This window comes from Rattus norvegicus, chromosome 8 (genome assembly GCF_036323735.1).
Source record: "Rattus norvegicus strain BN/NHsdMcwi chromosome 8, GRCr8, whole genome shotgun sequence".
Taxonomy (NCBI): Eukaryota; Metazoa; Chordata; class Mammalia; order Rodentia; family Muridae; genus Rattus; species Rattus norvegicus.
In genome coordinates, this window is record NC_086026.1 from 106,530,081 (window position 1) to 106,602,169 (window position 72,089).

Here is a 72,089-nt window from a genome sequence, read left to right on the forward strand (position 1 = left end):
GAGAGCAATCTCAAAGAAGGGTAAAAAGATGTGACAGCCACATGGGATTGTGAGCCGGTCCCTTTCACAAGCGGCACGACTGAGGGTGTGTTGAGCATGGTAGCTGGCTTTTCTGAACTTGACCATTATTACATCGTGGTTATATGAAAATATGTGCTTGCTCATCTTTATTAAATGCTCACAACCAGAACACACCAAAGTGTGTGTGTGTGTGTGTGTGTGTGTGTGTGTGTGTGTGTGTGAGGCTTAGAAGGGAAATTCTGAGTAAAAATACATAAAGGACCTGCACAGTTGAACCAACTTAAGCTTCCGTCCAGTTTACAAATGAAGAAGACTCACACTATGGTTATTCAATTTGGCTCTGACAATTACTGGGGGGATCATCCCTAATCTACTTTTCTTACTGATGGCCTGGCTATGTCCCCAGCGGTTGCTTGGCTACATCCCCAGCGGTATTCAAAAACTAAATGGTACACCCCAGATAACTGCTATTTCCCCGCACACTCATGGTCCATCTTCTCTCATGGCTGCTACCTCCTCTCTCCAAGTCCTTTCTTTTCTCTCCCGTCTCTGCAACTCCAACCAAGTAACTCCAAACCCACCTACCTCTAATTCCCCACCCCCAGAAATTGGTTTTCGGCATTTTTATTTGACCAATGGTTGTAAATTAAGGAACAAGGTCTGCACGACGAAAGCTGGTAACTGTGAGAATTCACTCCTAGGCAACCAGACCTTCTGGTGAGAGGCCAAATCTTTTAAATTCAGACTCCAGTTTAGAGAACCTGACCTAAGTTTGAACTCAGGTAAACTAACAGGCCAGTGCCTATCATTAGTTTCCAAGTCACTCCCCAACAAAATCCAAACCTAGTTCCAGTCTCTAGGCTAATCCCCAAGAAGACCTGTGTGTCCAGGTTACACCCCACAACAAGACCAGCATCTCCAGGCCATTTCATAACAAATCTGCACCCCACAGATTATAAGCCCAACCCCTGCCTAACAACACCAATGCACGGAAATAGAAATTGTTTATGCTATGACTCCCAGCACCAGCCAATTATGTTAAATACCACAGTAACTTCCCAATTAGATGCTTGCACACTCACTCTTCCCCCTGCCCAACCTCCACTTGCTGCTTACTATAAAGTCTTGCCTCAATAGACATTTGGGGCTCCTCATCGCCAAAACCATCCTGTCAGACGGCAGTGCACTGAGGGACCCAAGTTAGCTTGGAAAAGAAAGGTCCTACTGTGACTGCGTTGGATCAGCTCCTGTCTGTTTTGGGGGGAGGATCGCTGACATTTCCCTGGCACTACGCGGGCACAGAATTCAGCGTTACAGTGCACAGTAACAGATCAAACCGCAACAGCACACTGTGCCGTTACTTTGACACACGCTGTCGTTTGGCTCTTGAGCGAGCCCTTGGGTTAAGGGTTTTCTTTCCCAGGGTTAGTGCTATTGAAAGGTGTTGGAACCTTTAAAAGATGAGCCCTCGGGTTTGGGGATTTAGCTCAGTGGTAGAGTGCTTGCCTAGGAAGCGCAAGGCCCTGGGTTGGGTCCCCAGCTCCGGGGGGGGGGGGGGGGGGGGAGAGAAAAAAGATGAGCCCTCTGGGAAGTAAGGTCATTGGATGTGTCCTTTTTTGTTTTCTGTCACTGTGATAGGTCACTCTGACCCGGGGCGACTTGAAGCAGAAAGGGCTTGTTTAGTCTACAGCATGTGGTCCACTGTGGAGGGAAGTCAGAGCGGGCACTGAAGCAGAGAGCAGGGAGGGACACTGTTTACCGGCTCACGGCTCACTCCCACTGGCTTGTTACTCTGACTCGCTTACCTAATTCAGGACTACCCGCTCAGGGGCGAATCTGCCCACCAAGGCCTGAGACACCTCCCTCTCCCATCTCCATCAGTTAGCAATCAGGAAAATGCCCCACAAGACATACCCACAGGTTAATCTGATGGAAACAGTTCCTCCACAGAGATTTCCTTTTCCCAGGTATGTGACATTGGCAACCAGGATTAGCTGTCCTAGGTGTGTCCTTGTAGGGGGGATGCTGGGATCCTGCCCCATCTCTCCCACCCCCACTCATGATTCCAGCCGCTATGAAGTTAGTGGCTTTCTTTCTTACCCACGTACTCTTGCCCACACGGCCCAAAAGCCATGGGACAAATCGACGGCTCACCGAAGCCTCCAAAATCATGAGCCAAAAATGTACCTTGCTTGATATAAAGTGATTTTTCTCAGGTCACTGCAATAGAAATCTGAGTGGCCCAACAAACTGCCACCAACTTAGTGGCTTTAAGGAACCCAGACTTACTGTCTTGTCATGAATGCGAGGGGGTCTGAGACGGCCCCACTAGGCAGCATTCCTTTCTGGAAACTCCAGACTTTTTTTTTTTTTTTTTTTTTTTTGGCCTTTTTCAGCTCCCAAAATCTGCCTGAATTCTTTGGCTCCCAGCCTCCACCATCAAAAAAAAAAAAAAAAAAAAAAAACAAAAACAAAAAACAAAAAACAAAAAAACAACAACAAAAAAAAAAAAACCCGGTTAGAACTGGCTGAATCCTTTTCACAGTATCTCTCTGGTTCTGATTCTTTTCTCTTTCTTCCCAATTACAAAGACACTTGTGATTGAATTGGGCTTGAATAGCCCAAGATAACCTCTTAGCTTAAGGCCTTAATCCCTCCTTGCCACATACACATATCCTGACGTTAGGATGTGGACGTCTTCAAGGACTCTCAACCTAACACACAAGCATGTGCTGCGTGCGGGCACACACACAGAGGAAATGTATCAAGATGTTGACAAATGAGTTAATAAATGAAGGACACAGATTAAGAACTTGATTTTTTTTTCCCCCTCGAGATGAAAAGTCTCATTTGGAAAAAGGAAACGTCTCCCAATGATGGATGTTTCAAGCAAGCACAAATATACACTCCATTATCCGAAATTCAGAAGCTCTTAAATGGAACTTTTTAATGTGACAGGCTAACCTTTTCCAACTGTAAGACATCATAGAAGGTCCCCGTAAAGAAGTGCCCTTCCCCCATTCTTTATAACCCCACACCACTGGGAACTTTACTTCGTCATGGAGACGACACACTTCACTGCAGGATTGCCCCCAGCCTTTCACTTGGTCCACACTGCTTCCCCTGCTCATGTTCTGGGAGGGTCCTCGGTCAGGCACCCACCAGGAGATCGTTTAGTCAACCTGCTCAGGAGACAGGTAGGGTGCGGTCAGGTCAGCGGATGGGGAAGGGTGAGGAGCTGGAGAGAATGACTCCCCTCAAAGTGCTACACACCAGGCTGTTTCGACGGGCTCCGTAGTAAAGCGTTTAGGGGTTTAGAGCGTCCCCAAGCTAAAACAAAACAAAACAAAACAAAACAAAACAAAACAAAATCATGGACAAACTACTAGGGATCCAGAACCTTCGGCCCAGCAATAGCGGGATGAGAAAGTGTATTAGCAGGACCTTCGATTGTCTCCACCGCCTTCCCGCAGATACTGCGGAGAGTCCTGGAGATGGAGGACCCAGGCTTCTGGTCCCTAGAAACTAAATGGTGAGTGAATATTCTATTGTTTAATATCTGAGTGAAGTCTGGGAGTCATTTGTTATATGGTGACAGAATAGAAAAATATTTTCTCCTGTCCTAGATGACTATGGTCAGGAATTTGTTTACCATTCCCTTGGCTTTCATTTATCACATTGACCGGCACTTGCTTGCCTAAATACTTGGTTACATTCTTCGGTTTGATCCTTCAGCCCTGGCTTACTTCTCTGTTTACCATTCTCATTTACTTTTCTTATTCAAAATTGGGTTCCTGGACCAAGTCAGGCTGCTCTTGGAGTTCATTCATTTTCCCTCATGTGAATTTCTCCATTCTCCTGTTCTTGGACAGAGAGAGTGTTTTCAGCGTTTTGCTATGGCAACCAGGCTGCTATGAACATTCTTGTGTGACTCCTGGAACATCTGAGCTATGTTTTCTCTAGGGTCTGTGTCTAGGAGCAAACCGGCCAGCTTATATGTTATTAGCATTAACTGTAGAACGCATATTTTTTCCAGTGTTGATACAGTCTCACTTTAGGCAACTCTAGCACCTAAGAATTTCCTTGTCCCTCATCCATTTGATATCGTCTGATTTATTACTTTTTGTGTTTTTGAAAGATTTAACAATTCATTGCAGTTTAACTTGCTGTTTCCTAATAGCTAAGATGAACCCCTCCAATGCACACATTTATTGTGGTATATTAGGTTTTATTCTCCTGTAAAATGCCCACTTAACGACCTTTGTCCAGATTTTTATTGGAGTGCCTTTAAGGGACTGACTCATAGAAGTTTTTATGTATTCCTATTCTATCCCTTGACAGTTGTATACATGGCAAATATTTCCAGGCTTTGGATTAGATTTTCCTTTTTGTGAAGTATTTTGAGGAAAAGACGTTCTAAAATTTAATGTAAACTAATTTACCAGTCATTTCCTGTCTGGCATACACTTTAATATTGAGCACAGAGAAACCTTTTCCTCCACTAGTTTACAGGCACTTTTCTCCTATGGTTTCTTACAGTTGTAAAAGGTTAGCCTGTCTCATTTAAGTCTAACCCACCTGAAAGGGACTCTCGGGCATGAGGCGTGCACCAATTGGAGATGAATATCCTATCTTTCCATGTGGATAACCACAGAGCCGGTACCACTTTGTTGGATGGTCCATCCAATTTTATGCTATTTCTGACCCCATGAAACTTATTTTGTTTTCTTCTCCTTTTCTCTGTCAAGTGTTTTGTTATGTAGTCCAGGTTGGCTTCGTTCTCTGAATCTGCTGCCCAGGCCTTCCAAGCTGTGCAACTGCAGGCGTTCACCACCACACCCATCTTCCAGTCAAGATTCTGCTTTAAGCAAGTGAGTCTGCTCTTGGCTCTGTTTTCAACTCCATTGTTTTCCCTATGTCCCTGTATCCAAGCCATACGGTCTTTAATTATCCCAAACTTTGCAACTACAATGTCACCCTCTCCTCACCTCTGGACAAACATCCAAGCTGTTTAGGCCTTTTGTTCTATTTTGGATCTTGGGTTTTTATGCCTGCACAATCGTATGCGTACTTTTATGCCTGAAGGCATGTGCAGGTCAGAGGTCAACCTCAGGAGTTCTTCCTCAAGAGACCTACACCCTTTTGAGACAGGGTCTCTCACCAAGACCCAGGGCTTGGTGACTAGGCTAGGCTAGCTAGCCAGTGAAGCTCAGGGATCCATCTCCCTAGTGCTGGACAAATATTTTAAAACCAAGGAAAATTTCCCCTTTCTGTCTCTAATTTGCTAAGTAATGGTGAACAAACACCAGGTAAACTTCTGGTGTGGTAAATTTACACTAATATTTATTTAACAATAAATGAACCTGGGATTCTTGGGATTAATCCAATTTTGTCATGACTTACTATCTTTTTTACAAAACACCATGAATAGAGCTGGTGAGATGGCTTAGTGCTTAAGTGTGCCTCCGCTGTCACAGAGGTCCAAATTTTGGTTCCCAGCAACCATGTCAAACAGTACACAACCACCTCTAACTCCAGGTCCAGGAGGTCCGACTCTCTCCTCTGACTTCTGCAAGGTGCTGCATACATGGACACACATGAGTAACAAATACTTTTTTTTTTATGTCATGAGTTTGAGGCATGGCAGATCAGATTTGTAGTCCTAGCATTCAGGAGACAGAAGCAGATGGCTCTAAGTTTAAGGCCAGCCTGGTTTACATAAATAGTTCCAGGCCAGACTGAGTTCTAGAGATCCTGCCTCAAAAGAAACCAAAAGAGACCTTTCAAGAGCCAGGAGTAACTTCAGTTGCTACAAGTCCGTGAGACCGGTTGTGTAGCTTTTCTGACCACTGTCATCGTAAGGAAGAACCGATCAGAAAGAAGAGTATGCAGAGCATGGTCTGTTTGCTCCCCTCTGGGGAAATGTGTACGTCTGCAGTGATCTGGTCCTTTGTGGCTCTTGAACAGATGGCTGATACTCGTACATGCAGGCAGGAATTGATAGTTTTGGCGATCCTTATAATTTGCAATCTTATTAACATTTCCATGAATTAAGATGAGTTGCATTTTGTTCAACTTTTTCCTTTTGTTACAGAAATCCAAAATCTGGTGATCGAAGCAGGTTTTACTTTTCTTGTACATCAGAGGTGGGTTGTCTGGAGGGATGTGGTGGCTCCACTCTGCTCCTGGCACCCAGATTCCCTTCTTTCCATTCTGTCCCATAGCATATGCTTCTGACTGCTTTGTCACTGACTGGTTGGCTTCAAGCACAATGGTCACACTCTAGGCAAGATGAAATAAAGGGTACAAGATGTGGGCAGAGTTGAGACAGGCACGCTGGTCGAAAGTGTACAGAGACCAGCACACCGAGTCTATACCATGCATTTGAAAAGTGCAAATGCATGGCTTTAGCTCCTACCAAGCTCTCAACTGCTCTAGCCAAGGCTTCAGTGATTAGTGGCTGAAAAGCAAAAATGAAAACCAGAGAGATGAGAAAGAGCATGATAAAACTCGGCTTCTAATACTAAACACCTAACCAAGATGTCTGGTATGTCCAGGCCAGAGGTGTGACTGAGAAGGAACAGGGCTCTAGATAGGGTCATCTAGGTACGATGCCTCTGGAAAACTTAAATTCCTACCCTAGTGCTCAAAATAGGTATAGAAGCAAAGTAATCTACTTCACAGAGATGGAGGCATCCATCCCTGGGTCAACAGTATGGCTCTGTTAGGCTGTCATGTCAGGTCTGAGCTAGCTACTGCTGCCACCTAGTGGCTGTCTTCCTTTAATGGAGGCTGAAATATAAGTGCTAAGCATTGGGACCATTCTTTGAAGCCAGGAAACCATTGAGAAGCTGGCTGGCTGTATGTATGCATGCATGCACGCACGCACACATTATACATACATATATACACACATGTACATATACACATACATACATATGTATATATACATATCCACATACACACATGAACTAGATTTGAACTTCATGTGTTTCAGTCTTTATGTCTGCCTCACGAGCACCATTTGTCAACTAAGAATGTGGTCAAACTGGGGTCACTTCAAAGGGGAAACAAAAATGTGAGAATTGGACCTATGACCACAGGCCTCTTGTATCATGCAATGTACCACACCCTAGGGACTTTGCAATGTTCTGATGGCGGTCCATCTGAGGCACACAAGTAACACTCAAAAGTAGCATATACACACTAAAGATGAAAGATGTGTCTGTCTGGTGACACAAGGCCTAAGGGGTTGAGTCACTCGGGGACTTGAAACTTTTTGGGCTCTGCAAATTTAGAGGCCCAGGTCTCCAAAGACAGAAACATTTCTTCAAACCGAAGTGCCTATTTAAATTATTGTAAGATGTATTTGCCACAATGGTTCTTTACGTCTAGAAGCAAGAAGAGCCACCTGTTTAGCCGATGGAATTGACTGTCATCTTTCAGTGAAAAGTTGGAACTTGGTTCCTAAGAACAGGATGGGATATGATGGTATCTCAAAGATCCACTTGTGGTTCTAGGCCACTTCCAGTGGTAACTGGACAGGTACAAGAGACCCATGTCCTAAAAATGATATAGTAACCAGATACCTGTCCTTTCAAAGATGGAGGTTTGGGTTTCACTAAGTGTAGCCACTGAAAGCTATATTAAGAACTAAGGGGAATCTAGAATGTGGCCGAGGTCACCCGCAGTGTTTGGGGCTGGGACTCATTCCAGCAGCTGTCCTGATTCTTCTGAGGAAGAGCCACACACTGGAGCCCGGAGCTGCTTCTGAAATGAAGGAAGCGGTAGCTGTTGAGCAGTCTGTGATGAGCAGAGATGCACAGTGCTGACTCATTTCAGACTTTCAAATTTTCTCTGAGCAGTTCGAGCTCTTGCTTGCTGCCCTTCAGGCATTTGCCCTTACCGGATGCCCATCTGCTTCTGGTCACGGTGGAGTCTCTTTTTACATTTCATCTGTTTAAAAGATGTAGCTGTTGATGATACAGATGTTTCTAGTTTTCTACTCAATTGACAGCTTTATCACTTTATTTCCTTTCTTCTATTTAGGGATTAATTTGATCTTTTCCTAGTTTCAGGTAGAAGCTTAAGCATTGATTTCGTGTTCCCCCCTTAGTGTAATGGTTCGAGTTGTTCTCTATGGGCATATTCTTTTCTTTGAAACATTTTACATTACTTCAAAATTGTTTGACACATCTCATTATTTACTCTTTGATACATGTGTTAGTTAGAAGTATGCTGTTTCAGTGTACTGGTGAGGCTATTCCAGGTATCTTCCCATACTCCTTTCTAAAGTTTGGTTTTTTTTTTTTTTTTTTTTTTTGGACCGAATCCAGGGCCTTGCGCTTCCTAGGTAAGCGCTCTACCACTGAGCTAAATCCCCAGCCCTCTTTCTAAAGTTTTTAAAACGTTTATTCTAACTTCCTGTCACCCAACACATGGTGTACCTTGAATATACCATATTCACTGTCCAGAGTGTTCTATAAATGCCAACTAGATCAAGTCAGCTTGTGTCAAGATGGTGTTGATGTATTCAACCTTTAGATTTCATGTAGATGTTTTTATTCTTTTTTTTTTTTTTTCCGGAGCTGGGGACCGAACCCAGGGTCTTGCGCTTGCTAGGCAAGCGCTCTACCACTGAGCTAAATCCCCAACCCCCCTGTTTTTATTCTTTTTAGGTAAGTTTTTATGTGTATGTATGTTTCCTTATATGTATGTGTGTACAAATCCCACTCAGGTGGTCAGACTTGGCAGCAAGCTCCTCCACCCGCTTAGCCATCTTGCCTGCCTACCAGCATTTTTATCTACATCCCCTACTATGAATGGACTCACCTGGTTATCCTATAAGTCCTTTGGTTTAAAAAACATTAACTTTCTTAAAATCTATTATTAGAACAGAAAGTTAATGTAAAATGTTACTACCTAGACAGAGTACGTCAATTTAATAATCTAACCAGACTCATATTATTCAATGTTGTATGGATTAGATTTGATAGATGAAAAGCCCTGGACCCAAACATCAATAGATTTGTAAGACCGCACAATAGATGCAAGTTATGATGGAGTTACATATCTGACCTTCTCATACCCACAGATATTATCAGGTTTAACAGGCCCAAAGTTTTCTGTATGAATAAATGAGCAAGTGTGTAAGTCAGAAAGCGATGCAGTCTGTTCTGCACACAGCATGCCAGGGCAATGATTCTATCTCCACCATTACCAATATTAAGATACATATTTAAAAAAACACACATTTTCAAAAGCATATTTTAATTTTTTAAAATTTTAATTCAAGTACAAGTCAGCTAGTTAACATAAACAGAACATAAATGCACATAATTTGCAGCCATGTACAAAAGTGCAACAAGAGCAACACTCGCATGGCCCGGCAAAGCTCGTTAGCTCTCAGGCTGCCTAGACTGACTCATTGGTGTAATGTACTTCACATCCACTGGGGTACATTCAGAAAGCTTTGCATGACTCATCACAACTAGTCCTTTAGTTTCTAAACAGATAGCATAAGAATCCAGGTATAATTATGGAGAAACAAGGTTATAGGGGAGAAGATATGTGAGGGGCAGAAAGCACTCTTTATTTCATATGGTAAGATTCTGTCCTATTTACGCGGACGTATGGATCTTAGGAATGTTGAAAGTCATGGTAAAGGAGGATCACGGGCTGTGTATCAGCCCTCAGGAGTCCCTACTGTAAGGGCAGTTTGGACAGGAGAGCCTGTGAACTGCGAAGTAGGAAGAAAGTCCTCAGAGATAGGGGGAGACCAATTTCTACCACTTACATTCTTCAAATGAAATCATTATTTCACGGTGATTTTTAAAAGCCAAAAATTTTTAGACTTTAGTAAATGAACAGTTATTCTTCTGAACACCACAGATGTGCTTATCCTAACAAGGCTACTGCAAGGAGACATCCAGGTTTATGTGACAAAAAGGTCAGGCTGTGTTGTGTGACCTAACAGTGCTGTCATGGTATCAGAATTACAAGCCTGCTTGAACCGCTTTAATCAATCAAGTTGGTTCTACATAGTTGTACAGTGAGAACCGGAACAGAGTTTGTGAGCATGGAGAGGCAGGCCTGTAACACCAGCACTTAGGAGGCAAAGGCAGAGAACCAGGAGACAAGGTCTTCTTAGGTAACAAGAGCCCCTATCACCACAAAAACAAAACAAAATTTGAAGAAAAAGGCAAACCAATGCCAGGACAGAGGTCTCGGGGAGGCCGCTCCCTGGTAACTTAAAAGCACTGTATGGTACCTACTAAAGCTTGCGATTGATTCCCCAGCTGGAGTGGTGTCCGAGTTCAAGCACTTGAGCACAGCAGTCTGCTGCTGTGAGGGCTGCTTCTAGAAGCTACTACTCCAGCCCGGCTGAGGAAGTTCAATTTTCTGAGAAGAAAGACTGCAACAAAAGTATACAGCAAGGTCCACCCGAGCTCTTTACATTTAAAAAAAGATTATATGATTAAAACAAGTTTTTTTTAAAAAAAACAATGCTCTGAGTATGTATTTTTTTAAAAAAAATTACAATTAAAATCTTCAAAGAAATACTTCATAGACAAATTGTGTGACACATAAATGACTTTCTGTTCTGGATTGTCTGTCATACAGTAAGCCATGGTAGACCAATGCTCAGGGAAAACACAAGGCCGGCCTCACTGCTCCCTGCCAGCGGTTGCTTTTCAAGTAAACACTTGAGCCTCTAAAACCCCCTTCCTGCAGGTCACAGGCTAACTGCAAAAGCTGAGTGCAATGCACTAGACATTAATGTAGGTTTTACTTGCCAAAACCAGCCTAAGACATGCTCATCCCTGAAGGACACTTATCATGGATTTACTGTGACGACGACATAAGCTGTCCCTTGGCTGCTGGTTTTCACTTCACTCTTCATCATCTGAGATCTGTGTGACCCAGAGAACATGTCCTACATTCAACACAATAGAGTGTTATGGATCTTCACAGAGCAAATGGCGCTGCATTAGGCAGTATCAATGGCACCTGAAGAGGAAACACTATAGCCTGAGACCTTCTCTACAGATTTAAGCTAAACCCCCAGGTAGGGATTAATCTTTTGGTATGTTCCATGTAACAGATGTCAAAGCTGCAATAATTCCAAAGGTAACGATCCATACCTGCCTTTGGTCTCCAAATAGATTGGAATATTCTTAATTCCAATTGAGCACCTCAAAAACATCCAGTTACTGATTACAAGGAAGTCAAGGTGAGACATTTAAGAGGGAATTAAACTTCATTGGTGACAGCAGAGAAAGCGCTCAGTGGCATGCGGCTTTTCCATAATACTGTGGTGTCACACAGCACATGTACAATACTGTAAGATCTCCAAAACATACCTAAAGTCCAGAAAAATATGAACACTTCTTCTGCCTAATACATAGCAATGTTAAAGTAATATGAATTCTATTCTTACCCTTTCAAAAGGCCACAAAGTGCATTTCCAAAGTCATTCTGAAGAGAAAGCCATTGCACAAAATGTAAAGTTAAGTAAGGTACACTGATGAGTACCACAGTAGAGTTTAATTGTAGAAGTTCTATATACCAGTATAGCAACATCCATAGGAAAATCTACAGTATTGCAGCAAACACCTTTATAATGGCCACATGTATATTAAAGTATTCAAAGATGGTGCTGACTCAATAGTAACATTTAAAAACTATCTTGTTTACAAGGAACTAAAACTAACCTGGCTCTGAGAGAGCAGTTAGGGAGCTCGGGCAGAGCGCTTGCCCAGTGCAGCACACTCACCTATAGGCTCTCTGCCAACTAAGATTTGTTGTATCTGATGGCTGAGGGTGTCTTTTTGTAAGATTTATATGTTCCTAAATATTAGTATCACTTCAAGGAGCCTGTAAAGGGCAAAATTGAAAATTACCATTTCCTCTACCAACCAAGAATAACCTATACAGATGTGGAAACAATTCAAAGGACGAAATTCTTAATGTGAAAGTAAGCAGAAAAAATTCAAGTCATTAGTTTTCTATATTTAGAGTAAATAGTATGTAGGTATGAGACTGTGATAATCACATTATGAATCAAAATTGCACCCATTCCTGCATCACATAATTGGAGAAGGTATGAGGATGTGCTCTACGTCACTGAGTCAGTCAGTATCCAATAGCTTATTTTATAGTCCAAAACCATTAACTCCGTGCATCTGATGTGTTAAAGTCCACATTATGATGAATACCTTTTAGCTGTGACCAAAACATTTTAATGTTGAAAATGTGAAGTATTTAGACACTATTTCACTGGTTGTCAAAACACAGTGATTACTGGTGTCAAATAACTTAAAACACTGTAACAGGCAGGCCCTTCTAGGGAACTGGGATATCGAGATCTACTTGTTCTTTTACAGTACTGCAGGAGAAGTCCGGTTAGTCATCTGTAATTGTCACTGTCATTTTTGGAAAATTACAGTACAGTATATACTGAGGAATGATTTTGTCTAAACAACCAAAAATGCTCATGGAATTAACACTATATTCTGACTGTCATAAACCAGTAAAACAAATCTGGAGCTGGTGAATAGTAGAGAAAATGGCAATTTTGAGATAGGAATGCTTTTCAAAGCATTCTCTAAGAGGCAGCCCAGGGTGTCCTCACTGAAAGATCAATGTGGTGTGGTAGTACCTTACTTCCTAAAACCAAACTTCCACTCAGCCACAGTAGTTACATGTTTCCCCACTACTGTCTTCTGACCACCATGCTGGCTTCAATATTCCATGGTCCACTGTGATCGTTTGGTCTTCCTGCTCTGCAGCACGGCAGCCCCTGCTGCTATCCGTTGAGTAGGTAGACCACCAGTTCGTAGGTGGCCATCATAATGGCTGTGTTTGGAATCTGTCTCACCAGATGAGTTGTTAGGCCACGGTAAAGAGACCCATAGCCTTCTTCTTGAACAATCAAAGACAGTGTCTGAAAAAAAGATCTGTATTTTGTCCCTTCTTCACGTAGTCTTGTTCTTACAACTTCTGTTTAGGAAAAAAGGAAAATCATTACTGCAACATTACTGCTACCTTTTACCCTCCTCATACCGAGCTCATAGCTGATCTGTCACTATAAACTCATGACAGTGATTCAATGTATAGCTTATTGAAACCAGTCAAACTGTCAACACCAAACTAGTACAATCCAAGTCATATACACTAAGTAAGATAAAAGGGTGTAAAATAAATAAGGCCTAATGAACAAAAAATATTCATAAATATAGTAAAGATGAATACAGAATATAGTAGAAGCAAATTTTTGGTGGGCAGTTTAATGTGCCAATATAAAAAATAGAAAATTGCTTGGGTCCTTGTAATTTAAAGGCTTTAAATCAGGGGTCCATTTCTGACATGTCCCTGGGCAAATTAACAATTTAACATTTCTTCTTGTTTTCCATTAAAAAAACTATGGCATAACTAGACTTAAACTATTAAGAACAGCGTCTAATTATATGGCAATTGAGTCTCGTGTGGCCCAGTCGCCCTCTCACCGTGTGGATATGCGACGGTTGTGGCACAGGTTTTTGATGTGGCAGCAGCTAGCATCATTCTCACAAAATCCGATGCTTCCTTCACAGACTCCTCGTCAGTCTCCATCATAGAAGCAGTCTTACACTCCAGTAGCTTTTGCTTTATACTTTCATAAATAACAAAATGGATAACTGTCTCTGATATGCCAGCATATGAGGCAGACATGCCCCTATAAAATCCTCTCAGTCCGTCTGTCTGATATACTTTACGAACACATTCAAAAGCACCCATTCGTTTCTCCCCACGATTCCTGAAAGAAAAAAAGACAAAAGTATTACTGACATTAAGTACTTAAGTACTGAAATATTTTTGTCGAAGTTAACAAGATATGTATTTTTTAAAATATGGCACTCTACTAAACAATGGTCTTTTGTATACTCATTAAAAAACTCAAAGTATACATTTAATAGATTTTTTTTAATCTTCTCTTAAATATCTTATTAGGTGTATTACAAGTCACACACACACACACACACACACACACACACACACACACAGAGTAGATGCTCTACCTTTAAGAATACCTACAGTGTCCCTAAGCGGCATTGAGAGACTGTCTTTGGGAAGATACTGAGTTGTCAGTGTAAGGATTGAGTCCTTATTTTCCAGGCTGCTCCACGGGAGTCTGACTTACCTTTATCTGGTAACAAATATCATGTCATTGCTTTACTGAAAAAACACAACATACTACACTGATTCTTCAGCTTCCTGTACTCCTCAAAGGGATTCAGGTGGGAGGAAATAAATTCTCAGTGAATTCTCCTAGGAAACTCCTGGCCATGCTCAAGTGTTGACCCAAGGAAGACTTCATAAAGTATCAACACCCCAAGCTCTTGACACCGTGGTCGTTCCGGTTCTAATGAGGCTAAATCTCCTTTGCATTGAGTGACCTGAACAATGAGGGCCAGCATTCTGCTGCGTATCATAATCTCAGCACTTTGGGAAGTAGAGGCCAGTGGATCTGTGTGAGTTTGAGGCCAGCCCAGTCCACACAACGAGTTCCAGGACAGCCAGAGCTATATAATCATGACTCTGTCTCAAAAAACCAAACTAGCCTTGCCCCCAAAAGCCAAGGGAGGTGTTAAAATTATGACACTGCACTTTAAAGTAAGAATTATAACTGGGTTTCTTTCAATTTCACAAAGGTTCACCTGAAGAGTTACCAGATAAATCTAAGTCAGAATCCCATGGAGCAGCCTGGAAAATAATGACTCAATCCTTACACTGACAACTTCCCAAATATCTTCTTAAATACAGTCTCTTAGTGCCGCTTAGAGACACTGTAGGTATTCTTAAAGGTAGAGAATCTACTGTGTGTGTGTGTGTGTGTGTGTGTGTGTGTGTGTGTGTAACTTGTAAAAATACTCACTGTAATGATAACTGTGATATTTTACAATAATATAATGTCATACTTTTAAAACCATTGGCTATTTATTTTATCTGAATTACTTTCAGATTTTTGGCTCACAACCATCTGTAATGAGATCTGATGCCCTCTTCTGGTGTGTCTTAAAGACAGCTACAGTGTACTTATATATAATAAATAAATAAATCTTCAAAAAAAAATCCAGCTTATAATAAAGATAAAGAAGTTTAAGGAAAGGCCTGATTCAAAGAGGAATAAAGGGAGTGGTACCTTCAGGGCATGACACCACGTAGCTGATGCAGGAGTCTGTGAAACGAACAAATGAGGATTTCCTAGACCTAGAAACTATCAACAAGTCTTTTACCTGTGCCCTTCAACTCCATTAACAATGTATATAACCATTCATTCATTAACTCATTCATTCATTCAATCAGTTCTGCCCTTCTAGAGAATCCTAATACAAACAGATAGGATTGACTATTTAAGTAGTATAATCTCCATTTTCTACGCTGAGGCCAACGGTAAGAGCTCAGCCACACTGTTTCCGGTAGTCTGCTCTCAGTTGCCAAAAGTCTTATACTTTAGATTCCCTGAGATTTATTCTTATTGGTTCCTGATTAAAACAGGTTCCTTTTAAAAAGAGCTATTCATTGATCTATCTGTTTAAAATAAACCTCCTTGACTCCTGGTGAATCTTCTAACATGAAGTGGTATTTGCTCAACATAGCTTTGATGAATGACTCGATCTTTCTTTGGTAAGACATACATGCTGTGTTATTAGACTGTCTCATTATCAACTATTATATAGCTGTTGCTTCTGGTGGGAGATCCACATTTCAAAGGAAGCAGAAGCACCAACAACTACTCAATAGAAAGTGCTATGCAGAATGCTGGGGAAGACGTTTCAACCACAAGTGTCCTCTCAGTGGACTTGGTATGCAACAGTACTGACTGGCTAAGAAGGCAGTATTACTGGAGTAGTACTGGCAGGTCTACTTCAGGGCTTCCCATCTGCTTTCTGAATGGATCAGACAGTGAGTGTCTCACTCCATAGGAAAGGTTTCCCATTTGATTCTGAAAACTGGTCAAAGCCCCATGACTAAGTGGGGAAGTGACTGCTAAATGGACATGACAGGCCTGTCAGACTGTCTTCTAAGTAACAGTGCTCATGCCCACAGAAGGATGCTGCTGCCAGCTTCTTTTTGCAAAGGTGAGCTATCGTCAGAGGACAAAGAACTAACAACTGTTGAATGTTCAGTTATAACGGAATAGCTGACCTTCAGAAACTCAGCACACACTGTTGGAAGAAGGGGTGGGAAGAATGTAAGAGATAGAAGAAAGACATTGAGGACACAGCAGCCATGATGACCTGCGCAGAATCTCCACAAGACTGGCCAGTCAACACTATTGAGGGAGGGGAAGGGGTTCCTAGAATGCCATTTTCTCCTGAAGATTTAGGTGCAGTTAAAGGTTGATGGGGAATAGAATTTCTTCAGTGGCATAGCTATTTTAAGGGGCCCACCCTCTTGTAAACAAACTCTTACCCATGGCTCCTAGAAATAACCCTAAAGAACTGCACAGTAGCACACACACAAAAGACAAAAGGAAAAATGGAGTTAACACTCAGAATGAAAACATAAGAGAGAATGTGCGTGCATGTATGCGTGCATGTGTGTGTGTGTGTGTGTGTGTGTGTGTGTGTGTGTATGTGTGTGAAATGCATCCCATCCATGTGTGGAAATGTAATGCCATCTCATTTTTATATAAAATCAGCAGCCAAGAAAGGATAAATGAGACAAGACACCCTGGCCCTGAGGAATTACAAATACAAATTTATATATAAAAAATTAGCTAAATCCATGTTAGCTTAATTTTTTAAAAAGATTTATTTATTTATTATATATAAGTACACTGTAGCTGTCTTCAGACACACCAGAAGAGGGCCTCAGATCCAATTAAAGATGGTTGTGAGCCACCATGTGGTTGCTGGGAATTGAACTTGGGACCTCTGGAGAAGCAGTCACTGCTCTTAACCACTGAGCCATCTCTCCAGCCCTGCTTAATTTTTAAGAATAAAACCTCTTCATTTTTTTTTTTTTTTTAAATTTAATGCTGGTGAGATGACTCAGTAGTCAGGAGCACAAGCTACTCTTCCAGAGGTCCCAAGTTCAATTCCCAACAACCACATGATGGCTCACGACTATGTATAAAGGGATAGGAGTCCCTCTCCTGGCATGCAGATATACCTGCAGACAGAGTACACACACATTTACAAAAAAAGAAAAAGGAATCAATATACCTTAAGGTAGGTGTGGTAACTCACCAATAAGTACAACACTTGAAAGACTGAGGCTATAAGATATCAGATCAATAAGATCACCATGCATTAGAAGGCAACCCGTGCTCCTCCTGGGCTACAGCAAGACCACATAAAAACATACCTTGCATCAAGCTGCAGCCGAGTCTTTATAAGCCAAATGGGGTTTGTTGCAGTGATCGCAGTAAAACCTAAACAAATACATTTAAAATGACGTCAGCAGATAAGAACCACATTATTCACATTAAGGATCTTTACATTATATGAATCTATCGTAAAGAAAATGTCTACAAATGTTGAAAGTATTAACTCATGTCCAGGTGACCATCAACACTGTTCACAATTCTGGCCTTCCTAGATGATTCTTTCAGGAGCAGACTCTGACCTCACCTACAGCGTTCTAACCTACATGACAACAGGGTGCTCGCTACTCTATAATTTGTTCACAAACAAATCTTGTGTAATCAAGAGCTGAAAAGCATGCACTATGAATAGCTGCCCGGGGTGAATCCTATCACCCGGTACACTACATACTAATATTTAGGTCTGTGGGTCAGAAGTCAGGCTCAGAATCTGTTTTCAATAGATAATAGATAAGTATTAGCACAGAGGTGAGGTTTGTGCTAGGGTTAATAGCTGGAGCTACTTATAACTCACTACCCAATTAAACAAATAAAAACTCTTTACAAAAGTTACAACCTGAACTTTCCTTTTCACTTCTACAGAGAGTGAAGATCAGTAGGGTGGAAAGCAGCTCTCTGTCGCTAACATTCACCTAGGACAGGGTGGCTCAGTTTTAGTATAAATTAGGATCTCTGGAGCAGTGTGCTTCTGGGACCATTCATTATCTTTTATTTTTAGGAAAGCAAAATAGGAAATGCTATCTTAATGACAAGAATTTATAAAGATGTTTCATCTATGAGTGTTTATTTTGTTTTTCCATATAAGATCAGTAACACAAACTTCACAGAATTACATTTATTCAACTGGCCTTTAAATTCACTGAAAACTCACATAGAGAAATAAGGAACCAGTTATTTTAATACCTTCTATTAAATACTATCAGGTCAAGCCGGTTGCTTTTAGAAAGACATACTATACTCAGCGCATTTACTATGAGAAAATGCTGTGATGTATTTAATCCTCGGGTTCTAAAGCCGCTACATTAAGAGATGCCTTTACCAGGCTGTGTACAGGCTGACTGCTCTCTCGTTCCCCTTCTGCAGTGTCAGACAGTCAACTTCCTCAAACCTTACTTCTTTTTATGCCCTGCTTTACCACTGCAGAAATAGCCACATCTCACATGAAGGGGTGCTCTCAATTAAGCCTGTTTAGGAAGATAAAGTTTGGCTTACTAACTGTTTAATAATATTTTGACTAGTATATAATTTCTGCCTTTAAGTGCCTTTAATACTACATAAAGAGGAATGAGACCAATAACTTTGGCATTAGCAGGTAATAACATAATCAATTTAAAATATGGAACAGATTGCCAAAGAATATTCTTTTTTTAAAAAAGATACTCTTCTCATAGATTTATTCTTGGTAAAAGAAACAAAACCATGACTATCAGACTAGTTTGAATATTTGTCTTACATACTTAGTCTGAGAATACACACTTTTTTTTTCTTTTGAATCTCACTTTTCTAAATGAGAAAGTTAAACTCAACAAATTAAAATTATACATTTTCAGACATCAATACAGGCCAAAACACCAACTAAATGATTCTTTGTTGTTGGGGACTGAAACAAGGGTTTCACAGCTGCTACACCAGTGGTCTAATTACAAAGCCACACCCCTAGCCCAAATTCTTACTTACTAAACAAGAATTGTATCACCGAAATATTTATATTAGCTAGGTGCCTACACAGTAATATTAAGAGTTTCTAATTGAAAAGGAGCAGGATAAAACCACACTATTCATTATTTACAATGATTTTAATAAGAACCTGCCTTCTTATAAAACTTAATTTAAAAGGCATATAGTAGAATTCCTTCTCGAGCTAAAAATAAAGCTATTCAATTAAAAACTTTCATTTAGCTTACTTTTTTGAAAAGATTACCACCAATTTTAAATTTAAAATAAAACACTTAGTTTAAGTTTGTGCCCTTAATTGTCTTCTAAGTCACAAAATCCCTCACTTTAAGATAGGAGCACCGCATTAAAAAAATATTTTAAATTATTACTAGGTGTACTAAATTTTTAATACTCAAATGGAAACTTTAATATTTCTCTGTAAATAAACAATGTCAGAAACCAAACAACAGGTATTTCTCACTTAACTAAAATTCATTTCCAGATACAATATGTAATAGGCCAACATTAAAACAGGTGAGTGAGAGAGTGTTATCTGTAATTGGCTTTCCTGTGAGCTCTGCTTACTGTGATCGTTCTGGCACCACCTAAGCACAGACAAACTAGCTGATCAGCAAATCATCTCCTGACTCCGATAAGGAATCTAGGCATTAGCTATAGGTTTTTAGCTGTTGGTCCTTTAAAAAAAGCTAACTGGTTCTTAAGCTTTACAGTATTACTTTCTCTTAACAACAACAACAACAACAACAACAACAACAACAACAACAACAACAAATAAATAAATAGCAAGACAGACATTATTAGGCTAATTAAGTCTGGAAAAATATAACCTATTAACCCAAGAAATAAAGCAAGGAAAATAACAAAATTTTACTATTAACAAAATTATATGGTAAGGAAGTTTGTGGTTAGCCACAACTACACATTTTCTTGCTACATTTACAACAAATGCACACAGATGTTGGGCATGATGATCTTGAAGTTTAGAAATTGTCTATCAGTTTTTATTCTGCATTTTAGCTTTGTTACATTTTTAATAAGAGACTAATATATTCAGAACACCCAATAAATCATTAAAAACAAACTGGGAAGTACAATGTGGAATCCACTTGTAGATTAAAACTGTATATTGTTCCAGAATCAGTTAAGCAAAGTGCCAATAGCGGCCTTTAGTTAGTAGTGTCAGTTTTTACTGAGAAACTTTAGAAAACTTTAAATGTAAATTTAAGTTGTGCATAAAATCAAACTCTACTTAATAATATAAGTCAATTAAAAAATAAGGAAACCCCACCTATAGAAACTCCCTGAGAATATTTAAATGAGTGATACCTGCAGTATTGCGTTTCAGCTCTGAAAGTACAAAGCATACACAACCTCCTAAGACTAAAGTATTCAAACTATTTTAAAAATTAAAACTACCCTAAACCAGCTAAGACCTTATTCACTATAGCCTGCATTTCTTAGAAGACAAACTAGTCTTTTAAAAAAGAGCAGTAACTAAGTATCAATAGTTCAGAGTGGAAAGCACTGTATTAGACTTCTAAATGTTAGCTAAGCAAAGACAAAAGACAACTGCTATTATTAACAGCTGTAGGACAGCATATTAAAACTACAAACTCTCTACATATTCATATATACTTCTGTCAGTCTGTGAAGGTCCAGGCAGTAATGGCCAAGCTGAAGACCCCAGGTTTACAATGTTAACTGAAGAGTAGACCATTTTCCTTCTAGAAGGCTTACAAAGGGAGAATTAAATCTTTATGAAATACTCGACAATGCACACAATCCATGTCCCGCCTTTACTCATCTACAGCTACCAGAAAATCCCAGGGTGTGTTTCTTATACTAGAGGCTGCAAGAGATGCTCAGTTCAGTACTCACGAGGTTTAAGTTAGTCCATATTTCTACAGGAAGTGACCTGCGGATGGGGAGCATGAGATGACACGATCTCACTCTTTTCTCGGGAGAAATGTACAGTAAATGCCTAAAATAGACACAGGCTTTTCTGTATCATAACAACAAGCAGCGACCTCATCAGACACATGTGTACAAACTGAATCTCACTGAAGGATTTAAGAAATATTTACTGTGAGATTTTTAAGTTAAGAGAATATCAGAATGTGCCTTGTGTTTAAAATAAAAGTGCACAGAGTACTGACAATCCCGCCATCTTCAGCAGATTCAGAGTCCAAATACTTACCTAAAAGATGATCAATTTTGTCTTAAAGAAAAAATGCTAACCTTGTCAAGGGAGAATCTAAAAAAAAAAAAAAAAACAACAACAAAAAACCGAGAAGGGATTCTGTGTCCCATTTCCTCCTATCACTATTACCTACCATGAAAAGAGTTGTAAATTCTTCTGTTCTCTAATACTCAGATTATCTAGTGATTAAAATAAACAGACAAACAGAAACACACAGAGCCCCAACAGAGTATTACAGTCTGGAACTTTGCGTAACTAATAAAGTACACATTGCTAACAGTGGTACCTGTCACCTGGGACTCTAGCAGTAATACTGCACATCCATACTTATGGAATATTTTGGGTTATTGTATTAATTCTTGTTTCTACAAAACAGAAAACAGGGAAAATGTTCACAAGTAAGCATACAAAGCAGCTGCCCAACCATGCATTGGCTGAATTCTGTAAGGTAAGCTTTACATTTAAGGGCAAACACCTAACCTTGCATTCAAATAATGAAGTTAAAATTCACAGGAAAAAATACCTTGAAATATAAATAGATAATATATTCTGTAAGCAAATACTACTCAGTAGGTATACTGACAATATTGAATGATTATGAATGATATTTTTGATATACTAGAAACTTCACACTGTATGGATAAACAATAATAAAAGTAGAAACTAATTTCCTTTATATTTATGTTACATATAAAAAGAATGTGTTTGTCAGGCAAACTTTTAAAAATTGGGAATTACTATAAAGAAAGAAGAAATTTCATATAACTTTTTGGCATACCAATAGGTGTCATGGTACACTCAGAAGGTTACTCAAGATTATTTCACAAGACACAAAACAGATACCCTCAATAGCTATAGTAAGCCGTGTCAACAGCTGTACGTAAGGGGGAAAGGTGGGTTAAAACACAGAAGCAATCAGCCTTGCTTGGATGAAATATCTTTGTAATTGGAAAACGTTTCAGTAAACAAAATCATATAGTCCATTTTAGGTGTGGCCATTTATAAAATGCAAAAAAAAAAACCCTCTTTAACAGCACTTTAACTAAATTTTAATGTTTAAATTACATGTTTTAGTTGATTTGGAAAATATGTAAAATGAAACTGAAGAGAGGCTGAGTGTGCTGACTGGTATGGCACAACTGCTAAGGCCGTATGGCTGAGTACTTTAATGTATTTTTGCTACTAAGGTGACAAGGTTAGCATTTTTTAGCAGCCGGTTAAGAACTTTTCCACACATGACTTATCTTTAAGTACTTTGTACCTCTAAACCATCCTTCAATGTCCAAAAACACGATCCCGAAGACAACCAGAACAATCTGGTGCAGATTATTTTAAGAATAAATGGGGCAAAAACTACCTTAGTCAATCTGTACGGGACCACTCTGTTTCACCAGCCTTGTAGAGACTCAAAAACTGCAAAGCTAAACGTTAATACTAATGAACAGTGCAAAGAAATGTAGAAGGCATAATTTTCAGGACAATGTAACTGTAAACAAATGAAAAAATACTTTCAAATTACACAGTAAGTACACAGTGTTATAATGTCTGTATATGCATGCTTATCAATTTATAAAATTCAACTTGGAAAACAGTATTAATGAAGCTGTTAGACATTTGAGGAAAGAATTGAAAAGTTTTACTTAATTACTTTGCAATAAAAGACCAGTAATAAATTTTAATATATCCTAATAAAATAAGATTCTGGTAAGAATGTAGATACTTTGACCCTCTAACTTTGCAATATTAAATCTATAATAAACACTGTCAACTAAATGACTGTTTTAACTAGTTTCTTGACTTTTGATTTTTTATAGTAACAACATTTCTTTTTAATTTTCTGGAGTTAGATATAAATAACCCTACTGCCCCCAAACCACAAATGCTGAAATCTAGAAATATATTATTGATCTAATGTAATGGTTACTGGATTTATAACTAAGTGGCCCAACTTTCACCAATATCCAGTCAAATACGTAAGAGGAAAACATTCATAATCTATACATATTGTAAGTAAAAAAATTCTAGTTTGTAACTAGGTGAATATTATTACACTAAGAACTAATTCTTAAAACCCAATCTATCCAGATTAATCCAGTTATTCCATGGATAAGGTCATAAAAACTCCCAGGAATTACCTAACTTACTTAAGCTTATCTCGAAGCTGGCAAATCAGAGGATATAGTATCTTGATTTTAAACACTGTCCCTTCCAGCTTCAAAATGTCAATCAGCCAACCATTGTAAAATGTAAAGTCTTGAAAACAATTTGTAAAGTATATACTAGATTTATTAATATGGCAAACGTTATCGATATTTCACAAATCAGTATTTCAAGCATACATTTGGTTAAATATGTGGTTCAAAATTAAACTATTCTAAATAGAAAATGATTAGCAGTTTACGGCATTCCTTAAGAACACAATGGGAAGTCAATTTATTGATCAACAGCTGATAAAAGCAGCTATAGTTTTATGAAATTACAGGACAATTTGGAAATATGAGGTAGATACATTAATAATTTTCAGAAAACTGGGAGACATTTCTACTAAGAACTAAAATTCAAGGCTTTGTCTAACATGCATGGCAGCAAATGACTCCAGAATCAGAAGAGCAAACCAATCTTTACTACTCATCTTTAGAAGGTAGGCAGAGACCAGTGAGGGCTGTTTTGATTCAGAATCATGTCATCATGACATTAAGTTCCTGGAAACATTTCTACACAAGCATGTACACATAAGCCAGTGTCTAAAGTTCAGGTCCAATATGCAGTCCAGATTGTGAGGAATGATAAATATATTCCTAGTGGTACACCCGCTATAATAACTGGGTCATAAGAAGCCTCACAAAACTGTAGCACCTGAACACAGGACACAATGAATATGGCGGGCACCAAGTATTGGCGGCATGTTCCAGACAGGAGCAAAAAGTCACTAACAGAAACTGAGGAGAGCAAGTGGCAGCTCTAACTCCAGTGGAAGAACAGCTGGACTCTTAAAGCATGAATGCATCAAATATTAACCCATACACAGCAAAATAAACGTACTGTCTGCAGTCACTTAACCCTTAAATACAAAGATTTAACCGATAGCAGACTTTATGTGTAGCAAATGTTTTATTCAAATGAACAAAAACCACTGTGCACACTTTAATTATTAAAAAGCACATCAACCATCTTAATTTGATATGAAGTAATCATTAACATTTCCAGATTGAGAGGAGTTTTACTATTGAATATTCGTACCTGCCATTGCAGCTGAAATCATGTGTACTTGGGTAGAGTCAGGATCAAAAACACCGTTCAACTTTTCCTTGCAGTTTGAATAGGCAGCAAAGTATATTGCTCTAAAAATTAAAGAAAAAAGTTTATTAGTAAGATATAAATCTTCATAATTTTAGAATAGACAAGTAAAAGAGAATAAAGTCTTAGTCCTATTCAACATATCATCAGGTTTACCCATTTTTTCCACAAGGCACATTTAGTACTTTAAAAACAAAAAGCAGCCAAACTCAAAGGCATAGAGAGCTCCTAGAAACCTTCTCAGATCACCTAAGCCGTGTTCAATATCGATAACCACTTAGCAACTACAAGAGGCAAAGAGAATTTGTCTGACTGACAACTGGAGACTCTATGCTGTGGACCAGGGCTGGCTGTACTTCTGAGTGAGAACTCAGAAGCCAGCGTACTTAACCCAAGTTAGGTGAAGATAATTTTAGAGGTAGAGCTGATCTAGTCAGTCTACTCTGGCAAGTTTTGAGATTGTATATATTCTATACTATATATTCTATACTATAAGCATACACAGACCAGATTCCTAGAGTCTACTTCTACTTTTCTTGTACTGGAGATCCCACCAATGCCTCTGTCCCCTTTATACCGCTGCCCACAATACTCTTAAGACAAAATGATGTTGACAAACATGATCAGGCCCATCAGGGCATGTTATGCTTTGCAATGCCTGTAAATACTCCATTAAATTTAGAGTTCTTTTAGCCTTTGAAGTACTGGATCATTATTGGCTGAATCAAATATTACACTATCTCTCAACGATTCTGATTTATAAATCAGTAACGAAGTAGACCAATAGCTGAGAGTGAAGAGCTTCGTTACTGCACCCTTTCCCGGTGTGTTGAGTACTCTGCCTTTATGTAAGTAAGTGCATCAGTCATGGACACCAGAAGATAGTATTAGATGCTCTGCACTGGAGTTACAGATGGTGATGAAACTCCATGGGGGTACTAAAACTGAACTCAAGTCCTCTCCAAGAGCACCAAATGCTCTTAACCGTTAAATGGCCATCTCTCTTGCTTCCATTATTATAGTTTTTAAAAACGTGTTTAAGAAAAAGGGGCCAGTTTGCTTGTATCTATAATCCTAGAAATCAATAGGTGTGGTGGTCTGAATAGGTTTGGCCCACAGGGAGTGACACTATTAGGTCTGTCCTTGTTGGGATTGAAATGGCCTTGTTGGAGGAAGTGTGTCACTGTGGAGGTGGGCTTTGAGGTTTGATGCTCAGGCTCTGCCCAATACAGAGAGCTTCTTTCTGGCTGCCTTTGGCTCAAGATGAAAATTCTTCAGTAAAATTCTTCAGTTCCTTCTCCAGTATTGTGCCAGAATGCTGCCATGCTCCTGCCTTGATGATAACGGACTGAACCTCTGAAGCTGTAAACCAGCCCCAGTTAAATGTTGTCCTTGGAAGAGTTGCCTTGGTCATGGTGTCTATTCACAGCAATGGAAACCCTAACTAAGACAGCAGGCTAAGGCATGAGGATCATGAGTTCAAGGGCAGCCTGATCTACTGAAAGCCTGATTTTTAAAAAAGCAGGGAATTATTTAACAATTTATAACAAAACCATTCAATTTATAAAGAAAATAATAATAAAAAGCTTAGGACATACAATTCTAAAACATGATGGGGAATAAATTCATTCCCAAGAAGAAATTACAAAAGATGTCTTAAAGAGAAATAGGTATGGAATATACATATAGGAAATATAAATATGAAAAGTAAAACATCAACTTCTAGTAAAGAGGGTATAATTACACAAAAATTAAATACATGGCAAAATACCAAAAGAAAAATTTTAGTTCATTTTTTTTGTTTTTTTTTTTTAAATATTTTATTTATTTATTATATATTATGATTACACTGTCGCTATCTTCAGACACACCAGAAGAGGGCATCAGACTCATTTCAGATGGTTGTGAGCCATCATGTGGTTGCTGGGATTTGAACTCAGGACCTTGGGAAGAGCAGTCGGTGCTCTTAACCACTGAGCCATCTCTCCAGCCCAGTTCATTTAGTTAGTATATTTAAGATGGATAGTAGGGGCTAGAGAGACAGCTTAGCAGTTAAGAGCACTGGCTGCTCTTCCAGAGATCCTGAAGTCAATTCCCAGCACCAACATGGTGGCTGATAACCATCTGTAATGGGATCTCATGCCCTCTTCTGGTGTGTCTGAAGACAGCTACAGTGCACTCACATACATAAAATAAATAAATCTTAAAAAGGAAAAAAGTGAACAGTAGCCATCATTCATTATCACGTGGCATAAGAGCAATGAGCTCACTATATGAAAACAAAAACCTGGTGTGTCTTCAGAGGACAAATTAGCAATCTCTAGTTTTCAATGTGTTTTGTTACCTTTATCCAGAAACCCTACTTAGGTATTCATTCTAAAATATGTAACTTTGTGGCACCATGGTGTATGACTATAACCCCAGCATCCCAAAGGCAGAAGCAGAATTTTGAATTGAGGTCAGCCTGGCTATATAGTACTACCCTGTTTCAAAGAAACAAAAACAAATAAAACTAATAAACTTCTTTAACTACATAAGGTGAAAGTTTGGGAATATTCACAAAACCACCATTACAGTAGCAGCTGGAGAGATGGCTCAGAGGTTAAGAGCTCTGGTTTCCCAGAGGCCCTGCATTTGGTCCTTAGCACCCACATCAGGAAGAGTGCAACTCCAGCTCCAGGGAATCTTAATACCTCTTCTGGACTCCTAAGAGTCTGCATGCATGTACACATACCAATTTGGGAGTGTGCGTATGCACATGCACACGTATGTAAGTACACACACACACACACACACACACACACACACACACACACACACACACGATTTTCCAAAACAAATCTTTAAATTTTATTTTATTATCACTACGTCTGTGTGCAGAGATCAGAGATTAACTTTAGGAGTCCATTCTTTACTGTTGGTTCTGAGTGCTGAACTCAAGTCATCAGGCTTGCAGGCAAGCTCCTTCCATTACAGAGCCCCTCACTCCCACCGACCACTCACCCAGCTTCCTAAGCCCTAGCTTTGAATCCAAGACGATGGTGCTCAGCACCTGGCTTACAGGTGTAAGCAACCGAGCTCGACTCTCACTACCTCCTTAAAATGAAAGGGAAATACAGTAAGTAATGGGATGTGGATGAGGTATGTAGTCTGAAGTAAGGTGATGAACTGGGTGTCCATGTTCATCCTGAATATGAACTTTTTAAAACAACATGGAAGAATCCAGTTGCGGGGGATCTGATTTCCCCTTCTGGCCAGGCACACATGGTGTAGATACATTTGTGCAGGAAGAACGCTCACATGTAATTTTTTTTTTAAATGCTTATTTATAGTCAGGTAAACCTCTGGAATTCTAGTATTCATGTATATTTGAGGTTAGCAGGGCTACCCAGTAAGACTGTCTCAAAACAAAAACAAAGATATCCCTGCACACACATACAACAAACCCTTATTTTCTTTATAGACATTTTTTGTTTTGTTTTTTGAAATTTAAGTTACCAGTTAGAACTATTTTATTCACACTTCATTTTCTACGTATGAGCATCCACAGTTTAAAGCGAACACTGCACTGCCTCCTTACAACACGAAACATTTCCTGTGTTCACAGTACAATGAACTTCTGTTAGCCCCAGAACCTAGGTTTTCTTGTAGATTCTTCCTGATTAGCAACAAAAACTCAACTACCTAATTTCCCACAAACACTGAAACATATGTGTCTCTGCAAATTATATCCAGATACCATGAAATAAAGACAGCCAGAATCTTACTTAGCTTTTTTTACCTGGAGGGAGCCACTCCCACCAAATTGGGGCCTAATCCTCTAAATAATGAGCGAGGGCCCTCTTTTTCCAGGATAACCCTGAAAAGATAAAAAGCAAATTATTAAAAAGAGTTCTCCTATTGCCCTTTACCAATAACCCCGAACACAGCCAGTGTCCCACTTATAATGTATCTTTCAGGTCCACTGTGTTACTTATAAAGACATCTCTCATGGGAGCTGGGCACAGGAAGAAGTACTGAAGAACCAGGTGCTGTGTTAATGACAAAACGCCATATGTATTCTCTTCTAAAATGGCTGGCAAGATGGCTCAGTGGCAAGTTTACCCCAAGAAAACTAAACAGCATTGGGTTTTTCGGTGATTAATTTATAAAGAGATTAAAGAAAAGAATGAAAACCTTAAGAAAGTAGTGGTGGTGGTGCATGCCTTTAATCCCATTACTGAGTAGGCAAAAACAGGTAAATCTTTTGTAAGTTTGATGTGAGCCTGGTCTGCATGGAGTAGTACCAGGTCAGCCGGTGTTACATAATGAAGCCTTGTCTCAAGACAACAAGAAACCCCAGGAGTCTATATTTAAAAACAAACACACACACACACACACACACACACATCTAGAGAGATACTGAAAGCTCTTATAGTGAAGTAAAAGCAATATTACTGAAAATCAGAACAAAATAAATCCCAGGGGTCTAAGGGAGAATTTTAAGAAGACCTAATCAATGGTAATATCAGAATTGTGATGCTAAGATGTATTTCCTGGGACTGGAAGATGGTTTAGTGGTTAAGAGCCACTGGCTGCTCTGCCCGAGTTCAATTCCCAGCACCCACACAGTGGTTCACAATCATTTGTAACCATAGTTCCCGTGGAATCTGATGTCCTCTTCTGGTGCACACATTATGTAGACAAAACACCCATATACATGAAATACATGAATAAGTAAGTAAAAGGAACACATCTCCCGCATCTATCAACACTTTTCCGTAATTGTGACATTTTAAATTTAATTCAAAATTGCTGAGTTTTATTCTACCTTCTGTGTACCTGGGTAACCGAGTTAACAAGTGTGATGCAATTTAGCAGCAAATGTACACACCCTGGATGAGCTCATCTCTCCCACAAAACAAACACTACTGAGCTCAACTCAAACAGATCTGAGTCTGTGAGCTGATAAGGCAGACGCACAGGCACTGAGTTCTAATATAAACCTACAGACACAGAAACTGTTCTCAGTAAGTTTTTTATTGTTTTGTTTTTTGAGATAGGGTTTCTCTGTATAATCCTGGCTGTCCTGGAACTTGCTCTGTAGACCAGGCTAGTCTCACACTCAAGATTTACCCACCTCCATTTTCCAAGTGCTGGGATTAAAGGTATATGTCACCACAGCCAGTCTTGAAAGCTAATTAATTAAGTCTAGTAATATAAACATGCTAATTTTTTCAAATCATCAGAAAATGACAACACAGATATTTAAAAACTGGGATAGCTGTTTCAAGCTGCATCTGCTTAGGTTGGATGTTCTGTATGTTGTAAACAGATTGCCAGCAATTAAATGGAGGTACTTGTACACATGTGAACGTTAAACACACAATAGTTAGTTAGTACAACACTACCTTTATTTCAAAAGTAAATAGAACAGCCGACTGGGCATGGTGGCACAGAGGCAGGCCTGTTCTAGATACTGAATTCTAGACCAGTGAGGACTACATAGTGAGACCTTGCCTGAAAACAAATCCAACAAAAAAAAAATTAATCAATTCAAAACAAAATACCTGCAATACTTTTAGAAAAGAAATCTACTGGATAATGTAAAAAAAATATTCTAAATATATACAATTTGGAAATACTCCATTTCACAGTCTTTATGATTGTTCTACTCTTTATGGTCTATTACTACTGATTCATACTAACTTCTGATTTTTCAGTTTTCTAAAGAATCTTTTAAAATATGGAAAATGAAAACTAAGCATGTAGGAGTCATTTAAGATCTCAGCATCAACAAAATCCATGAATTTTTGCTCTTACTTTAGACAATGAAGAGGTCCAGGGGACACTACTCGGTTGACACTGGCTCCAGCCATGGTGTTCAGCTGAACTTCAGAAATATATAGTGTCACAGAAGATGACTGCAGTCGTGTTTTGACAACTTCCAGTGGACATGTCAGAATAGCTCCCACTGTACCACCACATCTACAAAAAACAAAACAACCCAGTAAGGGAAGAATGCAAGGACCCAACCAGCCAATGAGAAGACACACTCCTACCTAGTGCTCTACAACCTTACTAAGGTTAACATTCTGAAGACTAATTTCTTGGAAAGTTTCACTTACTTGACTGCAAATTAACATTTAGTTCCCCCAAAAAGAACTAAGGGAATTAGAGAAATACTCTGTCATGCTGTAATTGGTGGCCATAGTACCCACATATCAGAATCAAATATGGAAAAAAATGAGCTTAGTAATTTACACAGAAGCATAACTAGGTAATGGAAGATTTCCAATGATGGCTTTTAGTAAGAATGACTGACAAACTGAATTAAGGCATAAGAAGTGATTAGTGCTCTTTGCCTATGGGCTGTTCTGTTAGACTCTACAGTGTGAATTATATCCCATCTTTCAAATTTCTAATCCTTTAAAAATCCCAGAACTAATTCTAAGCAATAGAACAGAGATAAATTACTTATGAATAACGGTACGTATTTCTAATTTTAAGCACTCCAATACTCAGGACTGTACTTACAAAACATAGTTTTAGGGGTTGGGGATTTAGCTCAGAGGTAGAGTGCTTGCCTAGCAAGCGCAAGGCTATGGGTTCGGTCCCCAGCTCCGAAAAAAAAGAAACCCATAGTTTTACAGTCATCTGTTATGTTCAAATGTGTACAGAACAGGCAGAACTAGTGAAAAAATAAACAAAATTTATTTTATATAAAGGCTGATCATCAGAATAACAAAACTATCAGCAAAATGTATTACTTAAGCCAGTTAAGGAAAAAAAAAGAATTTAAGTGATAACTTAAGCAATTATTCTCTAAGTACAAGTGTAGAATATTCACATATGTAATCTCAGCTCTCAAGAGGCTAAGGGAAAGCTGGGGAGAAAACTTAGTGGGTAAAAGCACTTGGAGTAGGGGTTGGGGATTTAGCTCAGTGGTAGAGTACTTGCCTAGCAAGCGCAAGGCCCTGGGTTCGGTCCCCAGCTCCGAAAAAAAGAAAAAAAGAAAAGAAAAGAAAAAAAAAAAAAGCACTTGGAGTACAGGGACAAGGACCTCAATTGGAATCCCCAGCACCCATGTAAAGCTAGACCATATAGGCCATATAGTGCATGCTTATAACCCTAGAACTGACCTGCCTGGAAACAGAATAAGACACTGTCAAAAACATAACAAACTGAAAATTCCAGTAACAGAAAAATGGAAACAATTTCCATTTACAGCACTAAAAGCTACCCAGTGAGGTCCTGAGAATAACAACTTAGAGATTTTACTTATTGCAGTGAGGCAAGAGCTAGTGGAATCCAAAGTTAATATAGAAAAAGGGCATTAGAAAAAGGAGGAAAAGCAGCCCAGCACAAGAATATATTCAGTATCACTCAAATAAAACTTCAAATAACAAGTCAATAAAAAGAAATTACTTCAGGACCCAGAATGTGACCCACATGGAGTAGATCTGGGTTTGAGGCCTAGCACCCAAATATGAAACAAAGAATACTTTATATTGATATAGTAGCTATGTGCCACTAAGAAAATTAAAACTGAAAAGCTATACCACACACAAATTTAAAACCTGCACTTTTTGAAAGACTGTTAAGAGAATGGAAAGACAGCCAAGGCTAATTGCAAATCGGATGCCGACAAAGTCAGTGCTGCTACCCAGGAACTCGGACAACCCTTTAACAAGATATCTAGTAGAGTTTACACGTGATAGGTGTATTTGAACAAGCACACAAGTCTTCAGTCATCTGCCACCCGGAATGTAATAGGATACACAGCAACTTATGGCTAAAACTAAAAAGACTGACACTTGGAACAACCATATCAGAAAACAGAATGACACTTTCCACAGGTAAAGATCTATGTGAAGTAAACAGACAAGACATGATGAAATGTCTGCTAGTTTATAGCAGCTTAACATGTAGTGCCTAAAAACTGAATGTCTCAGTCAGGGTTCCTATTCCTGAACAAATATCATGACCAAGAAGCAAGTTGGGGAGGAAAGGGTTTATTCGGCTTACACTTCCACATTGCTGTTCATCACCAAAGGAAGTCAGGACTGGAACTCAAGCAGGTCAGGAAGCAGGAGCTGATGCAGAGGCCATGGAGGGATGCTGCTTAATGACTTGCTTCCCATGGCTTGCTCAGCTTGCTCTTTTATAGAACCTAAGACCACCAGCCCAGGGATGGCACCACCCACAATGGGCTGAGCCCTCCCCCTTTGATCACTAGTTGAGAAAATGCCTTACAGCTGGGTCTCATTTCCACAACTGAGGCTCCTTTCTCTGTAATAATTCCAGCTTGTGTCAAGCTGACATACAAAACCAGCCAGTTCACACTGAAAAACCACACAATTGTCTGAATTAATCAAGAACTGATGAACTGTAGTACATCTATGTATGACCGAATACTATTCTGCAATAAAAAACAACCTAGGATGAACCTCAAATATTATGCTTCTTGAAAATACCTGTCACACATGGCTGTAATTATATGAGTTTTCACTTTTATGACATTGAAGAGGCAAAACTAAAGGGGCAGAAATGAGATTTGTGGTCACCAAGGGAAAGTAATTTGGAAAGACTAACTACAAGAAGTCTGAGAGAATTCTTGAGATAAAACTTTTTCTTTCTTTCTTTTTTCTTTTCTTTTTTTTTTTTCTGGAGCTGAGGACCGAACCCAGGGCCTTGAGCTTGCTAGGCAAGTACTCTACCACTGAGCTAAATCCCCAACCCAAGATAAAACTTAATCAATGATGAACTTAAGTGAAAAGTGACACACATGTCTGACAAGACAACTGAAAACAGAATAGAGCAAAGGAACTAAAGAAAGCACAGAAGTTTAAGCTTGGGTTAGCTACGAAAGATCAAACCACCAAAACCTGAAATAAATGGGGTAGATGATCTCCAGACCCCATTTTTACTGAAGAGCCATTGGTAGTTGACAACTGCTAGAGTAAGTAGAATTACTTTTTCAAATATGAGTCATGTGGCTACTGGTACAATTTCCACATTCCAGAGGATGGCCCAACACCCATGCACACAAAGGCAGCCCTAACTAGTAGGTGTATGTACGTAGGTATACATGTACGTATTTGCATGCATGTGTGTGTATGCATGAAATTGGGGGGCTGTATTAAGAGGAATATGGAGGTGTTGGAGGGAGGTTTATAGAAGTAGATATATTTCACTGCACATGTATGAAACTCTCAAGAATATAATTCTTTAAAAAGCTGTGCTGGTTAGTTTTTTGTCAATTTGATAAAAACTAGAGTTATGTAGGAAGCCGGAACCTTTATGGGAAAATACCTTCAACAGCTTGTCCTCTGGGCATGTCTGTAGAGGCATTTTCTTGATAATGATTGATGTGGGAGGGTCTAGCCCACTGTGGGCAGTGCCACCCCTGAGCAGGTGGTCTTGTGTTGTTTAAGAAAGCAAAATCAGCAGCCTCTGGGGAGCAAGCCAGTTAACAGTGTTCCATGGCTTCTGCTTGAGTTCAGGTCTGCTTCCTTCAGATTCTTGTGCTACCTGAGCTTTTTCCTTGGCTTCCCTCAGTGATCTACTGTAATTAAGACATATTATGCCAAACAAACCCTTTCCTTTCCAAGTTGCTTTTGGTCATGTATTTATCATACAAAAGAAAACAAACTAGGACCAAAGCCAAATGTGAAAATTAGTAATATATGAAGTATTTGGAGTTGAATGCAATTTCCATTACGCAAAAACATTTAATATGTTTATGTCCACAAGTAAAATACCCAACAAGAATCTTCCCAGAATACTGTAGGGTGTTATACAGAGGAGGCAAGTACAGGATAGAACGAGGCCTGTCACTGAATGAGAAAAGGATGGGCGAGAGAAAAGTTTGAGAGAAGTGGAGCCTGGAACGGAGAGACTGGAAGATGCTGCTGCTGAGAGAACATGAAGGTGGATGTTAAGACTCCACGCTGCACCTTTACAGGTTGTTATGAATGTTCTTAAGGGATGGATGTGTACAGGGCTTTGTATGTCTAGGTGGGCAATTACATCTTGTCAATTGGATCAGAGGTTATTGTGTTGTGTGTTCTTTCTTGTAAGTTTAAGAGTGTGGCATCTGGAGACACAAGCAGCCACAGAATTGAGATGTATATTTCTGGCATGGTGATAGCCTACCTTGGGAACTAGATGGGTAGAGAGACAGGCTCAGAGAGAAGCTATCAGCAGTGTGATATGGGATGGAGCAGAGCGGGTGAGAGGCTTTGCTGACTGAGATGAAGCTATCTACTAGATAATTAGAATACAGCAGTGCCGGACCTAATGGGGGAAAAGACAGCATTTATTTTATATAATTTTACAACACAATACCGCTGGGATATGGCTTCGGACTAAGTGTTTGTCTAGCATGAATTGAGTCCTATTTTCCCAGCACCCATGCATGGCACGCACACACACACTTATAGTTCTAGCTCTTGGGAGGCAGAAACAGAATCATAAGTTCAAGGTGATCTTCAGCTATACAGTGAGTTCAAACAAGTCTAGGCTAGCCCTATCTCAAAACAAAAGCAAAACCCAAATACTATGTAATATTATTTTAGCCTTATTCCATTTCTTCAGTTTCATACCAATAAATAAATTTTTTTTTCTTTTTCTTTTTTTCGGAGCTGGGGACCGAACCCAGGGCCTTGCGCTTGCTAGGCAAGTGCTCTACCGCTGAGCTAAATCCCCAACCCCAATAAATAAATTTTTATAAGACAATATTTTGGGCTGGAGAGATGGCTCAGTGGTTAAGAGCACTGGCTGCTCTTCCAGAGGTCGAGTTCAATTCCCAGCACCCACATGGTGGCTCACAACCATCTATAAGGATGTCTTCTTCTGGTGTGCCTGAAGTCAGCTATAGAGTACTTACATATAATAAATAAATCTTTTTTTTTAAAGGACATTTTAAACTTTTTAGAAATACTAATTTGCAAAAAATACTGATTTGCATAACCAACATAATCATGGTTTTAAAAACTACTGAGAAGCAGCGGGACCACAGCTCAAGCCTGCCTAGGCTAGGGAGTTCCAAGACAAGCCAACTTAGTGAGGATCCTGTCTCAAGAGGAGCAAGTTTCTGAAATCAAAACTAGCTGAAAAGCCTCTAATTACCCATGCAGAAGTTCCAGAACTTCTCAGTTTCCCGTCTGACCTAGTGGGTAGCCCTGAGTCAGAGTGACTGTAGTGTGGCAGCCAATTAATCTGCTAATGTGAATATTTTAGTATTCACATTACATAAATATAAAATAATATAATATAAATATAAATTATATCTATAATATATAAATATTTTAAAGTCACAATTCAAAGTTATTTCTATAAATCACTCATTTGTTCCTGTTTTCTTCACGGGAAATTCCATGGAGAAAACAACAGACAAGACTGAGACCAAAGAACATTAAACATTCATTACAGCATCAAAATCTCTGATAAATCAAAGTAACCTCAATTATTTCTTCTGAGTCAGACTATCTGGATCAATGTGCATTTTAAGTTCACAGGCAGCAGGCAGGGGCTGGAGCAATGGCTTCATGGTTATGAGCATGGGTTGCTCTTCCAGACAATAGAGGTCTAATTCTCAGTGTCACATGGAGCTTCACAATAGTCTGTAACAGCAGCTCCAGAGGAGTGAATGCTCTCCAACGGTACCCAAAATACATACAGAACACAGATGTACGGGCAGGGAAAACATCACACACACACACACACACACACACACTTATAGGCAGTTGTTGGGTAGAGTGTTACATACCTCTAAGTCAACACTCTTGAAGCTAAGGCAGGGGGACCAAGAGCTGCAGTCCTGCATACTGAAACACTGCCACCCAGAAAGAAAAGGAACCAAGAGAGAGAAGGGAAGAAAGGGAGAGGAAAAGGAAGGAAGGACCAGGGAGGAAAATGAACCAGAAGAGTGAAACAGCCAAGATCACTTAGAGAAATAAGGCAATCATATATTCTATGCATCAATCATAGACCATTTAGACCTTGCTTAAATCCACAACTTTATGTAAGACAGTTCAAACTCCTCTACTTTTATGATTGCCTGGTAAATCCACCCACTTCTGAGAAGTTTTCTATTTGCTTATGTACATAAGAGAAAATTTCTGGCATGCCAGTGGTCAGCTGCTTTAGTGCTTTTTACCAACCTCTTGAGTAAGAGGAGCAGTTGAATAAGCCAAGTGCGGTGTAACCATGACACTGTTTAAAAGCACAGAATATAAAACTCTGCAAACAGACCTTATAAGAAAGCAGTGTGCCCACTGACGGCTTCAAAGTGCTTTCCCACACAGCTTACCATGGTGCATAAGGACTAAGTGGAGAGTGAGGGATGGGAAGGCAAAGGAGAACTGAATAGCAGAATCAAGCAGAGTAATCTCAACCATCCTGCTAAGAACCATGAACCTGCCAGGTGCAGACACACACAGCCCTCATAGTCTCAAACTGCTGAACCCTAGAACCATTTCCCCTGTCTATAAAAAACTTTTACTAAACAAATTGGGGTGGGGGCACAGGAACCTAAGAATATTCAAGACTCTGTTGACGGAAAAGGATGAACATGTAAGAACTGACTCCAAGACTGACTGTCAGACACAGGCTGCCTTCCTTCTGAGGCTGAGTGTGCCTGGGCCAGGACACTTCTTAGACAGGCAAAGAAACTCGTGTGGAAAGAAAGCATTTCCTGAGCACACCTACAATATGGAGGCGTGTACACATCTTTAAAGGTGCTTGGGAATCCATCTTTCTTATCTTTACACAAACCTATTTCCTCAAACAAACACAGTTTACATTGTAAAAGCAGACTGAACAGGCTGACCTATTTTTCTGCCTCTGAGTAATACACCATCTCATAAGAAATAATACTAAAAACCAGTTCACAAAAGGTTAACCAATCTTGGGGGTGGGGGGTGTTGTATATTAAAGCATATAGTCCTTGTCTCAAAATCCTGTAAACCTCATCAAGGAACTCTCACCCCCAACTTCTTCTTCTGTAGCTTATTGGTTAACCAATATTACAGATTGCGCCTTATCTCCAAGACTTTAGCATTTAAGTCAAGAAAAAAAAATTTTTTTTCGAAAGGGATAGGAACATTTCCTATACAGTGAAAGATTACCATGAAAAAACTAGATTTTAAAAAAGGAGGACACTTAAGGTATGTGTAGCATTTCTGGCATAGTAACAATTAATTCTTACTTTGAATGCTAGAGCAAAATAAAGACCAATAACAATACCCAAATCAGAAAAATGCTGGTCAATTGATTAGATAAACCTGTGGAAGGAAACTACACCATGTATCAAGATAGTTTGAGAGTATCAGACTAAGGACTAAAATCTATTATGGAAACAAAAGATGCAGAAGGAACATGATACATTTTGAAAAAGTAAATTTCCCCATAAAGTGTAACTTAATCTATTTGCATCCCTTTTCATCAAATCTGAAAGTTGTCCATTAGTTTTCTATCTCTTTCCTGTTCCAATCACATTTCTAACCCCTTACCCTGTAAACACCCAGTCAAAATCACTAAATCAGATCAGGCCAAAGGGCTAAGGTCTCTAAACATAATTTATATGACAGTAGCACTAGAAAGCTCAGCATTTCTTCCTTACTACGGTATACTTGCCTCATCGGATTCCAGAACACAATTTCCGATTCTTCTACTCCTTTTTTCCCTTCTATTGTTTGAGAGAGGGTCTCATTATGTAGACCAGGCTGACCCGAAATGTGCCTACCCCTGCCTCCTACCTGAGTGCTAGGATCAAAGGAAGGCACTACCTTGCCCAGCAGGCTCTTCTGCTCTGATTTTTCCTGTTCTTAGCTTTTTAACTTAATTCTATTTTTTACTTATCCACTTTAAATCCCACTCACTGCCCTCCTCCTGGTCACCTACAATCCTTACCCCATGCCCCCCCAGGGGGTGTGGCCCCTTGGGTTACCCTCCCTTCCTCTCCCGCTAAGGCCTCACAAGGCAGCCCAGCTAGAAGAACATATCCCACATACAGGCAACAGCTTTTGGGATAGCTCCCATTCTCTGTTGTAAACTTTAACTGGAGATTTGAACTTACAAGTCTTCATGCGTAGACAGCAGCACTTCCCTGAATGAACCACCTACCAGACCCTTTCACGAATATTTTTAAGTGAAACTTGACAGAAACTCAAAAAACTGCGTCTAGAGATGAATAATGAGACTACCATCAGCTGCCTTTTCACAGCTTTGCCTTTGACTACCAGTACAAATGTCAACAGATTTGTGAAAGGCAAACAATGTCATACTACTTTCATAAACATGGTCTTAGAATTAAAAACTACCCCAAGGGTTCTTGGGAATTCTACAGAGACCTAGCACCACCCTACCCCCCTACACTAATCCACTACAGGGAAATAACTTAATACTGTCTTAATAGTTTAAGAATTCTCTTGGTTTTCCAATCCATTAGAAGGAATTCTCTCAGGGGGTATGTCTCAATGTTTAAGATCTCTCCCCTGCCATTTACAGGTTCAAATCCTACCACATAAGGTAACAGCAGCTGGGCTTTGGGGAAGTAAGCAGACATTGAGGACAGAGCCTTATGTTTGGGTTAGTGTCATAAAAGAGTGCTGCCAGCTAGCCCTTCCTCTGAGGACAGAGTGGGGATGTAGTCTGAGAAAGGAGACCCTCACCAGGCAGGCATGAACTTGCCATCGCCACCACCTGGACTCTAGAACTGGAATAAATAAATGTTAGATGCCACTTGATTTTTTTGCTCTAGCAGCCCAAAAGGTCTAAGTAAGATGCAGGATAGAACAGGAGCCAATGCCTTTAACCCCAGTACTCAGGGGTCAGAGGCAGGCGGAACTCTTGAGTTCTAGCCTAGCATGGTCTACATATTGAGTTCCAGGACAGCCAGAGCTCTAAAACCACAGCTTTCCCAGTAAAGTCAGAAAACCAATTAATTGCAAGTTTCTATCATAATCAGAAAGTCTACTAAAAGCAGAATACTACATATCTTCTCATTCTGGAATAGAAAGAGGTACATTGCAGCTTTCAAAAGCATTATGTTCACATGGTTTTATACATTCTGACACTTGATATACCCTTTAAAAAAGAAATGAAAGGTTTCCACATTGCATTCACACCATTTGATGTTTTGTCCCTCTAGGCATGTGGTATACTGATTAAGGATTCTCCACAAGGACAATCTTGACTCTCATAAGCTGACCTCTCAATAAACTTAGCAACGTTGGAGTTGGGGATTTAGCTCAGCGGTAGAGCGCTTGTCTAGCGAGCGCAAGGCCCTGGGTTCGGTCCCCAGCTCCGAAAAAAAAAAAAAAAAAAAAAAACAAAAAAACAAAAAAACAAAAAACTTAGCAACGTTCCTGCAAGAATATGAGTATCTCCAAATTTACCATGGACTGTCTGACTGTCTTGAAGAAAAGAAGAGAGGAAGGAAGGGAGGAAGGGACGGCGGGAGAAGACAAAGGAGAGGAGGAAGAAGAGAAGGAGGAGGCGGAGAAAAAGAAAAAGAAGAAAGCAGCACTTATTGGTCTTGCAGAGAACCAGGGACCACTTCCGGGAATGACCTACTTGGGGTTCTTGCAAACATGTGGTACACACATATGCATAGCCAGCTACACACATGCATGCATACACATATACAAATATATATTTTTTTAATTTTAAGGTTTATTTTTCTTAATGTATACAATTGTCTTGTTCCATGTGTGGCTGCTGGATCTGGACAGCTGTGACCATGACATCTGAAGTGCAGTGAAAACTAAACCTTATTTACAGCCTTTTTTTTTTTTTTGCAGGCTACTATGATTTGTCTGTGACCTAATTAACCCAACCAATGACCTTACAAATTCTGAATATTAACTCTGGCAAAAGCATAATGAGATCAAAGGGCACCTTAAAAGGAAGCACGAGTTCAGCACATGGATATGTCACTTAGACCCAAGGTCTGGTGCTTGTCTATTTCAAAGATTCCTATTACAGCCCCAAGTAACAATCTTTCTGGGATCCCAATGAGCCCACTTGAGTGTACAGCATTTTAGTCATCAGGGAAGGAACTCAAAGGCTCCTGTGTTAAGAAAACCTTTGCCTAAGAATAATGAAAGGCTACTCTTGGTTCTTTTAAGGCATATTGAGCATAACCCAGAGAATACCTACCTGTATGTGAGGAAGCCCAGGCATAGAGCCCACAAAGACGCGCCTCTCCTGCGTAGTAAAGTGAATTTTACAACTCCTAGTATATATAATGCTATCACGATAAACAAACTGAACGATTATGAAGAAAGAACACACTGAATTATTGCCAAAACAAGCAATTTTGATATATAACTTAGACATGTTCAATTAAGAACACTTCCAACGTCATCTGCCTCACACCTCTCTATGTTCAGTATATACAACACTGCCAGAGTAGTATACAGAACAGAACTTAAGTACTGTCAGACTGTCAAGACTTCTACAATTACTTATTCCTCATTTTACATGAATGAAAATGTTTGACCTTAGGGAATTTGTTTTGGTATTTGTTTTTCTTTTATTTTGATTAAAATGACCGTTGCTATCACGAACCACTCTTTTCTATAAAGAGTGAATGTATACATGCTACAATTATATGAATATGCAATTAGGATGAGATGGAAAAGAGGGGAATTTACAAAACACGTATTGTGCACCATTTAACATCCCACTACTGTGCACATACTAGACTTCTTGGGAAATAGAAGAAATGAACTGATATTTTTGGATCCCATAAAAATCCTCCATTCCAGCCCCCAACAGAAACAAAAAGCCTATATAAAATGGCCTAAATTAACAAGCATTTACAAACACAATATGATGATCCTATCACAACTGGAAAATTGACATTCAAACTAACATTTATATCATACACAAGCATGTGCTTTAACAAAACCTGCTTATATATGAAGCCTGAAAAAAAAAAAAAAAAAAAAACAAAGGCGCCACGGAAGGGCTCTAGAAGAGACCATGTCAACTTTGCTTTACAAGTGACGTGATTAAGGAGCTTTGTCTATTTCTTAAGTCAAAATAAATAATTACCAACCTAGATACATCTATGGTGTTCTAACTTTCAAGTGTTTCCAGATCTAATTACAAGTAGAAATTCAACCACTACAAGACAATACATTTTTACCTTCTCCTACCGGCCTCACACACCCACACCCACGGGGGTGGGGGTGGGATGGGGTGGGGTGGGTTGGAGAGGGGAGAGATAGAGTAATAAAATGTTCTAAGGGCCTGAGGATGGAGCCCTTTGTTGAACTTGCCTAGCATGTGCAGGTACAAGCAAGAATTAAATTAGCCCTTTACTAGCAGTAAACATTTCAGAAACACAAAAAGCAAACTGGTTCTCATAAAATTAGTAGTTGTTTTAATGCCAGAATAGGGGTCGGTTCAAAATCGGTCAATCATAAAAGTGGAATGAAATGTGCGCCAACTATGCATTGTTATTATTAGCAATAGAATCCGCCACACATTAACTCAAAGCAAAAACCATGCAGAGAATTCGTAAGTATGTATTCCTTTGATATTCTTAAAGTGGTTGATCTTAAAGTCAAACCGTGGGACTTGAAAATACTACTTTATTCTGTTATATAGGTTAAAAAGTTAATTCACCATAGCTATTTTTTATGACAACTTTATAGTCTTGCAGGTAAAAGCCTTAACGTTCGATTTCTCTTAACTAATTGGGAAGGAACATGTCGAATGGAGGAACAAACTTGGTTCAGCAAAATGGCTGTAGCATTCATGCTGGGGGAAATCAGCAAATCAGACTTCAGGCTCCATACTAATCCTGTACACATATAAAGTTAAATATTCATTTAATACATGACTTCTCTCAACCCACCCCTCTACCCCTTCTCCAAAGCAAGGAGTGCTCGGAGGGTTGACGAGAGAGAGAGAGAGAGAGAGAGAGAGAGAGAGAGAGAGAGAGAGAGAGAGATTGACTGCCGCTTTTGCACTATCTCCGGCAAACCGGGGGCAGGGAAGAGAAAGAAAATTTTCCAAAGCTGGAAATATCCTCCGGGCACCGCGGGCAAGAGCACTGCAATACCTTCCCCGCCGGCTACGACGCCCGCCAGCAGCAAAGGCGCAGCGGCGGCCGGAAACCAGGTCGTCCCCGAACGTGGGCAACGTGAGGCCCGGTCGTGCTGGGCGGGGAGACCGAACCTGCTCCCATTTTGTCACCAGGCCGAGCTTCCTCCGCGAGGCCGGGGTCCGTGTGCCTCCGCTGTCGCGCAGTACAGACAGGCTAGGCCGCGACTCACGCCCAGGCCCGGCGTGGCCTTCGTAGGCCCGCAGCCTCCACCCCGCGCGCCCCGCGGACCTACCCCCCGGCAAACAGATGCACCAGCGTGTCCCTCTGGCTCATTCTCTCTTCTGCATGTCCTCAGGGAGCAGAGGCGGGACGCGGACCCAGCAGGCCGCCACGGCCAGCGGCGAGGGCCAAGAAGAGGGACGTCGGGGAGTGAGCGGAGCCGCCGCGGCGGATGGCCACCCGCAAACCCACCCCGCTGGGTTCCTGCTCCAGCGAGCTCCGCCGGACTGCGCAGCGCGAGTCGTGAGGAGTCGGAGGTCCCTACATAAACAGAAGCTCCTATTGGGTTAGGCTACGTGACGTCACGAGATTCGCACGCCCCTTTCACGTGATCACCGAGGGGGCTCCTCAATGAAGGGCCGCGGGGCAGGATGGGAGTGCTTGCCCGGAGTAGTGGCTCGTCTTGCCCTCGCACCTGATCCGCTAATCAGGAAGGCTACCCGGCCCTTGCCACTTACCTCCGCTGGCCCCCTGGGACAGTCTAGGATAAAACTCCAGCGGCTCAGAGCCCCAGTAAAAATGTGGGTTTAGAACTGAGTCTTTCTGCTTCCCCGTGTTTGCCTTGGAAATCACTGAAATGCTTGGAAAAAAATCTTGTGTGAAGATACTAGCATGCACTCTCACAAACAGCACAGCATTAAACATGATCATGAAACACCAGTGTTAAATTGGGATCTGCAGGGGAGTAGTGAGATAAGTCGTTAATTTATTTATTTATTTTGTTTTTGGCCAGGAATGAGACTTTTCTCACTGTGAGACTAACCCTGGTTGGTCTGGGGCTTGCTCTCCAACTCAGACCTGCATGCTTTAGACTCCCCGAGTGATGGAATGAAAGGTGGACCATGCTCTGTAGAACATTTCTGAAATGGAATGCAGACAGAGAATTCCTGACAGGAATAAGGTAGAGTCACATGAGGGAAAAGTGTTTAGTAAAGGGCAAGTAGATTAAAACGTGAAGGTTTACTACAGGAATAAAACTAGCTTTATTTTACTGATCAACGCGTTTCTTATATGTATATGTAGGACTAGGAAAAGTGTTTTCTTTCTCTAGAAAAATGGCAGTTACTTCAAACTTTTGTTATCTGGTTATTATTTGCAAGGTACAAATGAACCGTCAAAATACTATAATAGATACCGATATGCCAATCACACAGAAGGGACATTTCATTTTTTTCTCTCTCCCCCTCCCATACAATTGCCTTTCCAGCCCACATTAAATTTTCCAGAGCCACTTTCTTATGGGCACCACCTGACAAAGTCTAACTGCCTTAGCTCTCTCCGAGTTTGACCGTGCCATCTAAATTCCTACAAAACATACAGACTGTAAATGTTCCTGCAGCAGGAGAGGACCGACCGAGTGTGTAAACCATTTATAGCATTTCAGTACCACCGAGTAAGTGTTCGTGATATTGTATTTCTTATTTGATTATTATTGTTGGGGAGGGGCACGCGCAGTCAAAGTACTTTGCCCAGGGGTTATCCAATTCATCCTAGAAGAGCTGGGATTTGAATCCAGTAGAATCTGACTTCAGAGCTTTAATTGTTGAAATAAGAACGTCTATTAGGGCGGAAAGGGATAAAAGGGGGCAAAACTAGAAGAGCAGACCCAAAGAGTGATGACAACCCTCTAGCCAAATGACATAGATTCCCACAGGACATTCAACAAGTGACTCTTTTTATGGCACAAGTATTTCTCTTCTTTTGTTGAGACACAATTCCCATGACATATGGTTCTTTAAAGTGTGTGGTTTGGTGGGTTTTAGTTTATTTCCCTGGTTGTGCAACCCTCATCTACCTATTCCCTGAGGGGTTCCTCGCCCTCAAAACAGCCACATATTTGTTAGGGGTCACTCCTTTTCGCCCCTCCTCCTACTCTCTACAAAGCACTGACCTGTTTTCTATCCCTCTGGTTTTGCCTATGCTGCACATTACTTATGAACAAATACGTATGTTTTAAACTTACGTGTGTGGCCTTTGGTGTGAGGAATTTTTCCACTAAGAGTGTCTTCAAAATTCACCTTTCATGGGCGATACTCCTTGCTTGACTGATGATGGTCCGTATTGAGAGAAGGACCACTCGGTCCCACTCTGAGACTGTCTCCAATGCTTCTGCTGTGAACAAGTTCTATGGGCATGCTTTTGCACAGTAACAGTTATTCCTGGATCGGTGACAAGTCGGCGTTGCTGGTTCCTTTTCTGCCTCTCTTGGAGTTCACTGTGGATGCAAACCCAGCACATTTTGCTCAATCGGGCACCGCCCACTGGGGCGCGGTTGCTGAAGTCCATAAGGACTCCCGGCTTGAGCAAACCGCCAAAGCGGCTGGATCCACACAGCACAGTGGTAAACCTTCCTTATCTCTCTGGATAGGGCACCGTTTCAACGAATCCTTTCCACAGGCCCCTTTGCCCTTTCTACAAGCTTTTGCGAGCTTTCCTGAAGGCTGGTATCAGGGCCAGGTGAATGGGAACAAAGGAAGCTTCCCACCAAACAGTTTATCCATCACCCCCTCCCAATTTCTACCTAGAGGGCTTCTGGGAGATACAATCTCTTAGTGACTAAGGGACCAAAGTTATCTTCCTGTCTGGGTGTTTGGTCACAATCAGATGAGTACCTCAAAAACAAACAGAGGCCTCAACTTCCTGACTAACTTTGGTTTCTAATTACAATTGCTAAAGAGTTGGAAGTTCTTAGTCGGTAGGTATGGGGGTAGGGAGCAGAAGAGCACAGCTAGACTGAGGTCACGGTGTTTTGGCCTCTGTTCATCCCTTATTTTTCTTCTCTGTTTTTCTGTTATTTTTAGTTCTTGTAGGTTTAGAAATTCTTAAAAGCTTCAGCCCTTGGGTTGGCAACGATGGGTTTAAATGTTTGGTGGGGTTTTGTCGTATAGGGTAGGTTGTATTGTGGTAAGGGTTCCGGAAGAATGAGTGCACCAGGGTAGAGAGGCCTTCCTGTTGGCATGGTGCCTGAGCAGGAAGCTGGGGACTCACATTCTCAGTGGCAGCCTTGGAAGCAGGCAGCCAACTGGAACTGGCCCAGGTCTTCTTATGTGGAAGCCCTGCTCCCAGTGATGCACTTTCTCCAGCGCAGCTCTCCAAACAGTACCACCAACTGAGGATCAAAGTATCAAAATGCCTGAACATTTGTCATTCACACCACCGCAAAGGTTAAGCAGGTGGTCTCATGTCCCTTTGCTTTTCTGTTCTCTTCCTCCTTCTTCCCCCTCTTCTTCCTCCTCTTCCTCCTTCTCTTCCTCCTCTTTGTCTTCTCTCCCTTCCCAACCTGGAGTCTCATATATCCTGGCTGGTCTTCAACTTCCTACCTATCTGAAGGTGACCTTGACCGTTTGATCCTCCTGGTTCCACCTCCCAAGTGCTTGGATCATAGATGTATGCCTCCATGCCTACTTTTTATGTAGTCCTATGGATTGAAGTATGGTTACCGATGGACCCCAGGACTTCATGAATGCTAGACAAGCACTCGCACAGTTCCATTCATGCTAGGCAAGCACTCTACCAATGGAGCCGCATCCCAGGACCTCCTTTTACTTTTAGCATAAGTTTGGTGATTTGTATGTCTCTACCAGAAGGACCACTCTAATAAAGATAACTGGTAAATCCACCCACCTCATCCACCCCATCCCCAATCTCCTGCCCATTATAGTTTTTCCACTTTCATTTAGCCCTTTTAGGCAACCACTACAGATTCCCTTACGTTTATCTAGAATTTGATCTAGATAAAACCACAAAGTGCATTCCTAAATACATACCTAGCACATGGGCATATGTGTGTTGTCTTTTTTTGATGAGCATAATTACTAATTCAGAGAGTAGCAAGAGTCAATAGCTCATTTCTTGTCTTGCGGCAGCCATTGAAATTGCATGCAGTTTTAAGCTATTACAGATAAAGTCATTATGAACATTCATGTGCGTGCACGTGTATAGACATAAGCCTCTGTTCCTCTTATGCGCCAGGCAGTGTGGCAAATACTTAGGAAATATTTAAATCAGTCCTCTTTACAAGCATGGTAGGGAAGTCCCATTTCACAGACAGGAAGTGGAGATAGAAAGAGTTTATAGGACTTACCGAGCTGACCCAACTTGGAAATGATGAGCCAGCCAGGCTGGAAATGGACGAACTCTGGTTCCAAAGTCTGTTCTCTTATCCTCTCATCAACACTGATGGCTCACTAGCGCTGCCCTCCCCCCCAAGCACACTGAGAATGTAGGCTGGAGGGCCCCGCCCCCATGGAGAATATAAGCCCAAGATCCTACAAAAACTTGAACAATTTTGGAAAGAGTCACCAGAAGATAAGGTTCTAGAGAAGACAAAGTATGCACTTATAGCTGAGCCTCAGACGGAAAATCCCAGGCCAGTAACTTCCTCCTTGTGCAGTTTAATCTCCCCTTCAGTGCCTTCCCATCATCCACTCTGTGACACTTAAACTCAGTGATGTTTACTGACCTAGCTCCGTATACTGGTGGTGAGCCTTCAGAGGGAGTACCGGAGGTAGATAAGATACTTGTTGCAAAGATGGATTTTTTTCCCCTATGGTGAAACAACTGTTTCCTCAAGGGAAACACTGTGTCTCAGAGCCCACAGCAGGTCCAAGATCCCCTGAAAAAACCTCAACTTTTTTTTTAAATTTTAAACATATTTTTGATACGATCTATTTTGATGATATTCTTTTCTTTCCATCAACTCCTCCCAAATTCTTTCTACCTCCTTATCTACCCAACTTCATTTTCTCCCTCCCCAAAACAAAACAAAAGGACAATCAAAACAAACAAAATGTCAATAAGACAAAATATATGAAAACATGTAACAAAAAAAGCTCAGGAAGAAAAAAACCTGAAAACTGAACAAAGAAACAAACAAAAAAATCATGGCAAAACAAACAAAAAATCAGTCTCTTTAGTGCTGGGTAACTACTCCTGGGTGTGGAGCCCACCCTGAAGGGTGGATGTATATCCAGTGACATGTCCTTGGAAAAAAGCAATTTTCTCTTTTCCAGCAGGCATCATTTGCAAGCAGCTTCTTGGTTAGGAAGGTAAACATCTACCTTCCCTTCTCAGTGCCGGGTCAACTGCAAATGCATTATACATTTTAAAAGAGGCAGCAATGTCCAATTTGAGGAATGCTTAGTGTTTGAGTGTCCCATAACTTAAACGTGATAATAATTACTGATATCTCAATAGGGATTGCAAGATGAAGAAAGAAAACAAAGGATCACTTAATGTACGTACACATACATATGCAGAAACATGTTCTTAATAAAACAGAACAGAAACACGTCAACTACAATCCACATTGCAACTAGTCACATGGCCTTAGCTGGTATTTATAACTACCTTCTTCCACTACCCGTTCTGTATTGCCCTCACCCTTAGCAAGCACTTCGGCAGGCCTTGCTTCTTCTCCAGAAGGGGTGATCCACATGTTCATTCCTGAAGGGTCTTTGTGCTATCCCGTTTGTATTGGTAGTTTCCTATTGAGTTTGATCATAGCTCACAGCAATACCAAGAGATGCCCTAAAGCAGTGGTTCTCAACCTGCTGGTCGAGACCCCCTCTGGCATAAAATGATCCTTTCACAGGAGTCCCCTAAGACCACTGGAAAATACAGATATTTATGTTACAAATCATAATAATAGCAAAACTACAGTTATACAGTAGCAATGAAGACAATTTTATGGTTGCGGGCTCACCACAGCATGAGGAACTGTATTAAAGGGTCACAGCATTAGGAAGGTTGAGAACCACTTTAGGTCCTCTGCCCTCCAGACAGAATCTTCCTTATCTCCATTATGGAGAAACGACCCTGTTTCCCCTTGTAGTCTGGTTCAATCACCCTCCTAACACTGCTATTCTTTTCTTAGCCAACAGGACAAACCAGAAGCCCTAAGTAGCCAGAGGGAGGTCGTCTGAACTTCCAGTTCAGTGGAATATTTGTTGTGTCTCCAGGCAAAATTGCTCCACTGCCTGGAACCAAATCTTTTAGGCCAATAGAATTTAAGGTCATGGGAACAGGAAGGAAAATTGTTCCTAATGGGTGATTAGGGGTAATGATAAGGGAAACCATTCCCATTTCCAGCCCTTGACTCCTGGATCCCTGAATCCTGGGAGAAACTATACCTAATGGATGCCAATTCAAAGTATATACTGCCTTCTTTTGAGAACCCTGACTCAGCCCTCCATGCTACTGACAACTAATTGGCCCTGTAAACCGTGTCTTCCAAAGGCCATTCCAGGGGCTATAGAGATGGCCAGTGGTTAAGAGAACTGCCACTCTTTTGGAGGATCTGGGTTCAATTCTCAGCATCCACATGTTGTTTCCCTGTGACTCCAGATGCAGACGATCTTACACCCTTGACTCACACATGTGACATGCGTGTGACATACATACATGAATGAAAAAAAGAAATAAAAAAGGAAGGACATGACTGCTTCTAGGTGTGGTGGAAGAGAAAGTTTATTGTAGATAAAAGGGAGAGTATAGCCAGAGGTAGGGGCATCTGGGAGAGTCCAGAGTGACCATGACCCGAGCTGGCCCTTGAGAAATGGAGGAGGGGAGAGGGGAGAGCCAGCGAGAAGCAGCCAATCAAGAGGAGCCAAGAGACTGGCCTAGACAAAATGGCTGAATTATATAGGGACAAGAGGAGCTGGGGGAGGCGGTGGGAGAGGGAAGCCCAGCCCAGTATCTAGGCAAGAGTATTCAGGCTAGTGGACAAGGTATGCCAGCCAGGAGGGTCCTGTAACAGGTAGAGGCTGACAAATCCAGGAAGACCCTGGCAGCCAGCACCTGCTTTGTTATGTCCATGGGCAGTTAAGTTAGCCATTTGTCCCAGGTTTGAAAGCTAACAATACATTTAAAAAATTGTGTTTTTTTTTTCTATCAAAAACTAAAAGAAGGTCATTTTATAGTTCTATCAAGTCAGCTATTTCAAGATGGTGGAGAATAGTCTAAGGCCAGTGGATTCCATGAACATGGGCCCACTGTTGCACTTATCTGGCTGTGGAGTGAGTTGTATGGTCTGAAATAATGTTGTGTGGAATGCTATGATGGTGGATAAGGCAGTTTGTAAGTCCCTGGATAGCAGTTTTGGCAGAAGCATTGTGTTCAGGGAAAGCAAATCCATAATTGTGAAGGGATGGAGGAGGAGAGAGGGGAGAGCCAGGGAGAAGTTGCCAACCAAGAGGAGTAGCCTGAGTCAAGAGACCGGCCTAGCTAAAATGGCTGAGTTATAGAGGGGCCAGAGGTATGTATCTATCCCATTAGGTACAAAGCACTGCCGTTTTCACTAAAGAAGTATTCAATATTGTCAACCTACCAACAGATTGCTGGCTAGTCACCACAGGAAATGGTGCTGTGTCGGGCCTTCAGTCTCAGTCTTTGCTGTTGACAGATCTGCATTTGTAAGCCCTGGTGAATGGAAGGCCAAGTTGTTGAGCCGCCCATGGATAACTCTGCCATCATGTTTTTTGTTTTTTGTTTTCATGTACCCATTGGGCAATTGCAGGGATGGCTAGGGAAAAGGCTGACTGTGCACAGAATGGGTCATCCTATCTTCATGATTGAATTCCTCTGCTGAAGTCACCTTTGGATGAGTGTTTATATAGGACACAAGTATCTTCACACCTTTTCCCCTTTTAAAGAGATCTATCCACATTCCTCTTCCCCAGATGCTTTTCTTAGAAACTTTTCAATTATGCTCTTTCCAGCCCCTGGCCATTACTCCTTTAGTTAGATAGTCCCTGTGGTCGGTGAACAATCAAGCATGTGGTCATTTCTCCTTCCAAGCTGTATGCACAGTCCCCAAAGTTCTGTCTACTTTGAAGACATCCCTTCACTGGTGTCTTTCAGGGCTGTTCCTGAAAGGGATTATAATGTAGCTGTGATGGTGCCTGCATAGCATGCAGAATCATCTTAGACCAGGCCCTAGTCATCACTTCTTCAGCGGACCAATCATGGGACCCCAGAGACTAGGAATGCATGCTTGGGAATAGAAGGCATTGTGATGGGAGTAGATATTATAGGCATTTGAACAACTCCTTCATGTACTTTTCTTGTTCCCAATCACACATATACCACTTCTATTCGATAATGGATTATTCTTGTACACTCTACCTTATGGCTTGGTGTAGTGACAATTTTGGAGTTTTGGTTTCTTTTAAAAGCACAGAACTAGTATAAGGATCTGGTTTTGTTTTAATTTCATGTGTGGAATATGAGACAGATCACATCAGGTGACTATGGTTTGTCTAGTGCTCTGGTGAAGAGGGGGTGTGATTTTGCCAGCTGCAGATCGTTTCTTTGATTGTGTGACATTTGGAATTCTGGGGACTTTTGAGAAGGTATATAAATGCTAGGGCCCTGAGAGGTGGGGTTGTTGTTGGACTATTGGCTATTTGCTCTTGGTCACAGTTTGGTAAGTAGTCATGTGCAAAGAAAAAACATCAAGAAGTTAGATATTCTGATAACAAAGATCAAACTTGCCCCAAGGACTTGATGTCCCTAATCACCAGGAAGTAGCCTAATTATAACATGGCCCCTTTTTCTCTATATACTTTTTTTCTCTCCTTTCTAGTGTTATCAGGTGGAAGGGGTGGAAAGGGGGTGGAGAAGGGTGGAAGAAAAAGGGACCCACAAAGTAGCCAAAGCTACAGCTTGGTTGGTCAAATAACACCCAGCTTATGATGGACAACTCAGGTCACGTGGTAACTTTGGTGGCCAGCTGTCAAACACTTAGTTTCCACTCAGCAGTCCCTCAAAAGAGAATACTTGTTGGTAGACAATGGTAGAGCCTAGTTCCAAAATCCCAAGGGTCTCTTTTGTGATTCATCGAAAGAGCCTGTCAAAGGCTCCCTGTCTGCCATTGGAAGGTCATTGAATTTATTTTCTCTCTTCTGATATGCATACGTATTCCCAAATTCAAAGTGGTTGCCACTTTATACTCACAATGCCATGAGTATAGTGGACCAAGGCGGTATTTTGTGGAACGGACAGACGATCACGTTCCCTTTCATTTTAATTATGACGCAGAACTGGAGACTTAATATACCCTCGAGGTCAAACCGTAAAAGTAAAACTGCTGGCCTTGCCAGCTAAAAGCAAATTACTTCCGGTGCTCCTGTGGACAGCTACAGAGAAAAAGGCATTTGTTAGATCAATACCTGCACACTATATACCCGTGGTCTCCCTCTCTTCTTCACTGGCCAGATTGGAGTTAAAGGCAGCTATGCTGGGAACCAAAATCTCTACATCCTTTAAGTCTCAATAACGGCGCTGATTTCTGTGACTTACCCAGGGATATCATATTTGTTTTTGATTCACTATTTTTTTTTTTTTTGGTTCTTTTTTTGGGAGCTGGGGACCGAACCCAGGGCCTTGCGCTTCCTAGGTAAGCGCTCTACCACTGAGCTAAATCCCCAGCCCCTTGATTCACTATTTTACCTAGTAGAAGTAACTTTGAATGGCTTCCATTTGGCATTTCCAACCCTCCTTCCACAGGTCAGGGGACCGCTGTGGAAACTGCCAAACTCTAATCATACATATTCCAACTATAGATTCTGAACTGGAGAATTAACCACAGGATGAGTTCAGGGACCCATACTGGACCCACTGTGTGTCAGACTTTAACCCAAAATGCATTAATTGCCCGATCTTCATAAGCCCCTACTTTAGGTGAAGGGCAACAGTGATTCTCGAGTCTCCAGTAGATCCCAGAAAGTCTGATTGTGCCCCTCCTCTCAGTGCACAGTTTCACTTATAAAAGCCCTTAGTTCTCTTTGAAGAATGATTGGGAAAAGAGTAACAGCAAAACTTTTAGGTATTTTTCAAGGTCCTTCTTCAGGGGGACTTGGACATATCTTCATTCAAAGGGTTCCGGGTCTGAAAACTGGCTAGAAATGGGTCCACGAGCTGAGATCCCCTCATGCTATGATCCAATGAAGCCTTTCTTTCATTTGTTTGAGCGTCTTTTTGTTTAAATGGATTGAACAAAAACGTAGCATTTCTGGAAACACCATGACTGATGAGCCAGTACCGAGGGTTCCCTTGAATCACGCCTCTGAGAAGTTTACTTTGCCTGTGCTGACCATTGTTTGTTAGGCCATTATGGACATTGTCTGTGCTTCCCATTATGATAACTAGGTTCACCTTGCCTTTGATGAGTCAAGACTGCCATCTGGTCCCTGCTGCTCTGGGGCCCAATTGAACCTATCTCACTTAAGTCATCTAACTGACCAGCAGCATCTCCAACTGTAAGATCTGGCTCAAGGAAAAGGGCTACAACAAGGTTTTCCTAGTGTGCTGGTGCCCCTCTCGCCATTTTGGGTCTTATTAAACTAGTGAGGAGCATGTCTTTTGGACCTTTATGACATAGAGAATTAGGTTTTACACAGTGTACCCACTCTAGCATTAGAATTTCCTTCAACCTTAAAAGCCCTTCGCCAACACTAAGCCAAGGGGTATCAGGCATTTCCTGTTCCTTTTCAGTAGGCCACCTTTTGACAAACGGCTTCAGCCAAACCAGTCAAGCTTTTGACATCTTTTCTTAACTATTTAGGCATCCATATTGTATTAGGGTTCTCTAGAGTCACAGAACTTACAGATAGTCTCTATAGAGTAAGGGGATTTGTTATGATGACTTACAGTCTGTTGTCCAACTCCCTAACAATGGTCAGCTGTGAATTGAAAGTCCAAGGATCTAGTGGTCGCTCAGTCCTCCAAGGCTAGTAGATTCTAACAGAATAAGTAAATGCAAGCAGGTGAAAAGTGTGTCTTCCTTCTTCTGATGTCTGTAGGTCTCCTGCAGAAGCTGTGGCCCAGATTAAAGCCGTGTACCACCACCCTTTTTTTTTTTTTTTTTGACGAACCCAGGGCCTTGCGCTTCCTAGGCAAGCGCTCTACCACTGAGCTAAATCCCCAACCCCGTGTACCACCACCCTTGGATTTGGGACTTGTTTTGTCCCAGGTTGACCTTGAGTTCACAGATATCCTTGCCTTAGACTCCTGGGATTCATAGCCACTATGCCCTAAGGTCTCCAGGTCAAGATCCAGGTCAGAAACTCATATCTCCCAGCCCTGAAATCTGGATCTCAGGTGAGCCTTCCAATTCTGGATTATAGTTCATTCCAGATATAGTCAAGTTGACAACCAGGAATAGCCATTACACATATTAAACCTAGAATCTCCACTCAGCAGGCTCGTATCAGCAAACCCAGCCTGATCCAGTTTTATGTTCTTTCTGTGGCTATCCACACCCTTAAAATCCATGAATATCTCCAGTCTTCTGCTTGAATGAATTGGCAGACTCAGTAAGTTCATTTGTTAACAGACCTCCTCATGGACTACACTTTCTATCTCCTCTCTAGAAGCCTGAAGTTTCGCTATACATTTAGAGGCAACGTTTGAAGGGCCCTGAGGGACATCAGGATTGTCCTGCCTGGCATCTCCTGGGGAAGTCACTGGCTATTCAGCAAACAATGAAGGATTAATTTCCTCAGGCAAAGGCAGAGAGGGCAATACTGTAGAGGGTCCAGGTGTATCTTCTGCTAAGGGAAGGGAGACTACTTCTAAGGTAGTGGTTCTCAACCTGTGGGTCTTGTCCCCCAAAGGAGTCATATATCAGGTATCCTGCATATCGGATATTTACATCAGAATGCCTAACAGTAGCAACATTACAGTCGTGAAGTGGTGATGAAATAATTATATGGTTGGGGATCACTACAACATGTGGTAAAGGGTCACAGCATTAGGAAGGTTGAGAGCCACCGCTCTAAGGCTTCAAAGTTCTAAGCCCCAACCTCTTACACATCTCCATCTCAAGATACAAGATTCCCTTCCTTACCATCAATTCCCTTCCTTCAACACACAAGGCTGGGGCTGGAATTTTTGTTATAATTCAGCCAATTTGCCAATGAGGGTTTCCGTTTGATTTCCCACAGTTCGAACTCTATGGCTACTGTAGAGAAGGTTCTCTTCCAGGGCACACTTAGAAACCTTTCAATTGGGCTGGAGAGATGGCTCAGTGGTTAAGAGCACTGACTGCTCTTCCAGAGGTCCTGAGTTCAAATCCCAGCAACCACATGGTGGCTCACAACCATCTGTAATGGGATCTGATGCCCTCTGCTGGTGTGTCTGAAGACAGCTTCAGTGTACTTATAAATAATAAATAAATAAATCTAGAAACCTTTCAATTGTTCATATGTACCAGGAGCCAGCCAATTGTATCTCAGGGTTAATTCATTTTCCTTGTTACTATATTCAGAGATGCTAGAAGTTGCTTAATTCTATCAGGAATCTCATTCTTTTGTGGATTTATCCAGAGATGTGAAAAAACAACCAGAGAACATCTCTTTCTTTTCCACAAATTGTCGAAAACTATGCACAGTCGGGCGCAGTGGTGCACACCTTCCAATCCAGCTCTCCAGAGGCATAGGCAGGAGATCTCGAGAGGCAGAGTTTGAGGCCAGACAGGCTCTACAGAAAAAAAAAAAGTTGGGGGCTGGAGAGATGGCTCAGTGGTTAAGAGCACTGTCTGCTCTTCCAGAGGTCATGAGTTCAATTCCCAGCAACCACATGGTGGCTCACAACCATCTGTAATAGGATCTGATGCCCTCTTCTGGCCTGCACATGTACATGCAGGTAGAACGCTGTGTACATAATAAAAAAAAAAAAAGTCGGGCTGGAGAGATGGCTCAGTGGTTAAGAGCACTGACTGCTCTTCCAGAGTTTCTGAGTTCAATTCCCAGCAACCACATGGAGGCTCACAGCCATCTGTAATCCGATTCTCTCCTCTGGTGTGTCTGAGGACAGCTACAGTGTACTCCTATACATAAAAATAAATCAATTATTCTTAAAAGTAAGAAATTAGAAAAAGTTCTATGTACAGAGTCACTACATTTTTCCCCCTCACAACAGGCAAATCAGCTAATCAAACGAGTTTATCTCAGTAAGTTCTTCAAGTAGTTCACGCCATGGATTGTTCATGCAGTCTGTTCTTCCGGGAGAGGCTTCAGGAACTGTAGATGTTGGCAACTTGGAAAGCCTGTTCCAAACACTTAAAACAATCCAGGCATTTCTCTAGAACCACTCCCGGTAAAACAATCTGATTAGCCTCTGTATTAGCCACCTCATATAACAATCTGTATTAGCCTCTGTATTAGCCAGACTTCTCTAGAAGAACAGAATTGTTCTCTATATATTAAGAGCAGATTTAGCTGAGTGGTGTACAGGCTGTGGTCCTGCTAGCCCAGAAGTGGCTGTTTCCTCACAGAAAGGCCAAGAATCAGGTAGTTGTTCCGACCATAAGGGAGGGTGTCTCAGCTGGTCTTCAGTCTATGCTGAAATTCCAAAGAAGTAGGTTCTAATACTAATGAAGGAATTCCTCAGCAGCAGAATAAACTTGCCAACACCAGAGAGGGAAACAGGAAAAAGCAAAACGCTTCTTTCTTTCATATCATGTATATGGGCTACAATTAGAAGCTAGGGCTCAAATTTAGGGTGGGGCTTTTGACCTCAACTGACCCAGATTTAGGGTGGACCTTCTAGTCTGAAATGACCCAGATATAAAGTGGGTTTTCCCACATCAAATAATATGATTAAAAAAAAACCCAAACAAACAAACAACATCATCAACAACAACAAACCAACCCTCAAACCTCCAACCTGCTGGAGACCGCCCAGCTGTTTGTTTTAGTTGATGTAATGAAAGTGACATCTAGGGTTAACCATTCTGTGTCCTCACCTACTGAGTCATTTCAGTGTCCTTAAACAAACAAAATCAATGTAGTCAAACAGTCCAGATCAAACAGAGCGGGGAAAGAATTTGAATGGCTCTAAGGAAAAAAAAAGTTTAAAAAAATGATCGCATGTGGGGCAAGTGGACCGTGCCACCAGACAGAAGAACTGTAAGGTTGAATGAGCCCCAAACCCTGTGAAACTCAGAAAAAGTACTCACTGCCAAAACCTGCTCTGGAACACTGAACCATGACACCCCACTGAGAGGGCTGTGACACTCAGTCTCATAGGGAAAACACCCGAAGTCCTTTCCCATGCTAATAGAGCATTACTAACATATCGATCTGAGCCAATGGGAAGCATCTACCCCTGGATCCCATCCTACTCCTCAATGTTTATGAAGTCCCTACCCACGTTGTTATTTCTCCAAGAATCATCTGAGAGTGGCTGTTTTACTGAGCTGTAACACTTTGGGGAAGTGTTTTCTTTCCCGAAGTATTCATTGCTGGACCTTAGACCCACCTTGCCAGCTGGGCTCACTCCTTTGCTGCACCTGCCGTCGCTCACTGCTGCTCGTCGCTGCAGTTGGCATTGGCTCTGGTAGCTGAAGAAACCCTGGGACCTTGGCTACCTGCCCTGCACTGGCTTCCCTTCTGAGGGACCAGAGATCCAGGGAACCCCTGCAGAGGATGACAATAGCAAGCTTGTGAAAATACATTTAATGTTATCAATCACCAAGGCAATAAGATCGAAATCAAGATGGGATACTACAGGTACCCATAGGCTGACTGGACAAACAGACAAAAATCTCCAAATAACAAGGTTTGGCCAGGTGTGGAGAAGTTGGAACTTTTGCTTCCGGCTGGAAGGAACACAGACTGTTGCCACTGCAGTGAGGGACTTCACAGTGAGCCCCCCAAAAGTCTCACTCCTGGGCATACACCCCAAGACATGAAAGCAGGCACTCACCACAGCATCATCCAGGACAACTGAAGGGGTTTCCCTAGCAGCAAATACACGAATGGATGAACCACATGTGATATATGCACTTAGAGGGACGAAAATTGCGACAGGAACAGCAGTGTGGACAAGCTTTTAAGTGAAATCAGCCAGACATAAAAGGCAGATATTTTATGCTTCATGAAGTACCTAGGATCGTCAAGCTACTGAAAAAGAGAGCAGGAAAATGTTAATCAAGGGTAGGGGAAGAAAGGGGACAGGAGCCGGGAGCTCATGCTTCATGGGTACAGAATTTCAGTCTAAGATACTAGAAAAGTTTCAGGCACTGATAGGGATGATGGCCACACAATGATGTGAATGTACAATGATCTCTTTCTGTCTCTCTGTCTCTGTCTGTCTCTGTCTCTGTCTCTGTTTCTCTCTCTCTCTCTCTCTCTCTCTCTCTCTCTCTGTGTGTGTGTGTGTGTGTGTGTGTGTGTGTGTGTGTGTGTGTGATGGCCTGAGCTCTTGAATATTTCAGGCAGAGCCTTACTCACTTTGAACTTGCTTTGTGCATCCTAGGCTGGCCTAAAACTCTCCTTCCCTCCTTCCTCACCTTTTGGAGTACTGAATTTGCAGGCATGCACCAGCACACCTAGCTCATGAATGGGCTTAACACCAATAAATTTTGTGTTCCATAGCGGTTGATATATAAAATTTTATGTTGTAGATTTTTAACCACAATAAAAGTAGGTAGGCTGTTCGCATGGTCAAAAAGTAAATATATACTACTAGGAAAGTTACAAGAAAAAAAAAAAAAGACTAGACCCTCCCAACCTTCCTGCCTCTTCACTTTCATCTCTGTGAATGACTATAAGATTTTGCTTTTAGCTTTTAGTTCTATATCTGTTGTTTTAATAAAAAAGGAAAGAAAAGGCAAAGTCACAGAGACAGAAGCACAGTAGAAGCTCCTGGGAGAGAAGGCTGTAGGAAGTTTAATCGTTCGTGAGGACAAAGCTGAGCTTAGGATAATGGGAAAGTCTGAAAATGGTGACGGTTAGCAGTGGTGTGAGTCTACCTGACAGTGCTGAGTTACACTGGGAGGAATCAAGGTGGAAGCCAGGCTTGGGGGGATGCTCAATGTTTTAAACGATAAAGATTCGTGTTCAGTAGATAGGCTTAGACAGATTTCAGGGGATCTGGTGCTTCCTAAGGCTAGCCATTCAACAGCAGGGGAAACTGGAATAGGAGACCCAAAAGAACTGCAGAACAAAAGTCTATTCATAGACTTTATGCAGCAGTTCTCAACCTTTTGGTTGTGACCCCTTTGGGGGTCATATATCAGATATCATGCATATCAGATATTTTCATTACAACTCATAACAGTAACAAAATTACAGTTATGAGGTCTCAATAAAATAATTTTATGGTCAGGGGTCACCACAACATGAAGTACTGTATTAAAGGGTCGCAGCATTAGGGACTAGTGCCTTAGACAGTAGGAGTCTCTGAGCTTTGAGAGAGGGGTTACTGAGTTTAGAGGGGAAAGCCTCTGAGCTTAACAGATTAGTGAGGGTCATAGATAGGATATAAGACTGTAATTTAGGAGGCAAATTCATATGGGGCTGTTACATGGTAGGCATTCTGCAATCTAGGGAAAGGACTGTATGGTGTGGCTAAAGACCTGTATCAGGAGTAGCCTCAGTAATCTAATATTTCAGCATATGTGTGTGCATGGTGGGGGATGTGTCCAGGTATGGTGCCATTCACCTTTAATTTCAGCACTGGGGAGACAGAGGTAGGAAGATTTCTGTGAGTTTGAACTAGCCTGGTCTACATGGTGAGTCCCAGACCAACTAGAGTTAAACAATGAGATTGTCTCAATACATACATATGTGCACACACACACACACACACACACACACACACACACACGGACTGGAGAGATAGCTAAGTGTTTAAGAGCACCTGTTCATTATTCCAGAGGACCTGGATTTGGTTCTCATCACCTATATGAGTGGCATAGGACACCCATTATTCCAGGTCCAGCAATGTCACCCTCTTCTGCTCTCCTCAGGCACTGCTCACTCGTAGAGCACATAGTGTCTATGTTGTGGAGAACTCATCAGGTAAAGTTGTTTGTCACCTGATGACCTGAGTGTGATCCCTGAATTTCAAATAATGGAAGGAGAGAACTAAAGCCTACAAGTCGCCCTCTGACTCCCACACATATCGTGTGAAATGTGTGGGTGCCCCTGTCTTAGTTAGGGTTTCTGTCAGTGAGATGAAAGATGAGCAAAAGCAAGCTGTTGGGTGGGGGAAGGGTTTTTTCCTTACACTTTCATATCACAGTCCATCACTAAAGGAAGTCAGGACAGGAACTCAAACAGGACAGGAACTTGGATGCAGGAGCTGATGTAGAGGCCATGGAGGGATACTGTTTGCTTGATTGCTCCTTATGGCTTACTTAGCCTGCTCCCTTAGACATCACCAGCCCTGGGGATAGCACCACCCACAATGGGTTGAGTCCTCCCCTACCCAGCCCTACAGCTGGATCTTATGTAGGCATTATCGAAATTGACTTCCCCTTCCCTCCTATGGCTCTAGCTTGTCTCATGTTGACAAAAAAAAAAAAAAAAAAAACCCAAAAAACCCCAAAACTATCCAGGACACCCTCCCCCAACTACACACTAATAAAGTAAAATACAATAAAAGAGGGAAGCTAGGGGAGATGGCTCAGTAGTTTAAGAGAGTTTACTATTCTGTCAGAGAACCTAGTTCAGATTGCAGAACCTGTATTAGAAAGTTCACAAACACCTGTGAGTCTAGTTCCAAGGACTCTAATATCTAATTCTGACTTTTTTTGGACACTCATCCTCCACCATACATAAAGTAATAGAATAAATATTTTTTTTTTTGGTTCTTTTTTTCGGAGCTGGGGACCGAACCCCGGGCCTTGCGCTTCCTAGGTAAGCGCTCTACCACTGAGCTAAATCCCCAGCCCCAAATATTTTTTAAAAGAAACGATTTTATAGGATAGGGAATAGAGGAAGGTGAGGTCTGTCTTAGTCAGGGTTTCCACTGCTGTGAACAGGCACCATGACCAAGGCAACTCTTATAAAAGGCAAACATTTCATTGGGGCTGGCTTACAGGTTCAGAGGCTCAGTCCATTATCACCAAGGCAGGAAGCATAGCAGCATTCAGGTAGTCATGGTATTGGAGGGGCTGAGAGTTCAACAATTTGATCAGAAAACAGAAGGAGTTTGTCTTCCACACAGTTAGGAGGAGAGTCTCAAAGCCTATCCCCACAGTGACACACTTTCTACAACAAGGCCACATCTATTCCAACAGGGTCACACATCCTAATAGTGCCACTCCCTGGGCCAAGCACATTCAAACCACCAGAAGGCCAAAGGTCTTGTGAGCATCTATTTCTATTCCAGCTACCTCTCAATAAAGTTGGGTAATTGATGTCAACCCTCTCTCTTTATCTTGTGCCAGTTGGTCAGATAGACATCCTTGAGTCAGCGATTGGTATCGGTATTCATGAATCAGGAGGATTTTAGCCATTTGAATCCATGTGGCATGCTAGCTAGAAGGACTAGAAAGGGGGCAGCAAATTTTGAATAGGGGTTTGAGGTTTTCCAGAAGGCCACAGCAGTAAGTGGTGTCAGCTGAAGAGTGACTTTCTTAAGTGTCAAGGTTTTGAACCACATGTGTGTAGGCTTAGTGGAGGTGGCATGGAGTAGAATTAATGTGCACATATAATCCAGGCTATTTAGCAGAATCACTTGAGCCAAGGATTTGAAGGTCAGCCAAGGTAACATAACAAACCCCTGTCACTTAACTTTGTTTTTCTTTCCAATTTAGGTTCCAGTACATTTAAAATTTCAAATTTGTTTTAGAATTGTGTTGCTTTTTTTCCTCTCCTTTTAGTCACATCATATGGTTTTCCTTACTCATTCATTCATTCATTCATTCATTCATTCATTCAACCATTCATTCATTTTACATCCCTCCTCTCCTTCCAGGACTACCCTCATACCCCCTCTCCCATCCTTCCTCTCTTTTCTCATCAGAGAAGGGGAGATACCTCTTATGGATACCAATTGGCCCTGGCACTATTAATGGTACTCTGCTATTCTTTTTTTTTTTTTTAAAGATTTATTTATTCTATATAAGTACATTGTAGCTATCTTCAGACACACCAGAAGAGGGCATCAGATCTTATTACAGATGGTTGTGAGCCACCATGTGGTTGCTGGGATTTGAACTCAGGACCTCTGGAAGAGCAGTCAGTGCTCTTAACCACTGAGCCATCTCTCCAGCCCGGTACTCTGCTATTCTTGCAGACAGGAAGAGAGAATAACTGTTTCTTAGCCTTCCCTCCTAGCATCCTACCTCACCCCCCACCATTTCTGGTTATCATCTATGTTGACTGAACTCTCATTCCAATCCCCTACTTGCCTGTTTCTCTGAGTTATAGATTCAAAAACCTTTAGGAACTTTATCTTTACTCCTTACTTTGTGAAGTTCTGTGAAACAGTACTGTAAGTTCTCTCTACTGTCTGTGTCAGGGTACCCTGTGGACTTTCCCACTGAGGAAACAGAATGCTGGGAATGCCCGTGGACCATCTTTAACTGTTTCTCATTGCTGGCTTGTCTTTCAGTTCCCAAAGCCAAAATTATTTAGTATTTTCTTTCCTCTACAATACTTGGCACAATATCAGCCTTGAATCAGTGGCCAGGGTCAAGGGCCATTGATTAGAAGCTTTGTTTCTGGTTTGGCAGTGGTGCTGTGAGAAGAAGCATGGACAGATTCTTGGCAAACAATTCTTGGTGAGGAGTGTGATGGCAGTTGCAGTTCACAGGAGACTGCTTCCCTCTAGGGCTGGGTTTTGTAAAATGAGTTCTCATCTTCTTTAGCTTTTATTCCAGATCACCACCTCTTAGTAGGCTTAGTAGTTGGGCAAATAGGTAGGTGATGAAGAACTGTCTTGCTCGGGGTTAATAGCAAAGAATGATGCCTTTTCACCTCAGCTAAAATGGAAAACTTCATAAATGAGGCAAAGCTGGGTAGAGTCTTCAGAAAGCTCTTTCATCATTAATAACCTCACGGTACAGTTCATACTAAGCTGTCTTGAAATCTCCTCTTCCATTACTGTTAATCTAAAACTCTTCAATTTAGCCCTAGGCAGGCTTTTGGACAAAGGCATAAAGTATTTACTTTTGTCACTAAAATATTACAAGAATGATCTGTAGGCTATTTATTAATACTCTTCTCCTCTGAAACCTCTTGAGCTTAGCCATCAGTTATAATCTACATTGTTCTCAGCACCACTGTCTTCTCTGTTCCCAGTAGTCTGGTGCATTAAGCCCCACTTAAAGTCTTCAACTTTTTTTTCTTATTCAAAGTCTAAGTCCACATTCCACCAAGAAGTGTGGTCAGGTCTGTCATAGCAATACCCCACTCCTGGTACTAGGTTTGTTTTAGACAGTGTCCTATTGCTCTAAAGAGACCATGGCAACTCTTATAAATGAATACATTTAATTGGGGCTGTGTGTTAGTCAGGGCTTTATTGCTACAATGAAACACTGTGACCAAAAAGCAAATTGGAGAGGAAAAGGTGTATTTGGCTTATACTTCCACACAATCAACCATTAGAGGAAGTCAGGACAGGAACTCAAGCAGGGCTGGAACCTGGAGGCAGGACCTGATGCAGAGGCCATGGAAGCTGCTGCTTACTGGCTTGTATCCCCCTGGCTTGCTCAGCTTGCCTTCTTATAGAACCGAGGACACTAGTCCAGGGAAGGCACCACCCACATGGGCTGGGCTCTCTCCCCATTGATCACTAACTGAAGAAATGCTCTACAGCTGGATCGCATGAAGGCATTTCCTCATCTAAGGCTTCTTTCTCTGTGATGACTGTAGCTTGTGTCAGGTTGACACACAAAACCAGCCAGTACAGGCCTGTTTACAGTTCAGAGGTTTAGTCCAGCATTGTGGTGGGGAGCGTGCAAGCAGACATAGTGCTGGAGAATACTTGAGAATTCTACATCTAGATCAGCAGGAACAGAGACACTGGACCTGGCTTCAGCATTCGAAACCTCAAAGCCCATCCTTCATTGACATACCTCTTCCAACAAGGTCATACCTCCTATTATTGCTAATCCCTATGAGTCTGTGGAGGCCATTTTTATTCGAACCACCACATATGCCTTATTAGCAGCAGTGAGAGCTGTTTTGGCTGGGTTAAAAATGAAATAGACTTCATAGCAAAGAATATCACCAGGCTATTTCTGAAAGAAAATAATTTCATTATGGCTCAATCCAGTTAGCAAAAACTAGTAGGGCTATACAGAGGAAGAAGACAAATTTAGAATTAGGCTCAAATACCAGGTAGACAGAAATAGGTGAGCATACATGGGCTTTGAACAACACTGTCAAGGAACTTGCCTCTGCCGCCAGGATCATTTGAGAAGATTGATTGGGTTCTACTACAATCAATCACTTATCCTGAGATTTATAGACTATCTCTCAACAGCACGCTTGTTGTTGTTGTTGTTTTGTGTTGCTGTGGTTTTTAAAATCCCTTTTCATTTACTTTGTGTATAGGGCAGGGGGAGTAAGTGCCCAGGCCACAGCAGGCACATCAAGGTCAGCGGATACTTGCAGGGTTCAGTCCTTTCTTTTCATCATGTGGGCTCTGGGAATTGAACTGACATTTGCCAGCTCTGTTGTCGTTTTGAAGCCTGGATCTCTTGCAACCCAGGCTGTTTTGAACTTTGTAGCTGAGGTTGGCCTTGAGCTCTTTCTGCCTCAACCTGCCAAGTGCTGAGACTACAGGTGTGTTCCAACATACCCAGAAGATTTCACAGTCCTATGGCCCATGGAATGTTTACCACATGGAAAGCATGGGCTATTCACCATGCAGATCGTGTCGGAGCTACAGAACATGTCTCAAAAAAAAAAAAAGGTAAGGGAACAGATTGTGTTCTGTAGGCACAAAGAAATTAAAATTGAAAAACAGTCCTTTTAGCTGAACTGTACAACTGTTCGATTGTTTTGGGCTCTAGAGAATCTACAGCTGACACAATTTGTTTCCTACAAATCGCCTGCAGGACTCTATTTTGATGTGGACAAACAGATTGTGTCCCCGGCATGAAGTTACCAGGTATGGGCACGCAAGGGGTGGGTAGCTGAAGAAGTCAGAAAGTAGCCAAACAGTTGATGTGGTTTGAGAAAACTGCCGAATCCACACTCAGGTCAAAGGCTGAAACAAAACTTGTGTACAAAAATATGCAACTAAATCCATTTAGTTAATTTTTATCACTAAATCTATGAGTTGTACTCTCTCCCCTCCTTCCAGGGCAGAAGCGTGAGTGGGAAGGAGAGAAGAAAGTTCAAGTTCCTGGCTCTGGCACTCAGCCTTTCATGTGGAAGTGCTTGCTGGCTCTCCTTCCCACCCTCCCACCCTTCCTCCAAACAGGGGTTACTCCAGGTCACCGGCACCTCTGGCGCTGCCTGCTGTCACACAGTTGTTTCATTCTGTGTCTGCAGACAGTCCTCTGGATCACCCTCTCCCCTCTGTGCCTGCACAGCTCTCCTCTGACCTCCAGACCCTGGTCCACTCACAGCCCCTGCTCCAGCACCCTCTGAGTGCCAAGACTCCCGGCACGTAGCAAGCAGCTCGCTTCTCCATGCTTGCAGAGTCTCATATCTGTAGCCTCTTCTGTAGTCACCCATGTGGACGGTTAATGCATGGTTTCCACTTGTCCTCTCTGTGCTAGGCTCTACCTAAGTCCAGGGGTTACATTAAGGCAGCCATCTCTTGGGTTCTAGTGGAAAATCAACAATGAGCTGGTCTCCGGACATGACACATTACTGTGACAAAAACAAGCAGAAGAAGGAAGAGTTGTTTAGAATTCGTGGGTTGGGATGGACGGCCTCTCTGCAGATGTGCCAGTTGTGCTGGGAACTTGGAACGAAGTGGAAAGCAACCGTGTGAAGATGTGGCTGGGGGCGGTAGTAGTTTAGTAGGGCTGCCAAGACGAATCCCCAGACTAGGGGCTTCCACAGAGAACTCCAATCCAGATGTCAGCAGGTTTGGTTTTTCTCTGAGGCCTCTCCTTGGCTTGCAGATGGCTGCCTTCTGACTGTGACATCACACTTCACATAGTTGTTCCTAAGTGTGTCTGTGTCACCCTCTCCTCTGATAAAGAAATAAATCAAATTGCATTAGATCCCACAAGAATAACCTGATTTTTATCTCCACTACCTCTGTAAAAGCCCTTTCTGCAGAAGAATCACATCCCTATAGGGATTGGAAGTTAGGAATTCAACGTGTGAATTTTCTTGTTTCATTAGGATGGAGGGTATAATTCCCATTCAGAGGTCAAGTGCGTGATCTGAGGCTGGGTGATATGAGGGCCTTGCTTTCACTTTACAGAACTCATTCTGGTAACATGGGAGTTGGACCAAAGGAGGACACAGAAGGGAATAGGAGATCCACCAGGAGATATAGCTGGTGGCAGCTTGGGCAGTGATCTCTCTTGGATGATGGGAGGGTCAGGAATGAGAGGAGAGTGTTTGGAAGAAGGAAGAAAATATATGCATGGCATGTATACTAATGTATACAAATACGTTTAACCCAAATTAACTCATCACCATAGAGGTGCTAGCTTCATGACTAGGACAAGGACACTTTAGTAGATATTGGATGATTTGACTAAACTTCCTTTCATCAAGTCTATACAACCATAGGAATGTACCACATGCTTACTGTGTGTAAGATATTTTATATCATTGTGACTGTCTCAGAAGGGAGCAGAGTGATGCCACCATCACTGGAAAGAGACAAGCTGTATGTACCTATAACTCCAGTCCGTGACAGTTCACAGCTCTGTGCTGTCTCCAGCCCAGACATTACCACTTCAGGCTACAGCCACATTAACATGGAGTTGCTTAAAGGGACCGGTTTTTGTATTAACAATGTGATATAGAGTGTATTAGGGAGTGGAGCGATGGCTCAGTGGTTAAGAGCTTGGCTGCTCTTCCAGAGGTCCTGAGTTCAATTCCCAGCAACCACATGGCCGCTCATGTATATCAAATCTCTATAGAGATATTTGATGCCCTCTTCTGGCATGTAGGTATATATGCTGATATAGAGCACTCATTACATTAAAAACCAAAAACCAGACAGAAAACTTCAGCGTATTAAATTGCTCTCTATGACATATTAATCATGAATTCTTGCAGACCTCAAGTCTGGTCAGCACTAAGCAACCCTAATTTGTGTCATTTTTCTGACTCCATTGATAGATACATCATCCATTGCACCACTGACTGGCTCGACTTATTTATTATTGAAAGTCCCTAACTTCTGTTTTCCATGTTGGGCTCTATGTCATGATCCCTTTTCTGGGGTGTCTACCAGACACCCCAACATTCCCAGGACTTTGCTTAGCCCTGTCCGTCCTTTGTCCTTCTGGCAAAAGCTGCGAACATTATTATTATTATGTATATATTTTGATGATAAGGAGAACAAAGTGATGAGAAGGAAAAAAAGAAGAAGAAGAAAACAGGGTGGCTGGCCAAGGTGGGCGGAGCAAGGTAGCCCAGAAAAAGATGAGCGATGAGATGCTGTGGGCAGAGTCTAGCTTTCCCCACCCAGATTAAGCAGCAGACAGCTCAGGAGGCCCACCTAACCTCCAGAGATGGTCGACTGCAGGGTGAGGCTGGTTTTTTCTATCCCCAACTGGTTTTCTGCTGGCCAGCAGGAATGTAAGCACTGGACCAAACACAGGGAGTCTTTATTTCTCTTGACCCATGGCACACACTGTCACAGGGAACCATGGTGCCAGAAACAGTTTTAAGAGAAGAGGACCAATTGGGGACAGGGGGAAGGGAGTGGCCAATACTTCGTTCAGGCAGGTAGCCAGTGATTCTGGAAAGTGGTGCAGTCATCCCTAGCACATCACCAACTTCACAAGACCTCCTTTGACTGATGAGAAAGAATATCTTTGTTTGAGAGACGTGATGCTATTCCAGCCCTTAGCGAATGACCAGCTTGAAAAGGAAAAGAAGTGTCCAGCACTCCCAGCTTAATGCTCTCTCTTCACTGGGATGCCCTGGTTACCCTTGACAAAGTTCCAACCCCATGCTGTTCCACAGCAGTTTAATACACACTCCAGGATAGAGTGAGCTTATGCACAGAAATAACTTGGGAGCCTTGCCACGTCTAAAGATTCTTAGTCACCCTTTATTTCAACAGGCTACAAGGCAATGGCTTTGGTCCAAATGCACATGAGAATTTAGTTTTTTAAAAGCACTTTAGATCAACAGGGGAAATGTGAATTTCTTGCTTAAACATGCTTTTTATTAGATTGATTTATTTATTTCATCGTATGTGTTTAGGTGTTTGCCTGAGCGTATGGATGTGTACCTTGTGCATGCCAATGGGTGGGTGTGAACCACCAGATGGGTGCTGGGAATGTAACCAAGTCATCTGCCAGAACAACACATTCTTCTTAACTGCTGAGCTATCTCTCTAGACCAAGGTGAGTTTAGATATCTCACCTTCAAACGTATGGTATAGTCACTCAGCGATTATTGGTTGTAGATTATTGGTTGAGAAAATTGCCTTTAGGTAATTTGATGGTTGTACAAGGTATGTAGAATACATTTAAACATAATAAGGTAGCTATTGTGTCACTGGTATATTACAGTGATAGGGGCTCATCATCATCATCACCACCACCACCACATAATACAGTCCATTGTTGACTGAAATGCTTTTACATGATGGATAATTGTACTTGGTTTCCCTGCATAACCCTTTTGAATCTATTTTTTTATTATTTTTTTTATTTTTTTTTCAGAGCGGGGGACCGAACCCAGGGCCTTGTGCTTGCTAGGCAAGCGCTCTACCACTGAGCCAAATCCCCAACCCCCCTTTTGAATCTAAATGGATGGAAAAAACTTCGAATCAAGAGAGTTGGAAGGCAAGTCGAAGCATGCAAGAAAATATTTGCAAACTATTGTCATATACAAGCTATGTTATGTCTTATGTCTAGAATGACACCCCCTTTCCACACCTCACCCTACCCCCTGCGCCATAAGCTCATGAGTTTGAATTCTTAGCCCCAGCTTGTGATACTGTTTGAGAGGGTTGTGGAGTCCTGCCAGAGGAAGTGTGCTTTGTAGGCAGACCTTGAAGCTTTATAGCATGGCTTGACTTCCTGTGTGCTTTCTGATTGTAGATGAGAAATGACCAGCTGCCCTCTGCCCCAGCTGCCATGACTTTCCACAATGGTGGGCTGTATTTCTTTGAACTGTAATTCATTAACCAAATCAATGCATCTTCCCTTAAGTTGTTTCCTGTTGGGAATTTGGCCCCAACAACGAGAAAATACAAGACTGTTTATGATCCAAGATATTTAAGTTTAGATACAAAGGATATCTTTAAAAGGCCCATATGTTGAAGGCTTGGTCCCCATTGGTAGATTTTTTTTAAATTGTTGCTGTTGTTGTTGTTGTCGTTGGTGGTGGTGGTGGTGGTGGTGGTGGTGGTGTGTGTGTGTGTGTGTGTGTGTGTGTGTGTTTGTGTGTGTGTTTGTGTGTGTGTGCGTGTGTAGGTTGCTGGGGAGGTGTCTTTGAGAGCTGTATCTTGTCCTGGTTCCTCCGTCTCTCCCCTCCCCTCCTATCATCCCCTTCTCTCACCATCTTTCCCCTTTCTTCTCTTCTCCTCTCCCTCCTCTTTCTTGTCTCCCTCTCTGTTTCCTGACTCCCTTAAGGTGAGTACCTTTCCAATCACATGCTCCTAACCTTATGACAGTCTGCCAACTTATGCCCAAAGCCATAGATCCAGGTGACCTTAGACTGAAACCTCTGAAATGGAGATCCACAATCAATTCTTCATCTTTTACACTGACTCTTTCTGGGTATTTTCCATGAATACCCAACCCTGAGACACTAACACAAACTTATATGAAGAACTCTTAAAACTCAACTGAACAATTTAAAAAAAAAAGCCTATTCAACTTGTTCTGAAAAGTAAGTGTAGGATGTGACACTGGAAGTTAGGCACATACACAGACATTCTAGAAAAGACAAAATGACAGGCAGGAAGAAGAGCAGTTGTCAGTGGTCACAGGTTAGAAAAGGGTAAACAGGCACAACGCGGGACTTGTGCCCACTCAATATAACATGATAATGAGGGACATGTGGCAGTATACATCATCCAGATCCACAGACTGTAGAACCTCGTGAGTGGATGTCACTGTCAGCTTTGAACGTTGGTCCAGAACAGTGTGCTGGCCCATTGTCACAGATGTGCCGCTGTGGTGTAGGAAGTTGACAGTGGAGCAGGCTGCATGTATGTAGGTGGTATGTGTGACCTTTGCGCTTTTTATTGTCCTGACTTAAAAACATCTATTAAAAATTAACCCACAAGAAAACAAAGCTATAAAGCCGAAAAGAATTATTAATAAAAACAAAAAAGCTAGTGAGCGTTAAACAGGTGGGTGGACAGATACATTCTGGTTTATCCAGAAAGCGAAATTGTACTCGACAATAGAATTAGAACGAAGAAAACCTGGGCATGTTGGCACAGGCCTGTAATCCTAGCTCTTCAGAGGCTGAGGCAGAAAGATTGGCACTTCAAGGCCAGTCTGGGCTACAGTGAGTTCAAGGCCTGCTGGAGGAATTTAGTGAGACACTACATCAAGATAAAAAGGTGTGTGTGTGGGGAATCTGGTGATGGCCATAGCTCAGGTGGAGAAATTTCATTCAGCCCATACAACGTGGTATCCCCCAGATTCCTTAAATTCATATACATTTTATTGTATATGATTTATATAAAGTTTGGCTAAAAATTAGGTAATAAAAGTTTACAATAAAACTTAAGAGATTTTAAAAACAAATACATAATAGTGTGATACGGAACTTCACTTACACATAGCCTAAAGCTATAAAAGAAAAATATGATGAATTCAATTATAGAAATGAAGGTTTTTCTCTGGGAAAAAAAAGTGTTTGCAAAATGGAAAAAGAACAAGTTAGAAAAAAAGACCTGCAGCTTGGCTTCTTTGTTTCCTAAATAATCTACTTGGAATAAAGCTAGAAACAAAGCTGTCTTGTATTAGGATCTAAGCGACTGCTGTCAGTCACACCATGTGTCAGATCTCACTTGGGAAGTTTACTGGGGTTGGGGGATATGCAGAGGCTGCTGCTGATTGAGGTGGAAGGGAAAATGAGGAAAGGGAGAGGAGGTGCTGGCTTTTTATTAGGGGATATAACTCATGTGTGTGAGGAGGAGCTGGGACTGTGGAAATGTGCCGCTTCTTGGCGGCTAATGATGACGTATGTCCTAGGATGATGCTGTCCCTAGATCCCTGACCTCAGGCTGCTGGAGATGCCTGGTTGTTAACATATTGGCTGAACTGGAGCCTGGGAGGGTTCTGATGACTGAGAACGGTGACAGAAGCTGGGGCGAGGCTAATCGTGGACGACGGACTTCCAGGAGAAAGTGGCTGACAAGTCTGTTTTATTTGCATAATCACCAGGGAGAGAAAGATGCAACCATGTTAAACTTTGGCTTCTTCCTTTTGGATGGGGTCTTATCTTGTAGCATAGACTGGCCCCTAACTCACAGTCCTTTTGCCTTAGCTTACTCAATGGTGGGGATTATGGGTATACAACTACTGTTGTATCTCCAATGTAGCCATTACTACAGATTCTATGCTGAGCACACGTGCCTGGGTTTAGAATGTGTGTACCTATCAAGACTGAGTAGGGAAACTCTGGAAGGGGATAGGATCTTTCTTTCTTTTTTCTCCTTTTGGATATGGATCAAGATGAAGAAAAACATCTTTTTCTTTTGAGTTGGATTCCCTAAATCAAATCACAGGGAGGAACGAGATGGAAAACTCCACTGTTCTGGGTGTCCTCCTCCCCGGCCTTAGCTTGATGGTTTCTAGAAACCTAGTTTCTGATTAACCAGAGCCCAGTCCCAGATTAGACTTGATGAGTTGACAGATCACACACACATAGCCTGGGCTCCTTCCCTCATGGCAACTCTCTTTGCTTTCTAAATAAAGATAGCTTAGCTTCTAGATCAAGGTCGATTGGTTAGAATAACATGCAGGCCTGGTCGGATGCTGGGTCCTGGCCAGAGCTGGTGTCCTAGTGTCAGGGTAACCTGTGGTCCTTGGCTCACTTGTCATTATGTTTCATCTCGAGGGCAGATGGCCTGGTGGCCTTGATTCTGGCTTCTCTTAGGGGGAGCCCCTGGCCCCTGTAATCCAAAGATTCTCCTCTATTTCTTGGGGCCAGGCAATTTCTTTGAGGCTGCTTCCCCTTGTGGTGGGGTATCCACCAGAGAAGACTGCTCAGACGTGGATTTAAGCCAATGGAAAGTCTTTATTAGCTGGCCAGTGTTTATACCGCATGTTCATGCTCCAAGCCTTTCTCGTAAGCACAAGGACGATGTCCTGGGCTGACATACTTCGGTTA

General features: G+C 41.6%; 1 protein-coding gene and 1 long non-coding RNA gene across 8 annotated transcripts; one reads left to right on the forward strand and one right to left on the reverse strand.

The window, feature by feature from the left end:
- The first annotated feature begins 1,608 nt into the window (after window positions 1–1,608).
- Window positions 1,609–10,574, forward strand: LOC134480218 (uncharacterized). 2 transcript variants are annotated; one of them, XR_010054460.1, is made up of 2 exons: window positions 1,609–3,218; window positions 3,495–10,574. It is a non-coding gene; the product is annotated as an uncharacterized LOC134480218 (long non-coding RNA). The 2 variants fall into 2 exon arrangements; XR_010054459.1 differs by having other exon boundaries at window positions 4,785–10,574.
- Slc25a36 (solute carrier family 25 member 36) lies at window positions 9,275–43,160 on the reverse strand. Of its 6 annotated transcripts, NM_001427729.1 has the most exons (7): window positions 42,908–43,123; window positions 30,372–30,536; window positions 28,351–28,428; window positions 24,513–24,613; window positions 17,377–17,443; window positions 13,530–13,819; window positions 9,275–13,023 (listed from the first exon to the last, which is right to left on the reverse strand). In NM_001427729.1, exons 1-7 carry the CDS (start codon window positions 42,946–42,948, stop codon window positions 12,830–12,832), a joined length of 936 nt encoding a protein of 311 aa, NP_001414658.1. In that variant the 5' UTR covers window positions 42,949–43,123; the 3' UTR covers window positions 9,275–12,829. The 6 variants fall into 6 exon arrangements, with proteins under 6 accessions (NP_001414658.1, XP_008764799.1, XP_063122067.1 ...); XM_008766577.4 differs by lacking the exon at window positions 28,351–28,428 and having other exon boundaries at window positions 42,908–43,160; XM_063265997.1 differs by lacking the exons at window positions 30,372–30,536; window positions 42,908–43,123 and adding an exon at window positions 20,708–21,053 and having other exon boundaries at window positions 28,351–28,369.
- Between the last annotated feature and the right edge of the window lie 28,929 nt (window positions 43,161–72,089).

Bases quoted from the DNA above. Each gene is read 5' to 3' on its own strand.
- Slc25a36 (NM_001427729.1), bottom strand. From the start codon at position 42,948: ATGAGCCAGAGGGACACGCTGGTGCATCTGTTTGCCGGGGG. The intron at 17,444-24,512 runs GTACGAATATTC...GTATTTGTTTAG, and splicing joins GATTTCAGCTGCAATGGCAG to GTTTTACTGCGATCACTGCA. The intron at 13,024-13,529 runs GTGAGAGGGCGA...TTTCCTAAACAG, and splicing joins AACCGTCGCATATCCACACG to AAGTTGTAAGAACAAGACTA.